The sequence below is a fragment of the Clupea harengus genome, unplaced genomic scaffold (genome assembly GCF_900700415.2).
Source record: "Clupea harengus unplaced genomic scaffold, Ch_v2.0.2, whole genome shotgun sequence".
Lineage (NCBI taxonomy): Eukaryota > Metazoa > Chordata > Actinopteri > Clupeiformes > Clupeidae > Clupea > Clupea harengus.
This window is the reverse complement of record NW_024879592.1, coordinates 1-57500: the sequence shown is the minus strand read 5'-3', so window position 1 is coordinate 57500 and position 57500 is coordinate 1. Positions and strand designations below refer to the sequence as shown.

The window sequence follows — 57500 nt, the reverse complement described above, 5'->3', positions numbered from 1 at the left end:
ATTTTTAACGCCCTCCAATCACAAAAAGGAACACTTGTACGATAACGTCCTCTCCAACCTGCCTCAGCCTTGTTATCAGAAAGATACATTTAGTTAGCCATGCTGACTCACTGCCACGCCAGTGGAGAAGGAGACGTGTCGTCAAAAAAAAAATCAAGTAGTGAGTTGAAAATGTCTACCATATCTCAGAATCAGAATCAGAATCAGGTTTTATTGGCCAAGTAAGTTTGCACAAACAAGGAATTTGACTTGGTAAAGTGACTCTCAGTGTGCTTACACAAAATATACAACACAATACAATACAATACAATACAATACAATACAATACAAACAAACAAACAGTGCAACAGTGCAATGGACTAAGGAGTTTAAGGATTACTGAAGGCCGTACAAATAAACAAAAACATAAAAAGCACAAGATGTAGCAGGTGGCTTTTTTGCTAAAACTACATTGATGAATTACGGCAGTGTATGGTGAATTATGGCAGTGTATGGTGAATTATGGCAGTGTATGGGTGTATGGTGAATTATGGCAGTGTATGGGTGTATGGTGAATTATGGCAGTGTATGGGTGTATGGTGAATTATGGCAGTGTATGGGTGTATGGTGAATTATGGCAGTGTATGGGTGTATGGTGAATTATGGCAGTGTATGGGTGTATGGTGAATTATGGCAGTGTATGGGTGTATGGTGAATTATGGCAGTGTATGGGTGTATGGTGAATTATGGCAGTGTATGGGTGTATGGTGAATTATGGCAGTGTATTGGTGTATGGTGTAAAAGATGTGATAGTTATCTAATGCCTCATGGGACCGTGTTGAACTGGCAAATGGGATTTTCACTACAGGAGATGAAAGATAATTTCCTTCGGCACAACAATGAAAAACATATTTTGTGGGATATTCTTGTATTTAATGATAGATAAAAAGGCACAAACTAATTAAACCTTGTCGAAGACCATAATTAAGATGACCTGCTTTTCATTTAACACTGTGCCACTTTTTGTCACGTTAAAAAACACTGATAACTGATAATTAAACCGGAGGCTCACAGGCAGACAGAAAGGGGGTCAGCTGACTGATCTCTACATCAACAAATACACTGTGCCGTTTGCATTTAACATCATAAGGCTCACACAAATAAGGCTCACACAAATATCAGAAAGCATTCAAGTGCTTTAAACTCTGCAAAAAGGCTGACGAATTACACTTCTTTAAGAGCAATTAGTTGATGAGGAAATGACTTAAATCATACTATTACAGTGAAACATGAAACAATGTAACAAACCGTATACAACTGCGTACTACTGCACAATGACACGCGTGGCAGTTCCAAACAACTATGTTATAAAATGCATACACCCGTACCCACACCCACACCCACACAAATGTACATATGTAGTTTTTGCTGATGTCATTCCCCTCAGTGTGAATGAGTGAGAGCAGGGAGGGGGGCCTGTGTGGCTCTCGTCATGTCCCATTCACACACACATCTGAGAGGAGTTCAAGCCCAGGTGAATGCTGGGACCTGGTCTGACATGAGCCTGCAGGCCTATACAGGTTCCACTGGCTGCTCTGCTCTGCTCTCTTCGCTCTGCTCTCTTCGCTCTGCCTGCCCAGAGGCGTGGATGGCCAGCCCGAGGCCATCGAGTCGGAGGTTGATGTATGATTCATAAAGATTAACATAACATTTTTCTGCATTATTCAGCAACCGCCTACGTGAGATTACTTCCCCTCCAATATGTAGGTCAGACGATTGGATAATGGGATGACACTCTGGTTGGTTTGTAAAATGAGAGAGACAAAGAAAAAGCTCTCTCTCTCTCTCTCTCTCTCTCTCTCTCTCTCTCTCTCTCTCTCTCTCTCTCTCTCTCTCTCTCTCTCTCTGTCTCTCTCTCTCTGTCTCTCTCTCTCTGTCTCTCTGTCTCTCTCTCTGTCTCTCTCTCTTTCTCTCTCTCTCTGTCTCTGTCTCTCTCTCTGTCTCTCTCTCTCTCTCTCTCTCTCTGTGCTCTATTGCCTTCGGCTCTGGGTCATTTGAATATCTTCGAAGAGAGAGCATGTACTGTACTCGTGACGAGCGCATGAGCGGCGTGTTGCTCCTGATGCCAGGGGTGCAGAAGCGGTGATGTCACGGCGACTCATGATTCACTCTCCGTAGGTGACAACGAGGGTGCAGAGCTCACCTTCTCCCTAAGCATTACCATGGTAACGCTTGTGTCTCTGTGTGTGCATAAAACATTTTCCTGTTGCAAATCATGCAAGTCTCGAACTCTGTCACACAATGAACTGGCGTGCTGCTGTTTACGTGGGGTACGTCTACCAAAAACGATTGAACCTATCCCATAATAAGGCCTTGCTCCAGGCAAACATCATAACTCACGCCTAAGCCATAACGACATCTCAAGCTGTTCCGCATGATCAGGCAGCAATGTGATGACTTCTGACGTGCCTTACGCTCACTCATCCCAAGATAACATCAGGATGCCTGCACTGCCCGCTCTTACCCAAACATGAGGCACAGCGCATTGGGTTGACAGGTTTCTGTTAACCCTGTTCTCCACAGCTAGGTCATGAAGTCAGGAGGTGAACTGTATTTTTTTTTGGGTGTGTTTGACGCAGAGACCCATGACACTCATGAAACTGCAGGTTAAGAGAGAGGAAGCATTCCTATCAAGATGAGAGTACATGGCTGTCATACTACGAATACTCCACATCCATAAAGGTCAGGGACGTCAGCAGGTGTTCATGTGCCGTACTGAATATACTGATACATATATTTATATGTATATATATATGCTATATGTGTATATACGTTATCTTTCTCTCCCATCATACTATAGCAAATCTACACAGAATGCTGACTTTAGAACTAGAAAGATTAGAATCCTGCAAGGTGAACCTATGACTTATGCTGGATCATATCTTGTTTTGACTGAAACAGCTTATCAGGAAAAAAATAATAAAGTACTGAAAATGCCCACCTGGCTGAAGTCCATCTAGGGGGCCCTTTTGCTGAGAAACGTTTTTCCAAGGAAAATGTCTTCAATGGCTATTATCATTATTAGTGCCCATTTTGCCATTCTGCCAAAGCAGTTTGAAGTTTTATAGTCTCTTAATCAAACACGTTGGCCTTGGCATAAGCATTCTTTATCTGGTGAAGCACTGACCAGACACTGACCACAGATCAGCTCTTTCCACTTGGATTAGATTTAGAAATGATACAACCACTTAGTCCAACATCTGTCATTCACATCATGTTAATTTACCATTTCTGTTTTCATGATGTTCAGCATACTCTCATGTTGAAGCTATGTTAGACAGAGATGTTCTCCTGTCAGTTTGATTTAGTTTACTGATGTGACGTGAGCAGTTTGACTCATAGGCTTCATATGGACTGGCATACACAGGCACAAAGTGTGCAGAATACACAGGCACAAAGTGTGCAGAATACACAGGCACAAAGTGTGCAGAATACACAGGCACAAAGTGTGCAGAATACACAGGCACAAAGTGCAATGCGTCTTTCAGGAATCTTGTCACACTATTCTGCACTATTCTGCACACTTTGTATTCTGCGCATACGACAAAACAAATATATAAAGCCTATGAGTCAAACTGCTCATGCCACATCAGTAAACTAAATCAAACTGACAGGAGAACATCTCTGTCTAACATAGCTTCAACATGAGAGTATGCTTCTATCATACGTATATATATATACAGTATAAATAGGCTTATATATAAGATAAGCTACCAATATTTCATCATATGATATAATATCATATCATATATAAGGTTCCAATATTTGCCTCAGTCTGTGTTCAAAGCTATTAAATTAAGCCTGAGAAAGGATTTATTGAAACCCATACAAGTCAATATATCAAATTGATTTTTTTGTAATTAAAGCAGCCTCTGGTTGCAAAAAAAAATAAAAGAGTAGCAGTGGTGTTGATGTGAATTGGTGACTTTAACAAATCACCATATCTTACGACCAGGGGCATAAACACATACAAGTAAATAATTGATTAAAGCTTTCAAAATGGCCTCAGCCTTAATTTCATTAATATTAAAAGAACTCAAATGATTTCCACTGCCTATTTCCACTCTTCATTTCACCATATATGTAGAAAGAGAGCAGAGGAGAGAAAAAATTACATTAGCTGGTTATGGTTTTCAGGACGACGAGTTTCTGACAGGTCTCAAACACTGAACAGCCTGCTGGGGGGGGGGGGGGGGGAGCAGAAGGCTGAGATTAATCAAACCTGATTCATAATATTACCCTCTGCTGTTTTCGAGATTGGAAAGGACATTATCTCCTGCAGCTTTTTTGCAATGCACTTTAGTTTGTTTTGTCATCTTTCGTACTGTGTGTAATTACTCAATCACTGAACTAGTCAGACACTTGTCCAATCAGACACTACTGCAGCTTAAAATGGGGGAAGTTAATGAAATACTGTACATTATGTTATAGATATGTTATGCTATGATACACATGCTGCCTAAATCTTCATACGGTCTATATGACCGACATTTTGAATAAAAACAGTTTTAATGGAAAAGAAATACCTTAGCCTAATGGAAGAGTAAGAGAGATAAACCCAATTAGTTCCAAAGGGAAGCAGGCGAGCGAAAACAAGATGGCTTAACCCTGTCCTCCCACAGACCCCACCTTACATCAGTGGCCAGTCGATATGTTCACCCAGCCATCGCTGCTCTGCTCCTGTGAGCTCCACTAAACACTAGAGTCAGTGCTGCACTAAACTGATTTCGTCTCCCTCAAAACACAGTGTGGTGTGGTCTGGTTGATCAAGCATGGAGATTTTTTCATTAGGCAACAGCTTGTGTACGGCTGGCATATGGATTGATGACTTCATTCAATCAGACTGTTGGTCTTCTCTCTCTCTCTCTCTCTCTCTCTCTCTCTCTGTCTGTCTCTCTCTCTCTCTCTCTCTCACCCTCTATCACACACATACACACACCAACACACTTAGAGAAACACACATGCATACTAAACCAGACCTAGCAACTCTGACCAACATCTGTGAGTGCGCAAGCTGGCACAGAGGGTGTGAAAACAACGAGCACATCTTCATGTGAATTTCATGGTTGAACTGTAGTGTCTGCCACGGTACATGAACTGACTGCACTTCCACACCAGTGCTATACCATCCTAATGGATTCGGAGGAATATTTTCCTAAGACACTACATGCAGATTAAAACAAAACAAAATGTGATGGTATGTGTTGGTGGGTGACTGTTCCACACACACACACACACACTTACACACACACACACACACACAGACACACAGACACACACACACACACACACACACACACACACACACACACACACACACACACACACACACACACAGACACAGACACAGACACAGACACAGACACAGACACACACACACACACACACACACACACACACACACACACACACACACACACACACACACACACACACACACGCAGAGATGAGGGGTGTTAGACCATCCTCACGGTTGTCATCGTCACCATCAGTGACACCCCTGGCTGCACACCTCAAAAGCACTGGCATAGAATTCAAGCATGTGTCCCTTACACATACACTCCTCCTATGCCTCGCTTCCTCTTTCAGTTCCTGTTTCTCTCCATCCTCAGTCACCTCTGTTCTGTCCCTGTCTCTCTCCCCAGAACAGAACATTAGTCATTACTCTTCACGGGCGACAGTGGTACAGGAGGTAGAGAAGTCATTTAGTAATCAGAAGGTTGCTAGTTCGATTCCCTGTCGAAGCGTCCTTGAGCAAGACACTGAACCCCTAATTGCTCCTGATGTGCAGTGTGCCATCAGTGTAAATGTAAAATGTGTATACATCCTTGTAAGTCGCTTTGGATAAAAGCGTCTGCTAAATGACTAAATGTCTTCAGTCTGCTCTCAGTCCTGCCACCTGCTTCCCCACAAATGTTCAGCCGTCGGCGGCCCACTTCCTTTCCCAATCTCTGTGTATGTAGGAGAGAAAGGAGGTAGGTCTAATGTCACTCCATTTTCATTTACTTGGAGGATATTAGAGCAGCCTTGTTTTTTTTTTTCATTTTCTAAGTCTGGGTTTCCTCCTGCTTGTTTACTGAGACCTGGCTGGCTTATGTTATGTCCTCTGTAGCAGTCATAACATAAGCCCATGAGCGCTCAGTAAACATTAGTCCCCGTTTTTTCAAAACCCCTCAAAAGGCACCCCCCACTGCTCGTGGTCCACCGTTACGACTCCTGACCAGCCGTGTTGATGTTGTTGGTTTCAGCTGTGCCTCAAGCGAGCTCTGCAACATTGGGCAGTGTAGTTAAATTGCCCTGCCAAGGTGTACTATGTTTTAGGGTTGGCTGGCTCTAACCGAATTGAGAGAGATGTCCTGGTCCTGAGGCAGTGAAGTGACTGTGTCTGTGTGTCTGTGTGTGTGTGTGTGTGTGTGTGTGTGTGTGTGTGTGTGTGTGTGTGTGTGTGTGTGTGTGTGTGTGTGTGTGTGTGTGTGTGTGTGTGTGTCTATGTGTGTCTGTGTGTGTCTGTGTGTGTGTGTGTGCATATCTGTCTGTGTGTAAAAGTGAGTGTGGGCATTGTAGGCCAAATCTTACACACAGTCCAGTAATATTTTCCCTTGCAGTCAATTTACAGCAATGCTGCCCTGCCCAGTCAGCCCAATCTGAAGCCTACACGAATGCCACGAGTGCAATATCAGTTTATCCAGTTGAAAAGAGATACACTTTAACCACAACACAACCACAAATCTTATTCCGTTGTATTTTTCAGTGATAAAATAATCCTCTATTACATATCTGGACCTTGCATCCAATGACACACAACATATTTTTTTTCATGACACATTTTTTTGCAATTAATCTGCAATTTGCTTGCCATGCACCACATGTGTGTGTGTCACGTTGAATAAAAGCATATGCTAAATGCCTGTACTTGAATAATAGTAAGTAGTTAGTAATTGACTAACTGTAATTGTGATGATTTTGACCATTTCCATGGGGTTGTGTCAGTGTTATAGTGACACTATCTTTAGTTCTCTTTCCTCAAACTCTTTCCTTAGTGTGATTACAGCCTGTGCAAACACCTCACGCATGGGAAGGAACATGTGTTCGTATGGAAAATATCGACGCACTAAAAAAAACTCTGGAAAATGAAATGTTCTTCCATACACAACAGGGCCGGAAGAGACGGGGAGATAAGTGCAGATTCCGGAGCCAGATCTAGAGCACATTGGAACCAGATCAGAGCCAGATCAGGGCCAGTGTCGTTTCAAGTGTTGTGTTGTAAGATAATCTTCTATCATAGAGCTGGCCCTTACAATGGGACATCTCATATAAGATATCATATAATCTTATATTCTATTTGATTGTATGTAGTGATTAACACTAAATTGAAGAATAATTACTCAAACAGCCAACTGATACTCTGAACCCCCAGATCTGAAAATAGCTCAACTCGAGGTAATGAGAAGAAAGACTACTTAAACATAGCTCAACTCGAGGTAATGAGAAAAAAAGACTACTTAAACCTTTCAGAGAAAAGGCTCAAGAGTCCTTCAAGTGAAACCTGTGAGTTCACACGATGTCATACTCCACACCAACTGAACACAACTGACAAACAGCAACAGCGACAGCCACACCATCTATCAGGTCAAGCATGTCCCCTTTTCCTTCCTTTCAACGGTTGACCTATCGTTCAAACAGTGTCTGGGCACAAGAAACCGCCACAGTCTCACCCTCAACGCTCCTGGGCCCCAGGCCACGCCTAAGTCTTGCCGGTGACCTCTCGCCTGCCTGCAAAGGCCCAGATAAAGACAGGATTACCCCACAGGCCCGAATATATCTGCAGCCACGAGGGAGGGAGGACCAGAATAGCCACGGAGGGCCCAGCCAGTGGAGCTAGGAGAGTGTAGACACCACAGCCTAGAGAGAAGGACGCCTCTAACTCTTCCAGGAATTCGTAGATGGCACAGGCATGGCTGACAAGGCTGAGGCTCACAGCGTTTAAAATAGCTGAGACTTAAGTGTTTTCACCTTGCAGGTCATGCAGGCACACACTGAGGCACATACATAGACATGCACACACACATACACACTGAGGCACATACATAGACATGCACACACACATACACACTGAGGCACATACATAGACATGCACACACACACCCACATACACACTGAGGCACACACATAGACATGCACACACACACACACACTGAGGCACATACATAGACATGCACACACATAGACATGCACACACATAAACATACATAGACATGCACACACATACACACTGAGGCACACACATAGACATGCACACACACACACACACACACACACACACACACACACACTGAGGCACACACATAGACATGCACACACATAAACATACATAGACACACACCCACATACACACACACACACACTGAGGCACATACATAGACATGCACACACACACATACACACTGAGGCACACACACACACACACACACACACACACACACACACTGAGGCACATACATAGACATGCACACACACACATACACACTGAGGCACACACACACACACACACACACACACACACACACTGAGGCACACACATAGACATGCACACACATACACACTGAGGCACACACATAGACATGCACACACACATACACACTGAGGCACACACATAGACATGCACACACACACACACACACACACACACACACACACACTGAGGCACATACATAGACATGCACACACACACACACACTGAGGCACACACATAGACATGCACACACACACACACACACACACACACACACACTGAGGCACACACATAGACATGCACACACATAAACATACATAGACATGCACCCACATACACACTGAGGCACACACATAGACATGCACACACACACACACACACACACTGAGGCACATACATAGACATGCACACACACACACACACACACACACACTGAGGCACATACATAGACATGCACACACACACACACACACACACACACACACACACACACTGAGGCACATACATAGACATACGAACACACATTCTTAGACTGGCACACACCATACATACACCATACATACATGCAAACACACCACTGGCATACACATATACATAGACACACAAACTAGCACTCACACGCTCTCACACACATACACACACACACTTACATATATTCATATTCACACACACACATTTACACACACATACTCACATGGTCACAAAAAACACACACACACACATATTCACACACACACACACACACACACACACACACACACACACACACACACACACACACACGCACACATGCACACATGCACAGAACAGCCATGCTGTCATCTTGAACCTCCTTCTCTCTGCCCCCCAGTAAGGGTGATCACAGAGCACAGTCTGTCGAAACACGCTCTGCCTGCCTGCCACTCCCCCCTCTCGGACACCCAGACCCGGACAGGGCCACACACACACACACACACACACACACACACACACACACACACCCAGACCCGGACAGGGCCGGCCACTGCCCACACCTCGCTCTATTTGCATCATTTTGCAATGAAGCAGTAATGTCCTGCCACAAGCCCTATCATATGATGATGCAACAACTCTCTCTGGAACACAGACAGACACACACACACTCACACACACACATACACACACACACACAGATAGAAATACACACAGACACATACAGAGAGAGAGAAAGGGAGAGAGAGACATACACACACAAACCCACCAGAATTGGTCATTTGAGAAGCGGAAAAGAGGGAGGTAAAGGAGGAGGAGGGAGAGGTGGTCTGGTCTGGGTTGGTTTGGTTTGGTGAAGCGATTATGCCGTGTCTTATTCAGTCCCCCGGCAGGAGACAGCCTCCAGCGGTGGAATTCGCGCCAGCACAGCGCGCCTGTGCCAAGAGAGAGTGGAGGATGACGTCTGTACCGGCAGTTATATAACCATGGCTGAACATTGCGTCTGTCACAGTTAGAAGGTTACAGAGGGTGACACACATACCACACATACTCGCTGCAGTCATGTGTAACATAGTTCCACTCAGCAAGCTGAACCTATCGGGAAGGCACTTTAAGGGAGACTTGCACACCCTTCCAATCCCCCCCCCCCACCTCCCCCACGTCCTACAACCACCACCCCCAATATTTGAGTCCTGTTCCCACTCTCACACTGGCAACATATAGCGTCGGTTGATTCACACTATGACAAACATGCTGCCAGAGGATAAACAATACCGACAGAAATAGTATGTGACATGACGTAGCTGAGTGAAAAATGAAGTATTATGCATATGATATTAAAAGCGTCTTTGGGTACCTAGAAAAGCGCTATATAAGTTTAAAGTATTATTATTATTATTATTATTATTATTATTATTATTATTATTATGAATTAACCAAAACTAAACTGCACCCATATCCAGTATGTCACAGCATAACATCTGCAACTTCACATAAACCTGCAAAATGACAAATGATCTCAGTATAATATGATCTTAGTATAATATGATCTTAGTATAATATTACACTCAAACTGTGAAACTCATAGGGGTAACCTGAAAGTCAGAGTACTGATTCACTCATACCACTCCTTCAAGATGAACACCCAATCTGACTCTGTTTACTCATCACCACCACACTATCACCGCTCACCACATGACCGACATTGTGCCGCGCTCATTCATCACGTCACTCTGTTCGCCACGCTTTGCCACCGAGAAATGCAGCTCAGACACATTTTCCATGTTACTTGTTTTTTTTAAAAAAAATTTTTTATAACTGATGGCTAAGATTTGTCTCATTACATTAACATAATTTCATTCACCAGAATTAAATATCTGTCATCCTTTACCTACAGGGAGCAACATTATGCAAAAGTTTGGGCAACCAGGGGCAAATAATATCAAAATATTTTGGGGGAGTTTATTTAAGTGAAAAGGAGCAAATACAACCCTGCAACAGGAATTAAAACAATACTTCTAAGAATAACAATACTAACAATAATCAAACAATACTTCTTTAAGAATTTTAAATCTTAATGCCGTGACATTTGATTTCATCCCAATGAACCCAAAAGTAATAGTGTCATGTGCTGGGGGGTACCCAAACATCTGAATATCTGCACACTGAGACCCCACCCGCAGAGAGGGCACATCTCTGGCATCCCTACTGTTGGCATGGATCAACAGATCCATAAATGTTCTCTCTCATTGGATGAAATGAGATGAAATGAGCACTGTGATTGGTTGAATAGATACATGGATATCGGAATGGTCTCCATCAGATCCTGCAGAGCAGTTGTGAAGGAACATCTACATGTTGCTTTGAGACACTTTCAACAAAAAATAGCTAGTTTTCTTAGGCCAACTAAAAGAGCATTCATCCATCCCAGAACATTGATTCATTTAAGGGAACGCATTCAATCAAACTCTACTGCTGCTATTTCCCCATTAGCCATGATAGACAAATGATAAAACAATACGATATAAATATGATAAAATATGTGATTAAAAGAATGATACAAATATATGATACAAATATGATAAAATATACGATAACAATGATAAATACTGCTGAGCCATGCAAAGACTCACTGGCTAAACTCTTTCAGATCATATAGCCATTTATCAAATAGGTTAAATAATCCAACACCTCATATGTGTGCTTATATCAGCAAATGATATTTAACCAACAAGAGTTAAAAGCACAGGCTATTATGAGCCTATTACAGCATGTTATATGAGAGGTAGCCAGCCTAGAGCACAGGAAATACGCAGTGACAGACAGCTGATTAAAAACGTGAGGCAGAGCTTTGACCGCAAATATGTCCCTCAAGAGACCATAGAGAAAAATACACAGAAGGATTGTTCTGAATATTTTGGGTATTGTCATACATTTCCGTTGTGTGTGTGTGTGTGTGTGTGTTTATTTGAGGTAAGATACATATGCTGCTTCAATTATTACATCCTGAGGCACTTAAAGTCACACATTCACATACTTTATTTGTCTCTAAAATATTCTCGTAGGTGTATCAGCGCAACAATCTGACAGATTTGAAGTGGATTCCCATCACAGGGTAGTGGTAAGGCTTTGAGATTTGTGAGGAAAACTTCCAAACATCTATAATCACACCAATCAACAGCATCTGCAGCTAAGAGAGGAGATAAGTTGAACCCGTGGCAAACAAAGCATGCATTCATGGTGTTTGACAAAAAATCTCCTGGAATCAAGTATGAGTTCCATTTTTAAAGTATACATAAAGGCTGTTGGGATATAATCAAATTCAACAATTTAAGCATAGTTTTTAAATATGGTTATATATTAGTGCTGTCAAACGATTAAAATATTTAATCGCGATTAATCGCATTTATGTCATAGTTAACTCAAAATTAATTAATTAATTGCAATTTTTTATCTATTCTAAATGTCCCTTCGTTTATTTATTTTTTTCCATCATTTTATTTTTATTTGAATGCCCTTATCAACATGGAAAAGTTGATTGGCTTGCTTTATGCAAATGTTTTATTTTATTGAAAACCAATATTGCCAAACAGGGTGGTACAAAATAAAATTATAAAGTGCACATTTCAGGTAAACAAGGACTCAGCCTATAGTGCAGTTAAACCATGGCTTAATATTTTCTTTTTTTCAAGTTTGCTGGGAACATAGCAGTCAGGCCTCTTATTTCAGAAACATTGAACCGTAACAGTTAGGTTACCAATAAAAGGTAAGCCTACTACTTCTTTGCTTTCAGCCAGCTGCCTGTTGACATTTTCAGACAACAGTGAAGCTCGCTTCTTTTGCACAACACAACTTTTAAAAGTAAACTTTCCATTCAGAAGCTTTTTATCATCCATTTCGCCGTATCGCGCTCACCATTCACTCAAACCGTAACGTTCGCCTACTACACAGTTTGCGAGGCCAAAAAGAATGTTTATCTAAAAAAAAAAAAAAAAAAAAAAAAAATTCGCGTTAATCTCGCGATAAAAAAATTAACGGCGTTAAAATGGGTTTGCGTTAACGCCGTTAATAACGCGTTAAACTGACAGCACTATTATATATATATATATATATATATATATATATATATATATATATATATAGTAATATGGTAATGTGAAACATAGTAATGTGAAAGATAAGACAGTGACATGGTATTTATTTACTTAAGTGAGTGAAAAAGCTTGATTTAAAGTATGTTATTTCAAGGAAACTCCAAATAAAGCCTCTTAAAAACATTAGAGATTTAGCTTTGAATACATTTGTAATACATTTTTTTTTTTATAAAACAATGTATCAGACAGTTTAGCACAATAATCTCAACTGAATATTAAGAATGTCTATTTGCTTGAACATTCTACTATACACTCAAACCAGCTTGCTGTTTTTGGTTTAATACATATTTAAATACATAATACAATTGCTGACCAAGGATAACAGACAACTGACATGTCTCCAACTGCCATTAAGCAGAATTTCCAAAACATCTACTTAAACACCACTGATAACCAGGACAACAGTTTTGTTATCTTTCTTTACAGTTTAAAAACCTGTTGAATGTTTCCTCAGTTCTAAATCTCTGACTTGTGTATTCATTTGTGTTCTGTCTGTTCATAGCCTTATCGAACAAACACTGAGAGCACTGAGAGACCTTGATAAAGGAAATTGTAGTTCCCGTGTCTCTGTGAAAGAACTACATATCCCAAGATGTATGGTATGTGTGTGTGAGTGAATGTAGGTCACAGGCAGACGGGTTTAGACATCTGTCTCTTTGAGCTCGAACTCTGAGCTGTGACCCCACCATACTGCTCAGAAAGGTCACCTGGTGAAGGCTGGGTAGAGGAAAAGGGAGGGACTATTTCAGCAAAATAAAGTTATTTCACTCAGAAGGACTCCAGGAAGGTGCAGTGAAAAACAACACATTGTGGTGGGAAGCAAAGGAGAGGTAAAAACCATAGTGGCCATAGTCTGGCAGCAGAGAAGGCTGCACAAAAAAAAACACTCAAAAGCTTTGTCAAAACATAGATGCATTTTTGACCAGCTGTCCTAATAACAAAGACATTCAAACGCACTTGGGTTTTCTGCTATGTAATTGTAATGGTATGTAAAAGACAAACCTATGATATATCATTCCAAGAAAGCATATATGTGGGTGAGAGAAAGAGACAGCAAACATGAGTGAATAATAAAAAAGAAAGATCAAATGTAATCATAATAACACACATGACAGAGCTACCATAGATGTGTAAGGCATCAGCATATAAGTATTTGTATATAATTAGAATTTGGTCATTTTCACTGCCCCTTCCTGGAGTCCTTCTGAGTGAAATAACTTTATTTTGCTGAAATATATATTTCACCATCCTTGTTCCCACACAGCAAAGAATCAATGATTTTCTTCATGCCTATCTGACACATCTGCATATTCATTTATAACAACGCCATTCAACAGGTTATTCTTCATTACAGATAAAGTCATTTGTTTTATCATATGAAACAATGATGCACATTCAGAGCCATCAATTACTTAACGGTAAAATAACATCATGTTTCATTAAACTGGCAATTGCTTTAAAAGTGACCTTGGGTGAACTGTTACTTTTTAATTACATTTAATTTGTATCCCCCCTCTGGAAGACCCAAGCCTAGCTTAACCTTCGACCCTAGTCTGAATACCTACATCATAACCAGTACCTCCCTAAGGGCTGACACACAGACACAGATCAGAGCCTGGTCCAGTGAGTCAGCTACGACCTTGGTGTAGGTAATAAGGTTTAATGGGAAACAAACAAAATCACACTGGTCATAGACGCATGAAGATGGCCTCGGGCCAAAACAAGCTTGACATGTTTTAATAAAGTAAGCTAGAAGATAAACTGTTGAGAGTAAAATGCTTTGTTTCACTTTAAGTTTCACACCCAGACATTTGGAATATTAGGGTTGAGCGCGTTACCCTCCCTGCAGGTAATGATTTAGCAGACAGCATACAGTGCCCCTCCACTAATCAACACGTCTTTGTAACAGACGCATTCTCACAACCACACAGCCAGGACAAGACAAGTATACAGGACTTTCAACATTCACCACTGCACTGTGATAGAGAGAGAGGGGGGGGGGGGGCAATGGCAGAGAGACTGGGGTAGAGGGGGAAAGAGACTGGGAGGATACTGAGACGGAGAGAGAGAGAGAGCAAGATGGTGATAGAGAGGAAGAAAGAGAAAAAGATGACAAAAGAAGGAGAAACAGGGAATGAGATGAGGAGAAAGAGTGAGTTAAAGAGATTGGGAAGAGAGAAGTACAGAGAGAGAAAGTGAGTAAGACATATACATCGATGGACAAAGAATGAGAGATAGAGAGCTGCACAGAGAGAGGGATAGAGAGAGAGAGAGAGAGAGAGAGAGAGAGAAATAGAGAAAGAGAAAGGCTCTTAAAGGGCCAGTAGTCAGTTGGTCTTATCAGGCAGTGCAGAGGCAGCAGAGCCATTTGTGCATGCCGAGTCACTGTGCGCAGATTGAGCGGAGGCTGCGCGGGGCAGCGCTGCGCGGCGCGGCGCGGCTAAGCTAGCAGGACATGCCCTAGTGACCCACTTTCCCTCCTGGAGCAGGAGGCGTAACAGTGCAGCAGCGGCCACCGTGTCATCCGTTACCTAACTCTCTCTCTACCTCTCTTGCTCTCTTTTTCTCTCTGTCTCTCCTTCTCTCATTCACACTCTACTTCTCTCTCCTCCTCCTCCTCCTTCTTCTCTCCTTCTCTCACTTACTCCTCTGTCACGTACACACACACACACACACACACACACACACACACACACACACACACACACACACACACACACACACACACATTGATACACACCCCTGTGTGAAATCAGTTCATTCCAAGGTTCGTGTTACATCTTTGCTGTCGGCTTATATAGCACTCAGTAATTGCGGATCACTGCAGGGAGACGCAAGGTTTTTATGTAAGAAAATAAAACAAAAAAGAAGAAAGAAAGTAAGAATACAGGAACACAGACAGAAGTCATGCTGTGTTAACAGTGCCTCTGTGTGCCTGTGAGATGTGTGTGTGTGTGTGTGTGTGTGTGTTGCCATTGGCAACTAGTTCACCACACATTTTACTTCATTGCATCAACACTTAACCTCATTCTGACTCGCTTTGAGAGAGAGATTACTCAATCAGAGTTCACTCTCATATCACACTACCTTGGCTTCAACCAGAACCAGTGACGCATAATTACGTAGCCAAGTCTAGTGCCTGGCCTAGTGTGCCGTCGGATTCTTCAACCCTGCAGTGGTCTTTTCCTGCTTGCGACCAGCACTTAAAAGTGTTCTTCCTTGATATTTGCTGTTTTAAATGTGTTAGTTTGACAAGATTGACCATCTCCCTACCTACCTGAGAATTTCGCTCCCATAATTGTAAACAATTACAAACAGCTCATTTGTTAGAAATAACACTGACAGATTTTAATTATTTACTTTGAGAGAAAGAGGTTGGCCTATAAGATGTTACTGGATCTGCAGGAAGCTGACAGGGTTTAATTAATTCCAAATTGGAAGAAAACATAAATCTCTTCTTACACATAAGTTAGTTCCTCATTCTCAATCCTCATTAAGGATGAGACCGCTTCATCAGCTGCTCTAGTAAATGTGTTGGACTGATTGTTTTACCCTCTACCTGCTGCATTACGTCATTAACGTTTGGTGCGACTATGGTGGTATAAACGACGGATGTAGAGATTTGCGACCTAGTTTCTACGGTTTCATGAAGTCGTGAGTAGGTCAGTATTTCAGCCAATGACGGATCACACCACTTTGGTTCAGCAAGGACCTCCGTCGTTACTCGAGAAACGCACCCCTGAGCTGATGAGTTCTCCTATCACAGCCTATGGAGAAAAGAATCTTCTATTTAGTCTGGTTTCCCACACGCAGACATAACACAGCAAGATGAGACAACTCTGTATGAAAACAACGGAATGGGCCTGGGAGCCAGCGGTTTTGTGTTAGCCATGTAATGGCCTCGACACCTGTGATATTAGTCATGGCGGTTGGCCTCGTGCCACTGCAAAACATATTCATATGGGTAAGAAATCTTGATGATGTCATGCTGTCTCAGAATGCAGCTTTTCTGGCCAGCAGGCCTTGCATTTGAAACACATTAAAAGCATTTCTCACAGCTATCTCTTTTTACCTTGTGTCAAGAATATGGGGTCGAGTGTGGTTGTACTGCCTAACATCTACACGCTTGCCTTTATTCCAAACAGTAGTGCACCTCTGGATTTGACTCTCTGCTTCGAGATATCTGGTCTCCCCTCTGGGTGTTTAGCTAAATCTAACAATTATCTCCCTCGCTAAAAAAGCTCTTCATCTCAGCTTGAACTAATCTGCTTTCCTTTGATATGAGTTCACAGAACCGAACAGTCAATCCAACAATATAACTTCGTACAGCCCTTCCCAGTCTAACGGCAGATCCATATGTCAATGAGCTTGGATGAATGTGGCCAAGAGTGCAAGAACTCTCACTGACCTTTTTTTCTTCTCTGAACTTTCCATACAAAGTCTCTCAAGATAAAAGTGTCTGCTTTTGCAAAAACAGGTGTGGAGGAGCAAAGGGCAGAAGAGCCGGTCCTCTACAAGCAGCCACAGTCTCAAATTCCTCACAGCGCGGGGAGGATGTGTACATTACAAACAAACAAGCAGGTTGTTGGTTAGTGCTGTATACTAATGGTACACTTTCAGGTAAAAGGCACATGTAGTATCACCAAATGATGTACAATGATCTAGGCTCACTATGATGGCTTTCTTGTATAATCATCAGGTAACTAAGACTTCCGAAACCGAAACAGAACAGAAAGTGGAAATTCAATTCCCTGTTAATTCCCATGTTGTAACACCATGGCCAAAAATAGCCATACACGTCTAAGTTGCAAAAGTAACAAATCCCATTGCCACTGAAATCCTTTCCGACGCGAGGGCAACAATCTCCACATTTTGACCAAATTGGGAAAACTGCAGTTGGAAGCGACCACACTTGGGAGGAGCAAACATTTGAAAGGGGAATCATTGTTATTATCATAGACTCACATAGATCAATTCACAGGCATTCCGGTTCAAATGAAATAGATATTCAATTAAGAAAGGGAGGGTCACATCCCTCCTCATTCAGAAGAGCACAATAAAGAGGAGAAGGCGGACTAGGGGGGGTAAAGGAGATGAAGAAAGAACTTAAGACCACATGAAGACAAGGTGGGGAGGGAACATAAAGGGGGAAAAGTGGGACATGCCTGTTGCTTTGGGCATATGCTGTGATGGATATGACCTCCACCATTCAGGTTCAAGTGAAGCTTTAGCCTTCAGCACTTCCACTGGCATTCCTCAAAAAACTGGGGGCCCCTTGTCAGAATATTTCTGAAGCCCCCTCCTGCTGAGCGGGAGTTGGTGAACCCCCAGGAGATTGTCTCGTCAGTTACTGTGCCCATTGTGTAACTTATTATGGCACTGAGGAAAACTGTTGTGAGTTATTCCACAAAGGCAGTGTGGCTCATTTACCATAACAAGATAGTCTAAATGCCCACAGTTGTACAGACAGGCTGGGTATGAAAGACCATTTAACATTATTATTAAGTTATTGTGCCCTAATTCCTTCCATATTTATAGGGTCAAAGATGAAAAACCAGCTGCCAATGGCTAAACCAATTATAAATACTGACAACTGGAGCCAATGGGGGCAGCACAAGACCAAACATGACAGCATTAAATGTTGGTCCCACAGACCCCAAAATGCTTTAATAATGAATTAACAATGGTGCCGATATAACAGGAAAAACACAAAATGAACAGATTCGTCGTGCAAAAAGTGGAGCAAACCGTGCTGTCAAAATCAGCTCATTGGAAAATTGATACGGACTACTGATCATTCACCACTGATCCATTCTAGAGACGAGGACACATCACAGCGCAGACAAGACGTTTAATGTATAATGGCTCTCTTAAACTTAAAGCACGGGCCACAGAAGCAGTGAAGAGGGCCGCGGGCGAACATTCCGCCTGTTACGTCTACCAAGCAGCCGGGGTGAACTTTTTTTTTTTTTTTTCAACGAAATCCAGGGCATGACGTCACTGCAACCGGCTCATGATTCTCAAGTCATGTGTTACACAACTAGCAGGCTTTTCATAATAGTTTATCTTTTATGGTTATCCACTCATATATCTAATAGGCTACTGTCACGGCACCCAAACAGGAACTCTTTCGGCTACAGAATGAATAGAATGGACCACAGCCAGCACACCTATCCCATGAGTTTTTGCTATCCCGTCATGATATCTAGAGACTGTCCTTTATTATATTGACATTGCATTCATCATGTTCCTCTAGATACGCTCCCGTTACTAATAACTTTTTTTTTAAAGTCTTCCTAGCCTACATTGGTAGAATCCTGATATCACGCCCAGTCTGAACATCCAGTTTACTAACAACATATTTAGGGCAAGTTTCAAAGTAAGTTGAACAGTACAAATCTTTCAGAGAACCGTACAGTGACCTCAATAACTTGATATAGGCTGCCCACCTGGTCAGGCAAAGAAGCTACTTGAGACGAAACGACAATCTAAGTATTACATTGAAACATTTTCAGCAAAAGAACCGTTTTAAAATACCGACTCTCTAACACAATCACTCCTCGTCTTGGTTAAGTGACATGACACCTTTCCTCCCTTTTAACGTTCAGTCTATCATTAAATCCAGCACCGTTCTGTCACCGGAGTCCGTTATGAGCTGCTGCACACTTGTCAGACTGTGACACACTTTATCTCAAGAAATAATAGAAATGTAGCTTTCTTACCAGGCATTAGTGAGCAACCAGACGCCGATTCCAATAGAAAGAGATTGTGAATCTCTTACTTAGAGACAGAGAGAGAGCTTTTTCACCTCGCCTTACTCATGAAATCAAGTTATGTAACTGGCACCGTTTCTGTGGGCAATGAGTGACTTCCAAGCGCTTTTTTCATTCACTGATGTTCATTTTCCATCCCACACACACCTCACTCTTTACGTCATCAGCCGTCGTCGCACCTTAAATGGAATGGGGAGTGACCGTACGGAGCGAGCTCTGTCCGGATTCGCTATAGATGGAGGGATCCACACAGAGGAGAAAGTAACCAGCGCTCGCTTTCAGATTTTCATGCATTGGGCTGTTGCGCCGAAAACCGGCACTGCACAGCAGAGTTCTCTTGGCGTTTTTACAGGTTATATGTGGGCGCTCTCCTTCAATGTTTCCAGGTTAAACCGTTTGAGAGCGGTTGTTGTATATAGTTTAGTTGCATATAGAGCTCAAACCGACCAACTGGAGTATATACTACTTCGGTGAATCAGCTATCTAGCGCTTCCACAGACTGAATGAGGACTCAATAACCCATATGACGTGTGTACTGTGTTTGGTTACACAACAACTATTGTTTCATAAGGCGTATTTATTTGTAGACTTACAGCGATGTTTCAGTGAATTAGCCCCAGTGAAAATGTTGAATGGACTGATATTGCGTCACACATCACACACCCCATGGCTACAGAATATAGCCTACTAACTGACCGCTCGTCAGTCTGTCTAAATTATGATACGTCTGTATAATATTAATATTATTATTATTATTAAAGGGTATGTGCTTTTGCATATACGAATATAAACATATACCCTGATGGTTCTAAATGCATTTAACGCTGAATGACAATTTACTTTAATCTGATTGAACTAGTGGGGGTCTTAACTAGGTCACACAGCGCAGCGATTGCCATCTGGTGACTGTTTTTTTCCCCTGCTTCGATGTTAATGATACTACTGTCGATAAAGTGAACCCAGTACAAATTGCACCCCAGGGGGCAACATCACAGAGCATAACTCACGCGAACGTTTACACTGTCATTTCAACGCTATAGTGTCAATTATGAGGTGGGTAATAATCTTATTATTAAAAAGTCTAGAGCGGAGGCGTTCTGGCAACGCACCGAGATATTTTTATAGTCGGTGGATGGTAGGCTGATAGTTTACTCTCCCGGTGAACGGAATTCACAAAACTTCAACGGCACATTGTCCTTTTAATAGACTCATTCAATTAGATCATTGCCCTTAGGAAATTGCATGATGATGATTGTTTGCTTGGCTGAAGAATAAAGACTGAAATAAACTCAAAATATGTTAGCCTAATATCTTACTTCCTCCCAAGTCTCAATGTAAGCATGTTTAATGTGCCTTTTACTTTATACATACAGTAGATTTGAATGAATAAATGTGTAGGCCTACTACAAAAAAATGGAAACACCTTTCAAGTTACAAATCTGTGATAGCAGTGTTCAATAAGACAAGTGATTCAGGGAATAAAACCAAAACAATACGGACACATCATGCATTTTGGTTGTTATAATGCATTCAGTGCATTTATGCCAAATAATGTATTTAGATATGGCAAAAATACACTTCTCAAATGTGGTGTAGCTATTATAATTACAAATTCTATTGCATTGTTGTTGGACATTTCAGCATATTTATCAGACACAGCACACTGCCATAATTACTAGAGCCAAAATCTGTGAGAAGTGTTTGCTGCTATTCAAATTGGCATTAGTCACCCTTTCACACCTACAGCTCCACAGGATAAACCTCATGCTAGACCTGTTCGAAATCCACTTGGTTCCTGTAGACATCTGTCTGTGTTCCTCTTTGAGCGGTGGGAAAGAGAACATCTTTAGCAGACCTCCACTGGCCTCCCGCTTTTCAGGGTTTTAACACAGCTGTAATCTGTCTCTTGCCCCAGGTCCATCCAGGTTTACAGGTCATTTACATGTAGGATCTGTGTACATGCCTTGCATTGAAGAGCTGGAAGTTCTGCCTTTCTCACCTCAAACCCAAGTTCATCGTTTTTTGGATTATATGGTTTGACATTACAAGTTAATGAGAGCATGAGAGGGAAAGAGAGAGAGAGAGAGAGAGAGAGAGAGAGAGAGAGAGAGAGAGAGAGAGAGAGAGAGAGACTAGGGAGAGGCAGAGAGAGATCTCCATGGCAATCACCCTTGGTTACTATTGCACAATCAAAATACAGGATATGAGTTCAACCTGTGTCCATGGCGACTGTGCGGATGTGTCCTATTTCGGAAGAAGACAGCGACAGAGAATGATTTTGGTTAACAGTACAGCCCAACCAAACCGTGACCTGCCAGCTTTGCAGGATTTTCACCATTGTTGTGAGTGACACTGTCTGGCCCAGATTACTCGTTTGGTGTTTCCATGTGACGAACTTGCTGCATACGTGACACCATCATATAGTCATGTTTTAGAAACTGTGGTTTAACTGAAGTGCTGTAGTTGTAGCTCATGTTCTCATTACATTCAACACAGACAGTCCCGTGTAGTCATTACAGTCAGGGTGGGGGGTTTAAGAACATGTAAATGTCAGGCAGAGATTTAGATTTTACTTGAAAGATATATATATATATCTACTACAAGCACCATAAAGAAGAAAAATGTGTCATGACATTGAAACTAGAAACAGTACAATGAGACCTCAACTCTGACTGGAGGAGAAGGCTACAAAACAGAAGACATTTTCAATCAGCAGTGACCTCTCCAGACACATGGAATGAGGGCTGTGAGATTTTACACTTCATTGCAAAATATTTATAGCTTCTATGGGGCCAAGGTGGGTGGCCCATTCTCCCTCTGAAATTCTCAAGCCCGTCATCCTTAGTTTGAACTAGACATTGTCATTGTGCATGGACGTGCTTACGTAAGTAAAGCATTTCCGTGTTTGTTCGACACACCTGATGGTGATGAGGTAATCCATTGTTTAGCTGGAGTAAAGGAGGTCCCCAGAAGCCTCCAGTGCATACATCGTGAGGAAACGAGGAGTCTTATATACACACACACACACACACCCAGCTCCAGGACTGGGAGTGTGTGTGTGTGTCTGAATTATAGAATGGATATGTACACACACACAGACATTTGCACTAACAAATACGTTCACAAATGCACGCTTGCAGACAGAATAGCCTACATGTTTGAATCTACCCACATATAAGAAAGAACGGAATAATAAAAGACAATCATGAGAAAGAGAAAAACAGACAAATTCAAGCGCTGGTGATCATATAGTGTTTTTCAAGGTTTTTATTCTTCTTCACCTATTTTTGCCTATATCATATACATACACTTCACCAAACCACATGAAACTTGGTATGGTTGTAGCCCCACCTGGCTGATACAGAATAGGTTTGTTTCCCTAGGTGTGCGTTTCCCTTCATGCTAGCTCCCCCTGAAGTGGGGTAGGGTCAAAGCGTTTTTTGGGGGCAATAGCACGAAGACTGTTTGGCCATAAAGTAACACCTTTTTACGGCAAGCTGGTCTCTAGGAGGCACATTAACCTAGCTCGTTAAGATTAATTCATGGAGTGGCGGCATCTGGTGAATAATGCTCAAAGCAAACATCCAGCACTTTACTAGAATCTTGTTGTTGTAAAGGTTCAAACTTCAAAAAATGTGACAGCCTGCATCACTACCACATTCCCTGGACACATTGCAAATGTTGTGACGCTACAACATGTTACCTCTGACTGGGTTGGGTCTATCTTCAAACTTTATTTTGTCTTGAAATCCTTACGTAACATTTACAAAATGCAAATAACTTATAACTTAACTGTAACTTATACAAGAATGTTGGTTGGTCCCCTCTAGCAGACAGGAGGGAAAAACACTGTCTTTTATTTGTTTATAAAGCCTTAGTGGGAAAACTGCCTAATTATCTCATGTCACTTTTAAAATTAAAATCCATCTGTCATAATACACGGTCACAGAGCCTCATCTCCCTTGAAATCCCCCTTACAAAAACTAATATAGGTAAAATAGCTTTTAAGTTCTTTGCTTCCCATAAATGGAACACTATTCAAGTGGAGTTGAAATTAACCAAGTATTTGTCTGTCAACCAATTTAAGAGCCTTTTAGATAATAAGGATGTGCCTCAATGCTGTTGTTTTGAATGATTCTCTGATTTAATTTTTTTTACTTTGTTATTTTATTTATTTATTTTTTATGCTTAATTTCTGAGTTGTTTGGTGTGGTTTTTTTTAAAATGTATTTTGTCTGTTTCGTTTTGTTGTGGTTTGTTTATGTATTGTTCTTCTGTACTATGTGGCCTCAATCAGGGCATTGCTGCAAAAGAGCCCTGTGCTCAGTCAATTTCTCCCTGAATAAACAATGATGATGATGATGATGATGATGATGAAATGGTCCTCTCACCTGTTGGAAGTGGTCAAATCATTCAACCTGATGCTTCCTGGGGCAGTTCACAAATGGTGATTGGACCCCGATGATCGCTGTTTGCAGTTTCAACTGTCCTGTTATAAATCTCAATATTTGTACGCCTTTATGTAGCATTTACTATACATTCAGTATTGTATTCAAACATATTCTTGCCTTCAACTAATAATTTTACAGTCATGCATATTTTTCCAAACTTTGTAAATAAATGGCAAGCACAATTATATAATGAAGCTCCTATTGTTGTTTATGGAAATTTAGCACAAAACTATATTCGTTATGAAGTCACACTCATATTCAATAAATAGGTGTCAAAACCACAGGGGGGTTCTGCTTCACACCCTATCAGTGTACAACCACCACATCCACAAACTATAGCTCCTTACATTTTCACTTTAAAATAAGACAAACATGACCATTTTTAATCTCTCATTTGTATTTTACAATGTTCTTTGGCTCCTCTGTCATTTCTCAGTGTTGCAAGCACACACACAAAGCTAAAACATGACACACTGGGGCACATAAGAGTAAAGTCAGGCACCATCCGTCAGGCACCAAGTAGGCTACTTGTCAGATCAGATACTGGATCGCTCTTGGCGATAGTAAATCAGTGCCAGGGTGTCTAGGGGGTTATCAGTTTGTGATTTGATCAACATCTAAAAAAAAAGAGGTCAATTTGAAACTGCAGCCTCCTCAGTCCCCACTGGCAGATGGTATCTGTGTTGTGGTATGTGTCCTAACCCTTCATTATTCAGTGTGTTCTGATATGCTCCCAGTTTTGTTGCATCACTTGAAAGTAAAAGCACATAAGGCATGTTGATGTACAAATATGAGAATCTGCATACAATCTACCCAAAATACTATTACTTCTACAATTACTACTTCTTTACACCTGTAGCAGTATGTGTGCTAGACAAAAAAATGTTTTTCTTATTATTTCATTTACATTGTTTTCCCACTGTTTGCCGGTAATATTCAATTATACTGCCTCTAAAACAGGAAAATTGCTTAAATCAGCTGGGATAAAAGAATTTAGAAAAGAGAAAATCAATAGCGACAGAGGAGGGAGAACAAGCTTTAAGGTCTGATTTGAAGTAACGATGATGCTCTCCGTGCACCCTAAATCTAACATACTGTTTATCTCAGGGCAACTCCAGGTTCCCTCATTTAGAGCCCCGTGTCTCAGTACCTCAAGCGGGCAGAGATCATGTAGGGTTGGAGGACCCAGCGGACAGATGAGGGAGGCCCATGACAACTGAAGTAGAATCATGTTGTCCTGGGAACATTGAGATTCCAGAACCCCCACCCCCAGAGTTCTTCCTCTTGCAGACTCAGACATGTTCTCAGTGTTTCCATCCCTTGCTCTTTAAACTTTTCCTGTCACTTTGGAGCAACATTTTCTTTTTTTTTTTTATCCCCCAATTTTCGCATATTCTGACTCATAGCCTGAGCAATGCACATTACCTCACAATGAAAGATTGTTCAAAAACGGAATCAGGCATCAGCATCCATGTTTAAAGGGACATAACCGATCATTAAACGCCAGCCTACATTCCGAACAGTCCCAGGCTTTACTCCCCACTTAAACTCAAGGAAGCCCCTGCCTACCATCATGTGGGGCACTCTGTAAGTTACTTTGGAAAACAAGCATCTGCTAGATGAATAAATGTAAGTCTACAGAATGGTTAACTCCACAAAGCCTTGCATCCCAACAGGCATTTCTAAGAAGCAAGAACTCAGGCAACCTATGTGTCATAACTTAAGAGTTCAGAAGACGGAGGGGAGGTCAGGGAGAAAGTGTGGTATTAGAATAAGGGGCAGAGAGGCAGGCTGTGAAATCACTTCTTTTATTTGGGTCAAATTACAAAGCAGTCTCACATGAATCGTCAACAGCTGGGTTTCCATCCAACTCATTTCATTACATTCATGAACATTTGGCTACAGGAGATGTGAGTCTATGTGTGTTTCTATCTGCTGTTTTAGGACACCTTCCTCATCATGCAGCAGGAATCATGGCTGACACAAGGTTCTTATAACTTCTTTATGTGAAGTACAACTTGAATTAACCACAAACTACAAAGTCAAAATAAACAAATTATTTATTTCTAAGGATCATTCCAGATAGTTGAGTCTATGATCAAAATCTTCATATCAAAAGAAGTAGTGCAATTCCAAATAGACACTTCAGTATGTACAAGATTACATACCATATTACACCACAACAACAGAAATATCACAATGCATCTCATTCTTACAGTGTTCTTTCTTTAATTCAGAGTTAGTATATGAAGACTGTATTTTGCCAGCTTGAAGCGTTTGGGCCTTTTTAACTGACTTTAACTGTATAGCTTTGATCATTTTGGTGGTGGATTGCTTTAGTTAAAGAACCAAAGAGCTATAGGCCTACGAGAGAAAATGTGCTTAAGACACCACCTTTCCAAAAAGATTATTTTCAGGAACCCTTAATATCCACGTAGCATTCCAAATAGTTTTTTTTAAAAGAAAGCTCTGATTAAAAGCTCTTTGCCTTTAGAAACCTTTAAGGGTGCTATGAGGACATACTGCTAGAACATTTTCTTCTAAAAGTGTAGCCTTGGCTGTTAACTTACTGCTGTCAACTTACTGCTTTTGTCCCATTTTACTGCCCTCAATCCACAAGATCACCTGCCTCAGTACTTCTGTGATTTACCCTCCTTCAGGTCACCAGTGGAATGACACAGCCCACCTCTAAAACGTCCTCACTAGCAGAGACAGGCCAGCTGAGTCCTATCCCAAAACACTGTGTGTAAATTACAGACCAAATGTGTGTGTGTGTGTGTGTGTGTGTGTGTGTGTGTGTGTGTGTGTGCGTCAGGAGAGGGGGTGTCCTTCATGAGTGTCTTCTTCCTCCTCAGTCTTGCTTCCCCACCCTAGTCTGCTGCGCTCCCTCATTCCAAGCGGCGTAGACAAAGAGCGCAAGGATCATGTGCACCGCCACAACAGCGACGATGGCAGCATAGAAGCAACTGTCATTACTAGAGTAGCCCAAAGAACCTTTTGAAAGAGTAGTACAGTTTAAGCTTTCTAGTTTCCAGGTAACTAAGATTTTGTACATAAAATGCTCTGATCTTTTGACACAGCTGTGTTGGCCATTTATTTGTGAGGCCAGCTCCCTGGCAACACCAACAATGACATTACTTAACTGCAAATCAACCTGAAACAGTCTATCAATTTGGATACATGTGACTATGAAATCTGGTGTTCTTCATTGTTGCAAGCTTGTGACTTTGCTCTCTTAGCGTATCAATGAATTCCTCTACTTGCAGTCGCTTACAAGTGGAGTCCACGATTCTAATCCGATACACTTTCTCTCAATTTCAGCAAATTGCTCCTCACGGTCCTCCAGCTCAGGGTTACTCAGAGTGGGCGCTGTGATGCCAGTCCAGGGTTGCCGCAGAATACTTGGCACTTATTAAATTATTTTATAACAGTATAAACGTCAAGTACAAGATTATTTGCAATCAGTTCTAACCAAAAAAGATATTCTCTCAAGATTCCCTCGCAACAGATCACGGACAAACCTCTACTAGGCAGGTTAGGCACTAGCACATTTCATTTGAGGGGTAATAAAGGTTAAAATTAGCGGCAAACGCATTCTTCCTAACGTTACCTGTCAGCAGATATTAAAGGCTGGCCAGATGAGAGAGAAATACAAGGTGTGGCTATAGACTATGGAGGTCCACCATAAGTGTGTAGTTTTAGTGTTGTTAACCCCTAAAGCCCTGCGTTTCTTATGGAAGTTAATGTTACAGCTCTAGCACCTAGAACATCGGATTTATTTTATTCACCAGATTGTGGCTATCAAATCCTTAGGTAATCGATGTGTTTACTTAAACTGACTTCATGGTTGTGAGAACACTTGTAATCCCTGATTGGTAAAGCATTGTAGTCTGTTATTTTTCACTGGAAGCATAGGGATAGCAACAGACATATTTTAGAGGTATAATGAGTCTACGGTCTATACAGAGACAACATGCACATGGAAGCACATGCAAGTTTCACAGACACATTACATTGTATATAGTCAAATCTTAAGTCAACTAATGTTATCCAAACGCTATCTAATGTCTACATAATGGCTAAAGTCTACATCAAGTTAGAGTTAGCCCAATATCAGATCACCAATGTCAGCCAGGTTTGCTTCCTCCTTATTTCTGTGGTAACTTTAAAGAGCTTTGGAAAAGGACAGATAGAGTGGTTGCTGGCATATTTTTAAGATGACATGATTTATCGTTAGCTAGAAAAGATAAAGACTAATGCTCTTTCGTTTATATTATCTCTGTAAGTCTACCTGTCGCCCCAAAGTAACTTTTGGTGTTATTTATTTGGATATACAGGACATCTAGCATCCCTACATGAAAGGTTACCTTAGTCAAACTTGTCATCTTGGCCTACTGTAAATGTAAGTTTTGTATTCAAGCATTTTGTGAATGGAGGACCCAACATCTAAGTTCCCAAATCCACGGGATGCGTTGGCCAATAATGCATACGCAAATAATGTGCGTCTTGGAATGACTTGGTCTCAATTTTTCCTTGTTGACAAAACTTAACGTCGTGAATATATTCCTCCATCGCATACTGCAGTCCTTGCTGTCGGCTTCTTGAAGCTATTTTGCCTTACGCCCAGAAACTATCCATTACACACTGGGGCACCCGGCTAAACGGAACAGTTGCCGTATTTCTGACAAGGTTGTGGACAAAGCTTGACCGACCTAGCAACAGTAAGTAAGACGAGCGGAAGGTCAGTCAAGTCTCACATGTCTTTTTAAAAACGGAACTTGCACAAATGCAAATCCACCGCATACAATAAGACGACGGTCACACCCACACTCTATTAAATAATGAGACTAATAATGTAGAATAGACTAGTAATGAAGAAGTGTAATGAAGAAAACTCGTTATACTTGTATGACTCGTATACGCATAATAACAGCCGCTATTTAAAGGGGTAGTGTACACTTAAATGTGTGTGTGTTTTTTTAAGCTGTAAACTAAATTGATATGACTGTACTGTGATGTGTATCGTCCTGAAGGGATTTATTTTTTTGGTAAAGCCCGGCGAACTATTATCCTGTGCGAAATAGCCAAGAAGGCTTAAAATATTGGCGGCTATAGCCCCGAATGGTCGAACATAACGACGCCACTGGTGACTGTACAGTTTTACGGCTGGTTGTTTGATGTAATAACTGTCTGCATAAGATTAGCCAGACCCAAATATATGAAGATTATCACACCTACCTTGGAAAACATAGGATTTGGTGGCAAAGTATAATCCTATTGGTAAAGTAATCATCATGATTGTGAAGATTAACAGGGTCTTCAAAACCGTTAGTAGTGACCCATCATTTCTAACAGGGAAAAATAAATAAATCTTAGTCACGTTCACATTCAAAGTAAATCACACACCATGATGACCCTGACCTGACCCACCGGCATCTCCTAACATGCAAGCATGTAGCATCTATCAGACGAGGTAGGACGTTAGGCACATTGAACCACAGCACATGTATTCACCCTGCTAGCAACACGTTCATCCTTTTGTGCAATTAAGAGCACTTTATTGCAGAATCAGTTCCATTTTAGAACTGTTTACAAACTAAAATTAAAGCAAGAGTAGTACTGCGATGTGTTGGTAACTAACGATAGTAGTACTAACTGTAGAGAACAACGCGTGATACTTAATTTAACCTTACGGAAATTAGAACCCTTGAAATGTTATGCAATGAACTACAGTCTATAATGAATGATAGGTGTAATATATGTGGGTCTCTAGAAAGTTAGGCCTACTATTCTCAACACCACTAGGTAAGGCAAGATATGGCAAAGCATACACATTGTAGCGTTCTAGCTACTTATGCTAGCACGTTAACATACGTTAACTTGGCAAATGCAAGTACATTTTTGATTCGACAGTCTTACCCTCTTAAATCTGTCGTAGTCTGCATTGTACTGAGCAAATTCTTGATGTACTTTCCGGTACAGGACGTGTTTATAATTGCAATAGTTTACACTTTGGCAAACCAGACACCTTTCATGTCGTCGTCGGTACTTCCATGTCTATGGTACTTCCGGGGTTCCGTCACGTGACAATGTCATTGCTTTTTTTTTTTCTTTGAACCAGTATTATGTTTTTTGAAGAACCATTAAGTCATCAAAGTTATGTGGAAAATCGCACGTTTGAAAGTTTTATTACCGAAGCGCTTAGTTATTTACGCCAACAAAAGCTAGACTACATCGTTACAGGTAAACATTCACAGTAAATTCACTAGAGGGAGACAGCACTGCATGTATGGTTTTCAATAGACTGGAAGTCTGATTTTTTACTGAACCTGCGGTTTCTCTCGTAGCAGAATTAATATTCCGACAAATCTTCATCAGTAGAGTCTCGAGGGTCTGAGTCCAGTTTACGTTTCACCATATTGATCAAGGTGCTTAACTGTCCAATTATATTATATTATATCTTGAAAACCTGTGTTATATGTATATTGTGTGCAGTAAGACCTACACATGGAGTAGCCTACTCAAAGAAAGAGATGTGCTTTTAGTGGGCAAGTCTTGAATAGTTGTTCATTTTACCCTCACTTCTCACACTGATTTCATGCAGCTCTTGATACATAGGCCTTGGCCACTAGACATTGAGAAAATGTGACCCTACATAATGGCCCTAACAGAGTAACACTGTCCTTCCACCAAACTCAAATTGCTCATCTGTAAGAGACAGTGGCCAAAGTAAGTCTGCATGTCATTCCAGTTATGCAGATTTACTGAACATGTCTAAAGTAATTAGTAGGCTCTTGTGAATTGAACCAGTACCTCAGCCTTGGTAAAAACAACACTCAGCATTGTGGCATAGGCTATGCTCGCTTGGCTCTGAAGTAAGCTTATGCCAGTTGTTCTGTGGGACACACAAACACACCCACAAACACACACACCACAGTCTGGGGTTAACAAACATATTGTACCCCACTGTTTTTCGCTGAGGTTGCAGGAAGAGGGAATTAAACAGCCAGCGTCTAAGAGGGGTCACTGACCTGAGAGATGAAATCAATCCGCCTGTGAAACACAAAGACAGAAACCTTTAGAGGGCAACCGGGATAAGCGCTATGTCATCACATCTGTCCTTCCTGGGACGGCTCTGGCCAACACAGCTGTGTCTCCGTGAATGAGTGATGATCGCCCTCATCACAGGTTCAGGAAGATTAGACTCAGTAAATGAAACCAGCGCGTGAATGAGTGCCCTATTTGAAATGACCTTGCAGTTTGCGAGAGGTATTAGGTACATAAAATATTATTACCGTATTGATTATAATGATGAAGAGCAGGAATAACAATAGAAACAAATTGAATATTTGGTCTTGATGATGATGATGATGACAACCTTATTATTGTTTGTACACTTGCTTGAAAGTGTATGGGAACAGTTGAGAAAAGTAACATGCATTAGGCATAGTGCAAAAACTGATATTTTATATCTCAGAAATCATGCACTATAACACACAAGTCAAGCAGTATAAGCATCAGAATAGGCCTCCAAAATATCTATTTTAAATAGAATTAAGGCAATGTACACATGAAATGAAGATACATTTACTGTTTATCAAAATAGTTTGTATTTTGAAAACTAATATAAAGAAGGTTAAAGGTGACATGAAATACAAATTCTATATAGCAGATAGACATCTATGCTACATTATTTAACAAAGTGTGAGTATGTGTGTGTGTATTTGTGATAATTTGGTTGATTTGTCAGTTCAAGGACACACAAGGACACACACACACACACACACACACACACACACACACACACACACACACACACACACAAGCATACGGTTCTACAATGGTACACGAAGAACCAGTGCAACATTATAAAAACAGGATAAAAGTCCTTCAGTGGTGACCCCTGACCCCTGACCCAATCACAGCTGGGCCTCCTCCATATGGTTGTTGGTTACCGCCGGCGATTGCCTGCTCTTGAAGTCAGTGGGGCACTTTGAGCTGTCCATGAACAACGTGCGCGGGGCGCACAGCGCCAGCAGCATCTGCTTATACTCTCGCCGGAAGTTCTGGTTCAGCAGCCCGTACACCACTGCGTTCAGGCAGCTGTTGAAGTACGCCATGAAATAGCTGGTCACGAACAGCCACTCTGGAACTTTAGGGGCCACCCGGACAGGGTCAATGGCCACAGCCAGGCCGATGAGGTTCAGGGGCGCCCAGCAGACGGCGAACAGCACGAAGACCACGAACATGGTGAGGAAGTTGCGCAGGTCGCTGGGGCGGCCCCGCCGTGAGTCTTGCGGCTGCACGCGGCTCTTCACCCGGATGACCAGCATCCAGATGCGCAGGTAGCAGTAGGACACCACGGCCAGTGGCACCAGGAAGTGCACCACCACCACGCAGACGGTGTAGGACGAGCTGGCCGTCTGCGTGAAGGTGCAGGAGTAGATGCGCGGGTCGTAGCTCAGCGAGCCCACCAGGAAGTTGGGCACGGTAGCCAGGCAGGTGAGCACCCAGGTGAGCAGCAGGTACAGGCAGGTTTTGCGGCTGGTGTAGAGCCGGTCGTAGTGCAGGCCATGGCAGATGTAGCAGTAGCGGTTGAGCGCGATGGCCATGATGTTGAAGACCGAGCCGATGACGCTCAGGCCCATGACAAAGCCGCTCAGCTGGCAGTGCAGTGAGCCCATGGTCCAGCCATTGTGGAAGATAGCCAGCAGTGCCAGAGGGTAGGGATACAGCGCCACCACCAGGTCTGCCACTGACAGGCTCACCACAAAGATGTTTCCTACAAGAGGTCACACATCCACCAGAATAAAATGAATCTGTACTACAGACATTTAAGACACGGCACTACTTATCAAATATCAACACAGTTTAAGATTATCAATTCTAATTTGAAGATTACCAGCCAATCAATCAGAATGTCAATAAATGATTCTACTTCAGCTATAGATCTGAATGGAAATCTACAGAAATGACTCATGATTAAAACTATTAATGATTAATACAAAAGTGAAACTCTGGAATCTGTAAGTGGCATGGAACATTTCTTTTGATGCAGGAGTCTTGAAAAGACTTGAGTCACAGGAAGCCAGGGAGGAAGAAGGTATTACATCACAGGAAGCCAGGGAGGAAGAAGGTATTACATCACAGGAACCTAATGAGGAAGAAGATATTGCATCTGCAGATGCTCAAAGTCTTGTTGCTCCATGGAAGTGTGCTCCAGGTTATTTTATCTGATGAAATCCTTTTATGGTTCCTGTCTTTGCAGAGAGTTTTAAGACAGCTTAAGGCTGACTCTTAAAAAACTAAAATCTCCCTTCAAAGACCTTTGGCATTTAAAGCACAACAGGACATGCGTAATAAAATAAATCATTGTTTTTTTCCTGTAATGTTTTGTGTTTCATGGGGCAGGTTATTTCTGCTATTTCCCTTATTGTGGTACCGTGATCGTTAACTGAAGTTAACTGATGCTGTAAGTCCAGTGTTGCTGGGGCAATGTTTGCAAACAGACAATGGTGCCATACCCTGGAAGCAGTTTGGGGAAAAGATTAGGGGGGCGATTAGTTTAGAAGCACAGTCACATCCTGTGCCAAGTTCAAACCCCCATAATAGATAATAAAAGGTTTTGCTCATGACCATGGCTTTGAAGGGGAAATCTGTGTTTTTTATTACTACAACAACATTCCCAATCCCAATCAAAGGGATACATCCTGTGCCATCTTTGCTGTATGATTTGATTGCTGGCATAATGTAGAATATCTGCTTCTGAAATTCATTTTAGAACTGTTTCTCAACTGAACCGTTACCATCTCCAAAGAGGGGATTGGATAGCAAACCAGATAATTCTCCATAGTCATATACAATCTAATAATATACTATCTTGCAAAACCTTCAGCTCTGTTCTTGAGGTTATTACTGGCTAATACAGAGAAACATTGATTGAATGTGACTAAATTGAAGCTCTCATTCAAAATACATATACATTTACTTATATAAACATAATCAACACAACAAATAGTTAGATAAATAACCTCGGTTAAGAAAGTTAGTTATGGAGCCTGTATTCATGTTAGACTAAACCCCTTTGCCCTCTCCCTTCCAATCCATCTCAGAGGATACCTTGTTCTTCTAGGCTGTCTGATAGTAAAATAATTAATCTTTAAAGCAGTCATTCATGGAAACGAGTGACATTATCTGGCCCGATCAGTAAGATGACTAACATGTCCCAGTGATATTTCAGAGGTCCTTTGACGTAATGTATTTCAAAAGCAATCACTAGGCTATAAGCCTCATGAGTCCTTTGCAAGCCAGAGAGACCTGGGATCTGAGTTTAACAGCAGCCTGACAAATGCACCATTGTTTCGACGTCCTCTCCTCGGCAAGGGCTCTCGGAAACAGTCAGCGAGTGTTGTCTTTTAACAATAATACTTTCAGCGATACCAGCACACGGTGACCAAGTGTGTTCTAAACTCCAGAACCTTGACATAATTACACAGCAGATGATTAAGAGTGAGTCGGACAGAAGGCCAGACAGAATAGGGAATGTTCGCCACATATCACCTTGAGCTCTGATTTCTCCTGCTGAGTGAGTATGTGTGCGTGTGTGTGTGTAGATACTGATTCATCATGACTGACTTAATTAATTAATTACTAATACACAATTAATTGTCTGGTTTAAACTACAATCAGACAGCATTCATTTAGACTCAATATACCATGGGTCACTTGAAATGAAAGTCATTTAGTGAAGTAAATAAGGTCCTTCTGGCTGCCTTTTCCACACAAGAATATACCAAATTCCATTTATATACACAAACTCAAACAAACCTCATATTAAAATGAAAGTAGCATGAAATCTAATTAAACACTGAGGCCACTGTAAAACTGATCTGCTCCCCTACTAAGATGGCAGCTTTATCTGCAATCATATGACCAGTGGAAGAAATTTTGGATTGAGTACACTTTTATTGCCTATTCAGAACAACAATCAAGTGATTGTGAATGACACAGATTCCCTTAAAGCAATAGTAGTTGGCAAGCTGATAATAAAAAAATGACGGTTATGGAAACATTCACCTTTTCTTAGGACAGCGTTGGTTTCTTATTTTAAATTGATGATAATAACTGTACAAACACTGGAACAATATGTCTTCTTTTCAGGTCAAATAAAAATGCAGAAACCAAGCTTAATGTCCATCTCAGTCTCTGGAGACAGTAGTGTGAGCTGTGAGAAGCACACAGACCCTGGTGGACGCGTCAGTACCTCATCACTGTCCCCTGCCCTTAACAAAACTCCTTTTTTTAACTCACTGATCCAGTTCATCTGGGTATCTTGAATAACCCAGTGTGTGGAGAGTTTGTTACTCATGGTGAACTTAAAGACTTTAGAAAAGAGTTCAGAGTGCCTGCCAGAACCATACATAAAGTTATGGAACATGAGCTCTTCAGTCATATCCAATGAGAATCAACACAACACAATAACATTTATACGTAAGAGGCGATGCTACAATCATAGTGCAACAACACATAAGATGGACAGAATGACCTAAGACCTAGATTGCGTTTTGACTGAAAGACTAACCAGTACTTGCTCTTCAGTTGTGGAATGAAAAAAAATTCAGAGAAAAATGTTGTGGTGCTGATTGCTAGTGTCTTTAATGCCTCTCCTTGTTTTGGTCCTAAACCATCCATCTTGTGCTGATGTTCGGGCTGGACATCCCTCAATAAGTCCTCAGCTGACTGTCCAACTCTTTGAACTCTGTGGTTTTGGTTGGTGTTGTGTTCCCATTGCCAAATCAGTGATGTTTTCCCTCATCGTAATGAAAACAGAGATGTTCCTTAGATGCAGCAGCACCTCCTCCACCTGACTGCCTGTGTGATGAGTCCATGTCTGACCCCTTCAGTGATGTGGTACACAGAGATATCTGAAGTCACTTGGCTGTGCTCCTCTCTTAACCTACAGAGCCTAAAGATGCCTTAACCTTCTTATTCTAGTCCATCCTCACCTCTTTTACTGATATCCAAGGAGAGGCTATGATTCTGGCAACACCGTATTCAATTCTTTATCGATCTTTGATCCAGGCAGTCCTGCCAGTAGTGGTCCACCAGGGCTGTCAAAAAGGTCAAAAATACAGTGTGCTACCATCAGGAAATGGGTTCGCAACGATAAGAGAAGAGCTAAGGTTCAAGCCAGCCACCTGTTGACGCTCATTATCATCAGCTTAAGGTCTTGAAAAGTCCGTAGCTTTGGCTTTCCAAACAGTGCATCAGGGATTTTGCTGTGGACAAAACACTGAGGCATCCAAACTAAATGTCTAGGAAATCCAGCCCTGAAACTGCTGAAAGTACAGGCCTAGTTTGGTAGAACTACGCCACAGGGCTTAGGGGAGCGGCACTCAGAAACGTAGTCTGGAACAGAAAGATTAAGTTTCTTAAGTCGACGTAATGAGAAAGGCTTTGTGGCGTGTAAAGCATTTTTATGCCATTGTTTGTCTTTTTAGACAGTCCTGCTGGGATTGAAAGAATGCCTTCTTCAAAGAAGAACTGGCGAGCACATAGACACTCAAAAACAAACTGGATTTTAGAGATCAAACTCATTTAAATGATGCATAAATAATCAGTGTCGATATGACCATATTAGGAGATTCTCCAGGATTCCCTTGCAGTTGTAGGGTGATGCTTCCAGAGCACTGTAATCCATCGATGAACAAAACAGAGACAGAATTAAGACCCCCCTTTAAAAACATGTTCCAAAAATTTGAATTAAAATGGCATCACAAGAGTATCATTCCACTATGCCTATGAGAACTGGAAAATTGGAGTGAAAATGTATGACACACGTGAAAATAGAAATGTAGGAATAATCTCTTTCATTCAAACGTTTTTTTGCCTGTTTTTAATGTATGTTTTCAACAGACTCATTTATTACAACTTTATTCAGCAATTCATTGGGAAAATCAAACCTTTATTACACCTTACATACCTGTGATCACATTCTGTTCAGTTACTAGATCATGAGGTGTGGCTGTATTCTTCAAACTGCTGCAGGTGACTACTCTCCGTCACACAAGCCCATTTGGTGACACTTCATGTTTATGGCTCTTTATAGATGAAGAGCAAACGATCAGTGACTCTCCAGTAAACATTCAATAAACATTCAGCCTACTCCCAGTAAACTCTCCACTACAGTTAGACTGTCAACCTGTCCACTGTTTACCCCGACCAACCAAGCATTTGAACTAAAGTGGGACCATCATTGTACTACGTATATCAACCTATATGTAAATGTAACACAAAATTGCTCTTGGTGCCACTTGATCTGATAGGGGACAGTGAGTGGATATGTAACCCTTCATGTCAAAAACTAATAAACATGTAATCTAAGAAAAGCAAACATGATATAAAGACAAGACAGACTTTTTGCATCATGTGCATAAAAACCCACAGCACTGTTTGATATATGCGTGTTATCTATGGTATGGTATGTATGGTATGTATGTATGTATGTATGTATGTATGTATGTATGTATGTATGTATGTATGTATGTGTGTGTGTCTCAAACACAAAACACAGTTTTTGTGGTGCCCAGAGGAGAGAATTCAGGGTACTATTTGTGGAGTTTAAGATCAAGAGAGGGGGGGGGGCTGTGCATGAAACACCATTCAAACGCTATCTCTACTCCCTAAATACTGATTGCTTTCATGAGGCTCTCACCCTCTCACCATCATCCCTTGTGGTGCCGCAGATCAAAACGTATGGACTGATAAGATATGGGACACGCTGACCTGACCTGTGAAGCCTGGAAGTACTGCAGGCTGTACCCAGGCTGAGACACACAAATCTAAACCAATGACAAATACAGTAAAAAGGCACAGTTGTTCTCATTCAGCCTTGGACATAAATTCCCCGACACCCTCCCCTTCTTTTACCCCCTAAACCTCTAACCCCTGATCACAGAACATCTTAGAGAGAGAAAGAGAGAGAGAGAGAGAGACAGAGAGAGAGAGAGACAGAGATAGTGAAAGGGAGAGAGAGAGAGAGAAAAAGACAGAGAGAGAGAGAGTGAAAGGAAGAGAGAGGGACAGAGATAACAGCTTTCACTCACAGCTGAGATCTGAGACAGGCTTTAGTTCACAGTTGGTTTGGACCAGCTAAAAAGCAAATGCTGTTTATTTCTTCATGTTGAGACCCAACTCTTGCATAATTACCTATATAATCAACACATGCTCATCCTCAAACTGTTGTGTGTACCTATTAGTACCTACGAATTAATGTAAATATGGAATATGTGCATGGAACTACACTACACAGTAACAAAACTGCTGTTAGGAGAACTCCTATTTCAACAAAATGAGATTTGGTGCTCAGAACTAACTATTGTGTAATTAAATTCTAGTTCATTCTATTTTATATCTTTATATTGTCATTAACCATAAAAACTCTCACAAACCTTTTTACAGAACTAAAAGGCAGTGACACACCAGGCCGGGTCAGCCCAAAAAATGTAAGCAATCTTTCAGTTAAATTCCAAAAACCACCTATCGGCTATAATTTACACTGACAGTCTTACAGCCCCATCCCCCTAAAACAGAGGGAGGATTCAAAGGCTGAACAAGTGAAAAAGTGATCATATACAGTGATTAATACATTATTTTCCTTATTATAATCCTCAATTACCATGGTAGCCTATATTTCTCTGCAAACTATGGTCTGTCAAGAGTGGATGTAGTTTTACCTGACTAAGGACACAATTACATAAACGTACTGAAAAACAGAAAGCGAGCGAGAGAATGATGATGGGTGGGTGGAGGATAAAAGGGAAGAAAAACGATAAAGAGATGAATCTGTATGTCTGTATGTGGTTTAGTTGGACAGAGGGGCTAATTCAGAATAGGGAGATTTACTGAGGATATAGGATCAAAAACATAGTGTACAGTGAAATTAGGACCTAAGGGGAGACAAACATCTTGTCATTTGTTAATTGCCTCCAGATATGGCTTTGAGTAGATCCTTAAGCTTCATTTTTGCCTTTATCATTATGGTGGAGACTGATGAGGAAAAATGAATTTGAAAAGATGTAGGAAACAACAAACAACAAACAAACAAACAAACAACATGTTAAAAAGTAAAGGGGTCGCTGGGGTGAAGGGGTGGATACTTTCTGAATGCACTGTGTAAACACACAGACACAAACACAAACATACAAGGAGACACACAAATTAATACACAGACATACGTATATATTATATATATATATAGAGAGAAAGAGAGTGTGAATATATATATATATTCACACTCTCTCTTTCTCTCTCCCTTTCTCTTTATCATTCACTCTCACAGACTCTCTCTCTCTCTCCCTTTGTCTCTCTCTCTCTCTCACACACACACCCACACACACACACAGTCAATTTCACACACTTAGGCCACATGATAACTGATAGGGATTAAGAGGCGAATGTTTTCAGCCTAATCACAGCTTGATGCTGGGAGTTCCTTTATTCCACCCCTCATGAGACAACCGCAAGCTGAGGGACACATACTGAGAGACACAAACTGTACAGGGCTCCTACAATGTGTAACCCCCGGCAACCATTCTTCAGATTTTGGTTGCCTTGAATTAGCCATTTTTTTTATGTATAAATAAAATATGAAATTTGCATGCATCATGTCAGCCAACCATAACTAAACATAGCTCATCAAAACTGAACATAAACTAAATTCCCATACACCTTGCCAGGCAGCCTCTCCCTCATATTATGCTTATAGTGATACTGATAAAGTGGCCATATTACCTACTGTTGATTGTTTACCCTAAATTGATCTGTTTATCAAATTGATGTTTACTGACCAAATTGTCTCTCTCTTATAGCGTATATATATATATAGCATAGTATATGCCGATGGCTGTGGAAACATTGCTCCCCATATCCATTTAGTACATACTGTATGTGCATATCAGTTCTGTACGCATCATGTATATAACATATTATGTTTGTATGCACTGTGTACATTTACCCCATGTATGCTAGCATGCTTATCCTGATAGGTGTATGAAGTCATCTGCCATGTTTCTGATGGTCTCCCCTCCCCTCTTTTACTATCGCTACCTCTCTACCAGGCCAAGAAAAACACAGATCAGGACCTGGAAATTGTGACATTCTGGTGCACGATTTTGGGTGAAATGCTGGCATGGCAGAGGACTCTGGCATCAAACACAACCCGACTGTTACCTTTCCAATTAACACGTACACGTCTCAGCAGACAAATCATCATGATCAACAACTCATTCGTTCGAGTGTCAAAGTATTCCCCTCAAATAACAAATCAGAAGCAGAAAAGATACATTTATTTCACTTTAGGAATATTTTTCGATAGTCCGTCGGACAGGGTGTATACACTGCGATGGGAAAACTTGATTATCCCAGGACATCGGTTCCCAAACTCGAAGTGGTTCAGGGGGTACGCGGGGAGAAAATTTCCGCGATAACAGAAAACGGACGGAATTCGCAGAATGTACCGTTTGAAACAGAATTGCAACTTTCAGACGGAAACATAATTTTGTGCATCAAAATCGCCCAAATTCCCCTGTATTTTGTCCTGCAAGGCTGTATCTCTTTCTTATAAACACAACGATCGCAACGATGAACAAGCATTAATTAGAAAACAAAACCACTGAGAAAATGTCACGTCTGTGCTGAACTCTGCTCCGGCCACGCCCCCGCAGCTGGAGATTAAATGTCTGAAGGGGTACGGGACTGTAAAAAGTTTTGGAACCACTGTCCCAGGACATTGGATATTCTGTGATGTTTAATGTACGCTCCATTAAACATCATAGAATAAGACTGCATCCAGACTGCATTTCTCACTCTCTGCAATTCTCTAAGCCTCTTTTACCCTCTCTCTCTCTCTCTCTGTTTTTGCTTCTTTTCTTGTCTCTCATATTGTTGTGTTTTGTAATGACGGGCCACTGCCACCCCTGCAACGTCACGTGTAACAGTGAGTGAACTATGCGCCCAGAGCCAGAAGCGAGCCAGGACCACCACTGCTCTCACTTCCATGACTCATGCATTGTGTCAACCCATAGGAAGCACATATGCAACGCTGTCTCACTTTCAGAGGTCAGACGAAAAAGTGAGAAAAAGGTCGACAGGTTTCAGAGTGAACTCAACTCGCCAACTCAGTGAAACAAACTGGCCAACTACTCGCAGCTCATGCTCTGCAAGTACTGCATTCCAAATACTGCTTGGATTGTGTTTGAGTCCAAAATATGTCTGTAATTCTAATTCAGTTTTAGTTCTATGTTAACAGCTCAATGAGTAATAGAGAGCCTGTTACTCAACTGAAAGACCTTGATGTAAATACAACCTTTTAAGTCTAAACAACAACAAGGGTAAGTGCTTAGATTTGATTATCTTCTTTGTTTGTCCTGCCTACAAATTGGTGTAATGGAACTTTAAGTGGTTTCAACATGAAGTCAGTGGGCTAGCTAGTACATCAATATTGTGGTATGAGGAGACCACACTGCTGTTTGCTTAACATCCAGAGTTTGGGAGTGGCCATCTATTCCTGTATTTAATTCTGTTTTCAATTCATTTGGTTTGGGTCGTCTGCTCACTTGATACACACGCTCTAGTTTCTAACTCCATTTTCTCCGATCCATCTTCATACCTCTCAATAGGCATATGAACACACACAACTAGACAGAGGAAGAGGAAATGATCATGCTCATGGATGTTTTATTCTTTCACCAGGAGATATTTCACACCGAGGGAAAAACAGGCATCAGCAATCCCTTTCACCAGGCTTCAATTGAGTAATGAGAGGCATAAAAACACTCAGCCTTAAACATCTGCTTTGTCATTGAACGGTGTGTTGGTGGTGGGCTGCGCACACAGCAATAATTGCCAGGGCGTTTTATTCGTTATACAGTCACGGCGCTCACGGGCACGGCCTCCTCTCCTCTTTAATGAGGCGTTTTAACTGGCTCTTGGGCCTGGTCTCCCTATCAGGTCAACACAAACAGGACCGCTGGAAATGCGCAGGGCTTTGAGAGGCAAACACCGGACCACCCTTAGGATCTGCCTTCATTCCCTCAGCATATCCACACCATCTAATGTCATCAAAGCATTCCAGGAACACACATGCACACACTCACTCACTCACTCACTTACACTCACAAAGAAAGCAAGTGTCAAAAATGGCCATATAAGGTGCGAGATCTATTCTCGCATTGTCTAAAGCAATGCAAACAATCACACACTGCCAGCTCTGTTTTTGGCCCTCTCGTTTTCAGGAGGAGGTCTTGTTTGCAGACTCGATGGATGAGTTTTGACAGAGACCACTCAGGTCCAGGCTGGAAAGAAAACAGTGCTCTTGGAAAACACACACACACGCATGTCCCATTGATGCGACAGGACAAGATGGAAATGTAAGGTCCCTCTCAAATTAGATTCATCTTGACACTGTGTCACGATGATCTATGGCAGACCACTGTTTTCTCATTTGACTGAGCCCTAATCAAATCTATTGGACAAAAGCACTTACTTGCGTTGCACTGCACCACTTTGGGCTTTTACACAACCTCTAACACACACACACACCACCTAACCCACCCGTCACACAACCTCTAAAACACACACACACCACCTAACCCACACAACCTCTCAAACACACACACACACCACCTAACCCACACAACCTCTAAAACACACACACACCACCTAACCCACCCGTCACACAACCTCTAAAACACACACACACCACCTAACCCACACAACCTCTCAAACACACACACACCACCTAACCCACCCGTCACAACCTCTAAAACACACACACACCACCTAACCCACACAACCTCTCAAACACACACACACCACCTAACCCACCCGTCACAACCTCTAAAACACACACACACACCACCTAACCCACCCGTCACAATCTCTAAAACACACACACACACCACCTAACCCACCCGTCACACAACCTCTCAAACACACACACACCACCTAACCAACACAACCTCTAACACACACACACCACCTAACCCACCCGTCACAACCTCTAAAACACATACACACCACCTAACCCACCTCAATGTACATGTTTACGTCACTCTTGAAAAGACCCCTTTTCATGCGCTTCAAAAATGTCCAGGTTTAAGAGATGATTAGAAAAGATGATAATCATTTTAAAAACGTGGGAGATCTCTTCAGTTAAAAGGTAGAGGGTTGTTTGAACAGTTACTTTCAATGCGCAGACACTCTAAGGTGGGGGTCCCCATACTACGGGCCGGCCCCACATTCTGGGTGGCCGCCGCAGAATAGTTGTGAGGTTGCTGCGTTGCACATAATTATGAATACTATATTCCATTTCTACTAATAAATGCCACTAAAATATTTATATATATTATATTTATATTTAGTCATTTAGCAGACGCTTTTATCCAAAGCGACTTACATTTACACTGATGGCACACTGCACATCAGGAGCAATTAGGGGTTCAGTGTCTTGCTCAAGGACGCTTCGACAGGGAATCGAACTAGCAACCTTCTGCTTACTAAACGACTTCTTTACCTCCTGTACCACTGTCGCCCCATAAAAACTCACACTGTACCTTTAACTCACACTGGTGGTAGTTTTGGCGCTGTGCAGGGAGGTGACACACACCCCATTAACACTACTGCTTCTACCAGCGGGCTGCGAACATGCAAAAAACATCATATGGTGGATTATACGAGATCTGGTCAGTACAGTCAATGCACATGAACACGATTTATTGCGTTGATGTTGTCAGTAGTGTTAATGTTAGCTTGCAGGTTGGATTGCCAGCTTCAGTCATTCATTCATTCATTCAGTCATTCATTCATTCATTCATTCATTCAAGGGTATCATTAAAGCCCCATTATGCGAGGATTGATTTTTTTTTTGCTTCTGAGCTCCGCCTAAAGTTGTGGAGTGTAGCTCACTCTTTCACCACGTAATTACAAATCGCGCTTCGAGACCCCTAATGGATGAGGAACACGTGTATTTGTCAACAAGCTGGAGGATATGGAACCGGCAAAAGACAACGGCAGAAGCGAAAAAAGCATGTAGACTGACAAGGCAGAGTAACGTCACAAGATTTTACACAAATGTGACTCACAAATGTTTTATTTATTGTGACATCGGAGATGAGCGCTAACATAATCAAAGAATAACAAAAAGAGAATGACACATTTTCATTTAGCTGAGATACTGCTTGTGTTTTCAGCCCAGTTTGAGGAACCCTGCTCTCATTACCTTGCCTTGTTTGAACAGCAAAGGCCATTTGACGCAGGAGCAAAAGATTTTAAATAGTAATTAAAACCAGAAGTGAAAAGGTCAAATTTTAAAGTAATGAGAGCTCCTGGCTAGTTTCTGTTATTCTGAGTTTGACCTTAACTGCATGGTAACAAGAGGATGCTAATGGAACATCTCCCTTCATCCCTTGTGAGTAGTACACAATACAATACCAATTATCCAGATGTTATAAGAGAGAACATACAGGAAGAATCACTAGATGCCTTGGATCACGTGTGATGTGGTAAAGAAATAGCTGAAATATTCAAGCAAAGCATATACATATTCAAACCTGTGGATTCCAGTGTACCACATGGATCGATGGCCTAGATGGCCACAGCTAGCCACAGCTTTCCTGGTGCTCTCTGGCCTTCATGTCTGCCGTGTCATCCTGTCCTCACTGCTGTCTCAGAGATCTCAGAGATCTCACATCTAGTCCATCGTGTCCGTCCCTCTAGTTTCTCATTCAAAGCATCTCTTTTCCTAATTGACCACAGCCAGTGTAAATAATCTGGACAGTTAAGTGCTCACCCAGTCAATTCACATTCTTCCACATATTCCTAATGTTTTAATACCAACATGTGAGCTTGGCCTCGGAGAAGCACGAGAATTTATTCAGGGTCTGTCTGCTCCTAAATTAGGGAGGAAGACAGCTGCTTTACTGAACCTTTAAACATTTATTGGGACTTCACGTGTGCCTTAAAATAGCTGGCGACAAAGCTGTCCAAACTGCCTTTTTTCCCTTTCTTCCGTGACTGCAGCTTTATTTCATGAGGGTCTTCTTTATTTCATGAGTTTGTCCTTATCAGACTCTCCAGTCTTCCCTCTAGCCCTGCGGCTGTAGCGAGAACTGAAGCTTCAGTATCATCCTCCGGATGCATGGCTGAGTAGCTGTGGCCAAGCGCTGCCAGCCCGTGACTGCTAAAACGGATCTCTTTTTTTTCTGCCGTTCTGCACAGCCGCTGGAGGTGCCTGTCACTCTGGTCAGTCGTTGGACGTTTCCCAAAGTGAAAGAGTCGGAGACATCTTGGCATTTGGCATCTCGGCACAATTATGTCACCTACTGTATGTGCAGAGCCAGCTGGACACTTAACTTGGAAATATCCTGAGGCCCAGGAGAGTTAGACACTTCAGTCAGACTGAACTGCCCCAGTGGCTTGGCTTACCACTTCAGTCAGACTGAACTGCCCCAGTGGCTTGGCTTACCACTTCAGTCAGACTGACACTCAGCTGGCACTGGCACAATCACACACCTTTGTTTGTGTTCCCTCAGAGGTGAAGGGTTTCGCCTCAGAGGTCTGAGCAATGATCCATACCATAACAGACTCCAAGACAACCTCACACATTTATCTGTGTTCCCTTGGAGTTCAATGCCACTGACTCTTAGGTTCACTGGGTTTTCAGACTGAAAACACCAAAGGGGCTTTAAAAAGAGAACATTAGGAGCTATGGGCGACAGTGTATTCTTATGGTACACTATGTGATCTATGTAAACAATCAAAGCAGTGTTAAACTTTTGACAGCTCTCAGTGAAGCCTAACTTTCAAACAGCTATCAAATGCAATAACTGTCATAAAACCCAAACTATAATAAACCATGACCTGACCCTGACCTTAAATCCGGGACTTTCTGTCTTCCTCAGTGTCATAAGAGTGGTAACTGATGGTTTGTTGATTGGTTGTGATGGGCCATTAACATAGAGTTGGACCCAGTGATGACAGTGATGGAGATGTGTCACTGTGCTCTGTCTACTTCTCATTCAGCTCCGCTATGACCTCACTGCCAGGAAAGAGTCGAAGAGCCACACACTCGGGGCCTATTTTACTAACATTTGCGAGCGCAGCGCTATCAGCGCCTTTGCCAAACCGCATACCGCACCGTTGTGTTTCCGCATTTTGCGTAGTATTTATCAAACAAGAACCTCGTCGCGTAATCAGCGCCTAACCCCGCCCATTAGTGTTAGTAAAGCGCCGCTAAAATAGGGAAGAAAGGGCCTGCGTGTTCCTGCCACCATGGATGATGAGTTAGAATTAGAATTAGAGCTTTTGGTTCACGAGGTTACAGCAAACTTAGCTTTTGGGAGCACTCCATGAATTATTTGATATTTTAATAAATTAACCAATTTTTATTCATGAATTATTGATTGAATAAATGTATATATAAGTTGGGTCAACTGATGCTCTCGAATTGTATTGCTGAACAGCAATTTGCAAGGGTTTTAACCGAGATCATAGTTTTGACGGTAACCGCATGAGTTATAGAGAGCATTGTGCTGATATTGTTTTTACGTTACTTCAGATCTGGAGTGCTGTCCCGATTGCTGAAAAACTCATGCAATGTATTTTTAATTGTGAATGCAGAAATAAAGCCATTGTGTGGAATCCCTGGTCTGACTATACCACCTGCACAACTGAGGGTCGTTACCATAGACATATATACGTACATGTACATATGTCTATGGTCGTTACACTGGTGACCACCAGTCCACACTACGTTGTCAGGGGTAACAGAGGTTTTCAGATACGCTGACGTTGCCATGGCACGCACAGTACAAATCATATAAATGCAATTCCTTGTGAAGTATTGAGGGGGTACACTTTGTGTCACAACGCATCATGAGTATTTAGGGGGTACACTTTGTACACTGGGGGTAGCTTGCGCTCGAGAGGCTATAACGTCAAAATAAACATGGAAGGTGAAATGAATATGATGCTCTGTCTCTACAATTTACTTAGTTTAGTTAGTGCACTTCAGGTACAAGTTCTTTTCCTGAATAGATACGCATTACTCCTACGCAGAAGGCGAGCACTGTACTCGGTGTGCTTGAACAATGGGTGGAAAAGGCAAAGAATACCGTCTAAACCATACATTGTGTGGCGATTCTGGGTAAGACCTGGCAGAACAGCTAGCTAGTGGGACAATTTTTGATATGCCTATATTAAATGATATATATATATAAACACTTAAACAAATAACATGTCTGTGTCAAATTTCTCGCACGCACAGTTTTCATTTAGCAACTGATATGTCATGCTAAAACACCTCTTGTTTCGTTACTAATCCATAATAAGGCACACTTTACGCATCTCCTCCCATCTCTTTGCAACGAACACCCACTTTCCCTTATACCCTCCCAGCAGCGGGCAATCTGCGTTTTTACTCAAGTGCGCCGCCTTTGTAAATATGGTTCCATGTCTTTACCCGCAATTTGCGAAGAAATTACACCTGAAGTGGGCGCAATCCTGTTAGTAAATGAGGCCATCAGTTCTCTAAAAGTATTACAGCAACACAATTCCTCAGCCTACTTCTTCTTCTTCACGTCAATGTATGGAACCATTTAGGATACAGGCATGTTTCATATCAAATTCAAATAACTTCCAGAGGAACCGAAGAAAAACATGACCGTTTGAATTCCTTCAATCACTTTGAATGTCAACTGATTGTTTTTCAGGCATGGTGACTGAGAAAGACGAACGACAGACACTTCCTGTATCGATATGTTTAAAAGCTATGAGAGATTGGCCATTCACACTTACCCACTTAACAGCAGTGGAAACCTGAACAAAATGAAAAAGCTAAGGTCTTAACAGTATTAACAGTGGGTCAGCATAATAAGGTAATTGAATGTCAGACCATGGTGTATGAAACAGAGGTCTTTCAGGACATCGACTCACTGTATTTTAAATCGGATGGACAGTCTGGCAGGTGTAATGACACCTCTCCGGCACCCTTATTTCTTATAGGATGTAATTGTCACTTTCCATATTTACAGTGTTCTGGGTTTCAGAGGTGCCTTTATTAAGAATCTCTATCTGGGACAAACTGGTGCTGAAAACTGAACTCATCAGGCCTTTTCAAAAATGTTTCCCTGAATCTAATAGTTATAGTAGCCTCATATGAGGTGAGATGGGATGAGAATCCTATCAACTGTACAGATTTTCAAAACACCAAAATGCCTGGGAAATGCCTGTCTTGACAAAAAAAAAGGAGATTGACATGACGATGACAGGACCATTTCACAAACATCATTCAAACCAGTAACACATTTGTTTGAAATTGATTTCTAACATAACACTGGCAGGAAAGAGCAAAGAGTCACTCTTATCAAGCACAAAAAGCTAAGACTAAAATAAAGTCACATTCTTGCCATAGTATTGTAACTGGCAAACAATGACCTAAAAAATGTTCCTGGAGTATTTCCAAAGACCAAAATCTAATGATGTTTGCCCGCAGAGTGAATCACGGTTGTTTCAGTTGCTGGCTCGGAGAAGCTACAAGTGTGTCTCAAGATACCTAAAAACTCCATTAGCTGGGAGACAAAACAGGAAAATGAAATGTTTGTTACTCTTTAAAAATAGCACTGATTTATTCAGTGGTCACGCCCCTCCCTTTAATTTGAATTTTTTTTGTTTGTTTTTTTGTCTCATTATTATGTTTTCTCTTTTGTACTTTTTGTCTATTGTACTTTTATTGTGTCAGTTACTACCTTCAATGTAAAAAAAATCCCAGATATGTTCAAGATGTCATGTCCATACTGAACTGAAATAAAAAGAATTATCAAAAAAAAAATTGAAAATAACACTGAGGCATAATGAGATACCCAGTGAAAGATCATATTGTCAACAGGTGCATTTTGGTTTGGTTTGGCTACTAGGCATGGGAGGAGAGAAGAGAAGAGAAGAGAAGAGAAGAGAAGAGAAGAGAAGAGAAGAGAACTAAACTATAATGCCACAGTAATGCATTTCTGAACGTGTGGACTCTCTCGCCATTACAAGACCAGAAGGTGAGTCGTAGAGTGGAGTCTCCTGATCCGTGATATAAACGAAATAGATAAAGCTTTTAAGTTAAAACTTTAAACACAACTGTACCACACACAATAAACTAAACCGCTGCAACCACGCCGATTCAGAGGTCACTGATGATTTATTTATTTAGCGGGCATCACGCTTGTGTATTATGTTCAAAATATATATATACAAACAGTGTATTATTATTTGTAAATTAAACCACAAGCACAAGCAAGTCTTTTTTCTTTGGTTATTCTTTTTGGGAAGGGGAGCTGGGTGGAGTTGGAGTGGATTTTGTTGGGGGGCACACAATGCTCGTTGGGGAGGCATTGCCTTGGCGACGGGCCTGGGCCATAGTGACACGGCCTAATAAAACGGTAATGACAGTGGACAGAGATGGAGGGGAGACAGAGAGAAACACAGAGAGAGAGAGAGATGGAGGGCAGACAGAGAGAAACACAGAGAGAGAGAGATGGAGGGGAGACAGAGAGAAACACAGAGAGAGAGATGGAGGGCAGACAGAGAGAAACAGAGAGAGAGAGAGATGGAGGGCAGACAGAGAGAAACACAGAGAGAGAGAGATGGAGGGGAGACAGAGAGAAACACAGAGAGAGAGAGAGAGAGAGAGAGATGGAGGGAAGACAGAGAGAAACACAGAGAGAGAGAGAGATGGAGGGGAGACAGAGAGAAACACACAGAGAGAGAGATGGAGGGGAGACAGAGAGAAACACAGAGAGAGAGAGAGATGGAGGGCAGACAGAGAGAAACACAGAGAGAGAGAGAGAGAGAGAGAGAGATGGAGGGAAGACAGAGAGAAACACATAGAGAGAGAGAGAGAGAGAGAGAGAGAGAGAGAGAGAGAGAAGGCTCGAAAGGAGACCCAGCAGAGCACACACTTCCACAAGGGACTCACTCCTCTTCCAGTCTCCAGAGTGACCACACCCCGTGATTAGGAGGGCATCTACAGCCCACTGCATTGAACAGCTCTCAGGTGGCTGACCAGGGCCAGGACAGCGCATCCTCTCAGCTTGGTCTTGATGTTCAGCAGGGGCCTGTCTGAGTGGCGCAGATTAAAGCCCATTTGGTGCATTTTTCGAGTGTGGAATAATGGTCCCTCTTACATCAGGTAATCATCCTGGTGAACATTACATTATTTTCCCCCTGGTTTACAGGCGTCTAAGCAGCTGCTGTAGTGCAGCACCAACGGCAGAAAAGGTTAGATGTGAACTGTGATTCACCAGGCTATTATCTAAACAGAGCCAAAAATGTCCATCTTACCTGCGGTCAACCACCAAAAAGGTAGACAAATAAAATATAAATAAATACATTTCAATCAAAAACGTAGAAAACCTCGCAAGATTAGCAAGGTGGGTGTCTTGATGCCACAATGTGCAATAGTTGTGACTTGAATGCAGTGGCCCTGAGTTTAACAGACTCCTGGCAGCTGTTTGGTCCGTACAGACCCCCAATAGGACTGTGCAAAAAGGCCATTTATTTGCAAATGAGGACTAGAAGCACTCGGTGTTCCATTAAGGACATTAAACCGATGGAAAGCGCAGGTGTGGTAGTAAATCCGTTCATAACCAACTGCTACCCTGATGGAGGAATTGCAATTAATTATCATGACTTTCCAAAATCACATGATGTATTATTCCATCTTGCAAGCATCTGCTAACATTGAGTGAGTCTGGTACTAGTGTTATTTTCTTCTTCAAAAGAATAAGAACAGACATATTTTCACCACTGTCTATCAGTGTACCTCAACACACGCATGATGCCATGTCTTGACATGTGTTCCGGCAACAGTAAGCAAAGGGTTATTATTACAGTGCCACACCATTTGCACCGCGCGGTGTTATCCGTGAGCCACACTTGCGTGCGGGTACCTGCTGTGGTGTGTCCACCGGCACCTAGTAAAGCTGTCTGCTCGTGCGCTTGCTAAGACCTATTTTAGGAGTGCGCCGCTGAGGACTTTCAGCACGGTGATCTCTCCTGGGTTCAGGATTATCACAGGAACTATCACACAAAATGCAACAAAAATGGCACGTTCTGGGGTTTTCCTGCCTCTTTTTGGCCCTCGTGTCGCACACGAGCGCGTCAGAAACACGGCACTGTGGCAAAGCTCTTTTGTACTGCTAGCGCTCGACAGGCCGCCGACAGGCAGCCAGGTCATAACAAATGAGTAACATTTAGAAACTCATTTTTGTAATGTTCCGAACCCTCTGCATCATTGTCCAAGACAAGGCATCGTATTGCAGTCATCTATCTTATTAACAGCAAACAGAGTTCAGCAAAAGAAAACAGACGTGCATCCCCACCTGCGTGGATCATGTAGTTTCACATATCTGTGAAAACAGCTGTGCGCTTTCCTAATCCCGTTTGCAACCTTTTGCATCTCATCTGCACAGCTACACCTTTTTTTCCAACCCCAGATAAACAAGTAGTTTGCACCCAGTCAAAAGTAAATAAATAAATAAATAAATAAATAAAAGGCAACCCTGACATAATCCTTTACAGCGAGCAGGTCGTCACATGTCTTGGCCACCATTTCTCATGCAGGCATACAGGCAACCCCTTCCACATACATAATGCATGCTTGCATTATCAAGAAGGTGCCTGTGATTGAATGGTGGCCCCTCGCACCTCCAGAAGCAGAGGGAAATCATGGACGGGGGGGGGGGGGCTGAAGCAATGTGTTCAGCTTCTGGATGAGGCATCAGTGGCCATTCCCCTCTCTCATCTCCTCTCCTCTCCTCTCTCTCCACTCTCTCCTCTCCTCTCCCCTCTCTCCTCTCCTCTCCTCCTATCCTCTCTCTCCACTCTCTCCTCTCCTCTCCCCTCTCTCCTCTCCTCTCCTCCTATCCTCTCTCTCCACTCTCTCCTCTCCTCTCCTCTCCTCTCTCTCCTCTCCATTCCCCTCTCTCCTCTCCTCTCCTCTCTCCTCTCCCCCCTCTCCTCTCCTCTCCTCTCCTCTTCTCAGCTGTGCACTCACAAGGGCAGTGCTATCATATCCACCTTCTACATCAACCAATCAAGACATGCCATTGCCAGTGTTGCACCATCCCCCTTTCGTCTCTGTAGAGACTGCTCAGACCTTGAACTCATGTTGACTTCACTTGATATTTCATATTTTTTATATATGTATTTTACAGAAGTGCAAATCGGCTAAAGTTACAGAACACCGACTTTATACCTTTAAAACTCTCATGTTTGCAGAGATGTTCAAAACAACAATTTAAGGGACACAGTGTGGATGAGTGAGTGATTGTGTATGTTTGTGTGGATGAGTGAGTGATTGTGTTTGAGTGTGTGTGTGTGAGAGAGAGTTGAAAAAAAATTCCAAAGGTTGAATTATAATAGAATGGCTAACCACATAATGTTCACTGCTCTTGAGGGAAATACTGGATCACTCGCTGGGAGGATCTGTCTATCAAAACCCTCAAAAAAATTACAGTCAACACAAGTGAAGAAAGGGGTGACTGTTTTGAAGCACAATACTTCTCTTTATCAGCGTGCTATTTGAGGATGTTCTCGACAATTCTGGTATGAGGGAATAAAGACCACAGTCATTAAGACAAACTGAAGTAATGCATCAGGGTTAGCGGCTCAACTGAACACCACAGTGTGGCAAGAATTTCAGGTGTCACTTGAAAAAAAGAATCACTAAAAGTAGGCTCACATGATGTGATGGTGCGTAATCAGAAAGGTCTTTTCAGTGTTATCTTTTAACACTGGTAAACAAGCACACAGTGTGGGGGAAACGTGACCCAGACTTCGATACTCTGGCACTCTCGTCATGTTCATATGGGTATTAGCGAAACATAATAAGTTGCCATTCAAATATGTTGCCAACCCAGCTGCACACCTATAGGTATTCAGAGATAGGCATACAATTGTTTTTTACGGTCAATCCATTGGTTTCATTTAATATCGGAACTGCGCAAACAAATTTAAACTTTATGAGCTACGGTATGTTGGCTACACTGAAATAGCCTACCTGACAATTGGTAAAATTTCAGATTGTTCTTCTTTCACTATCTGTGGCATAGCCAACAAATTGAAATAGTTATAGATAGGACTAAGCAAGACACAAGTAAATGCGTTTTTCCCTTAACAAGGCAATTGCAGCCTGTTCTGAGATTCTTGGAGTTCAATATCGACCACCAAAATCCATCTCCAGTTCCATACCTGCGTTCCGGAGCTTCTTGTTTCGATACACGGACAGGATGGCAAGAACGTTCCCAACGATGTCAACCACGATGGTAAAGATGAGCACACCGGCAAGAGTTGTCGCTACACCGGCAGATGTGGTATGAGAAGACACACTATGATTTGCCCCCTGGGACAAGCAATCGATGCAGCTCAAGTTCACCTTCAACGCCATTCCTATGGATCACTAGGCTACCCTGAAACATCAAAGTTTATGCCCTCTCCAAATGAGAAAAGCGGGATTTTTAAACGTTCAATTTTTGCTGTTGGTGCACAAGAAACCAACGGGTTAGCCCGTTATTCCTAAATGTCCCCATCCTTGTTTTCGGGACAGTTTGCTTTAAGAACGTCCAGCGCGTAACCAACATCTTGTGTTGCCACGACCATTCCCCGTCGCGTCGTCCGTCAAGTGAACTGCATTTCACGAGACGTAGCCCATTTGAATACTTCCTGTGTTATTTCTTAATTACCCTGACGTTGCGTAGTCTCTGTCGAAGACCAGATTCCCTTGACTTGTGAGATAGCAATAGCACTTAAAGTCCTTGAATTCTACTTCCATGTGATGGTCCACAAGGCAACTTATAGTTGACCGCATCAGCCCCGACGATAGACCCAGTGTACTGTAGTTACTTATAGGTCTCTGGGGTGTTTTCTCTGAGAGCGCGCTAAGTATTCCATGCATGAAAGCAAACTACCGTTATTACTACCGCATTACTCTCATGTCTCCCATGTGGGGCGAACTTCCAAAATCAACGACGAGTTAAGTTTGACTGGGATGGGTTATCAGTTTGATTTGTCTAGGATTTTGATTCACCCTCCTTGGTCTCTTATTTACACATGACCTTACCCATACATAACCTGCATTTTGATTAACACTGGCTTCAAACAACCCAATGAAGTGACAGTACGTGTGTGGTCTGGCCTACATTTGAACAGATATGAGAAGACATTCTAGAATCTAGAAGATCACACACAAACAGCAAATTAAGAGCCAACGATTGGTTACATTCACCAATCGTTGGTTACATTGGCTCACCAATCGTTGGTTACATTGGCTAACAAATCATCTTAAAGTATTAGCCTATTTGTGGTATACATTGCAAACATGTAGTATTTGCACGATCAACTTGTGCTTCTTCAAAAGTTGATTCTTTAGACTCTTGGTCTGACCATGTCCCTACAATTTTATAAATACTCTAATGTGACAATGGCAATAAGAGATACTGATCATCACCAGTCCATAAACGGCACACGGAACAATAATTCTAAACTGTTTGTTTACTTCTATTTGCTTTTCAGTGGAATGTGGTTAGTTCAGTTTAAAATTCAATGATTTCTCATATTTATCACCTGCTTTGTGTATGTGTTTGTTTGTTTGTGCTAGGGCCATATTACGGTTTGCTTGCTTCAGATCTTAGAATGTGGCACTAAAAAGATGATTCATGAAGTGTTGAAAAATGATTTAAATAGCTCTCAGAAACTTAAATAAAGATTGTTACATCATATATCTGTAGTTCACAGACTCCCAACCAAAGAAACCTTTATCATAGCCTACAGTTGTCCAAATAATAAAATGACCAGTAAGATCACTTTGAAGCCGGCGTCAAACTATTATTTATTTAGAATGCTGGGCACAAAGTGAACTCTATCACACAATGGGCTGCGGAGGGGACTTTTAATGAAGCCAGGGTAGTGTGTGATACAGCGACAAATATACGTTTTGGGGACCCCGGGAAGTATAGGATTTATTTCTTCTTTACTCCTTTCATTAGGCTATGTGTTTGTGGAGCCTTGTTTGTTATTTGTGTGTGTCATTTACGCTTACTTTCCAATACGCTGTATATGCATATGCAGACCCACACATGTTGTAGCCTATTATGTAGGTCTACGCCTTTTCAAGATTCAGTGTTTTACTTTACTGCATTTGCCGCTAATATCAGTTTCACTGATATGTTGTAAATTACTCATTAATTACCAAATACGCCCATGCGGTCAGAAAAACAACTGACAGGTAGAGTTTAGGTGCTGCACAGACACGAAAAAACTGTTGCACATGTTCTATGCAGACTTGCTCAGACACGCTGGTCGAGAGCCTTATAGGCTACGTATTATTATAACCCATTACCACTCCACACTGACTTGGCAGGTATACCCCCGTGGACACGGCTTCGCTCAAGGCGGACTCGGACGTGCGCATGGGTGTCTCCAAAGTATTGTCTACGTCGTGTGAATCTATAGTCTATAGTTTTCTATGGCCCCTCATAACCAATTTAATCCTCTATCTAAATAGCAATCGCTACCTTAAAAATGGTGGCGAATCTTATCAGCAACACTTCAGTCTCAAAAACTATTTGTAAATGCACGGACCATGACCCACAAATATGCAATCATTTACAAATATGTTTTTCTATCCACACATAGCCTACAGAACTCCTTACTTGTGACTTATAAGCTCTCATTTCAATAAACGTAAGCCTGCTAGTACGATTTTTACAATGTCTATTTGTTAATACTTTCGTGAAATGTCTTTTGTAAATCTGTAATTCTGCATGTGAAGTGATGAATCTGCATTTGTGGATCATCCAACACACACATTTATCTAAGTTTCCACTGACGTAATTTTGAGACATTCTTTTCGCTTTTTCACCATCCACATACAAATAAGTCTTGATCCACACAAATGTGTCCCCCCTTCAAACAAGGCAATGGAGAGCGACCACTAGGTGGGAGTCTTGTTTTATTCAGGCCGTGGTGTATGTACGTAGTAGCCTTACATTTTAAAAACTAGGCCTGTTGTAAAAATGAAACATAAAAAAAATAAAAATAAACCAATTACTCCACTCAGAGACAATACATGGTCAAATTTCAAAGAGTAATTCCTGGGGCGGGGGGGACACAGGAAAATTGCAGACGCCCCCTCCCCCCGCGACGGAGTTTTGCCATCTTTTTCACATGCAGATGACCCCGCCCCCCCCCCCCGCAACTAAGTTTTGCCATCTTTTTCACATGCAGGGACGTAATAACTCGTTTTTTTTAAATACACAGAGGAACGCAAATATCCGACAAGGCAAACTCAACGGCCGATTTTGGAATCCCTGCCGGACGCATTTTTTTTAGGTCTCGAAAAGAGGACATGTCCAGGTAGAAGAGGACGTCTGGTCACCCTAATTACTATATTATTCAAAATTATTTATTGGGGACTGTTGGGGGGGACAACTTTATGGTAGGGGGGGACACGTCCACCCTGTCCCCCCCGGAATCTCCGCCTATGACTCCACTATGAATTGCTGACTATGAATTGCTAATTCACTAGCAAACTGTCTACTGTTGTGGGTAGTTAGCTCGGCAACATATGCTAACATGTTAACGTTAAATAGTTGGCTTGCAGACGCCTTGCAACTCACCTCAGAACTTTGGTTACAATAACAGACTTCAGATTGTACAGTGTCTATTTCACGACTCATTCAATTTAATTGTATTTATATAGCGCCAAAACAATAGAATTGTCTCAAGGCGCTTTACAGAGCCCAGTGCCTGGACCCCCTTAGAGCAAATGCAATGGCGACAGGGGCAAGAAAAAATCTCCCTGTTAATCAGGAAGAAACCTTAAGCAGAACCGCTGCACATAAGGGGGGACCCATCTGCTTGAGGTCGGCCGGGAAGAGATAGGACGGGGTCGTGTGGCAGAAGGGGAGGGGAGAGCCATGTGTCTTGCCATTTTAGGAAGTGACATGCCCTCTCAACATAACAACTCGGCAACTCGATATCACAGAAAAAAATTGAATTTCCTACTAGTAATTGCAACTTT

General features: G+C 41.9%; 2 protein-coding genes across 2 annotated transcripts; both read right to left on the bottom strand.

The window, feature by feature from the left end:
- Positions 1-26173: 26173 nt before the first annotated feature.
- vma21 (vacuolar ATPase assembly factor VMA21) lies at positions 26174-30469 on the bottom strand. The gene is made up of 3 exons (XM_042704159.1): positions 30299-30469; positions 29618-29727; positions 26174-27373 (listed from the first exon to the last, which is right to left on the bottom strand). The coding sequence occupies exons 1-3, from the start codon at positions 30322-30324 to the stop codon at positions 27231-27233; spliced, it is 279 nt and encodes a 92-aa protein (XP_042560093.1). The 5' UTR covers positions 30325-30469; the 3' UTR covers positions 26174-27230.
- Positions 30470-32160: 1691 nt separating this feature from the next.
- Positions 32161-53867, bottom strand: mtnr1c (melatonin receptor 1C). The gene is made up of 2 exons (XM_042704164.1): positions 53672-53867; positions 32161-33161 (listed from the first exon to the last, which is right to left on the bottom strand). The coding sequence occupies exons 1-2, from the start codon at positions 53865-53867 to the stop codon at positions 32299-32301; spliced, it is 1059 nt and encodes a 352-aa protein (XP_042560098.1). The 3' UTR covers positions 32161-32298.
- Between the last annotated feature and the right edge of the window lie 3633 nt (positions 53868-57500).

What these genes read in the sequence shown, in the direction of transcription:
- vma21 (XM_042704159.1), bottom strand. Translation starts at nt 30,324, where the DNA reads ATGCAGACTACGACAGATTTAAGAGG. An exon ending in ACTACGACAGATTTAAGAGG is followed by an intron (nt 29,728 to 30,298) that starts GTAAGACTGTCG and finishes TTTCCCTGTTAG; the next exon opens with AAATGATGGGTCACTACTAA. An exon ending in CAAATCCTATGTTTTCCAAG is followed by an intron (nt 27,374 to 29,617) that starts GTAGGTGTGATA and finishes CTCTTTCAAAAG; the next exon opens with GTTCTTTGGGCTACTCTAGT.
- mtnr1c (XM_042704164.1), bottom strand. Translation starts at nt 53,867, where the DNA reads ATGGCGTTGAAGGTGAACTTGAGCTGCATCGATTGCTTGTCCCAGGGG. An exon ending in CAAGAAGCTCCGGAACGCAG is followed by an intron (nt 33,162 to 53,671) that starts GTATGGAACTGG and finishes GACCTCTTGTAG; the next exon opens with GAAACATCTTTGTGGTGAGC.